The sequence below is a fragment of the Papaver somniferum genome, unplaced genomic scaffold (genome assembly GCF_003573695.1).
Source record: "Papaver somniferum cultivar HN1 unplaced genomic scaffold, ASM357369v1 unplaced-scaffold_150, whole genome shotgun sequence".
Taxonomy (NCBI): domain Eukaryota; kingdom Viridiplantae; phylum Streptophyta; class Magnoliopsida; order Ranunculales; family Papaveraceae; genus Papaver; species Papaver somniferum.
The window spans coordinates 4,855,471-4,927,559 of NW_020624377.1; the positions used below are offsets into that span (position 1 = coordinate 4,855,471).

Genomic DNA, 72,089 nt, shown 5'->3' on the forward strand with positions numbered 1-72,089 from the left:
GATTGATCATGCTACAAACATATAACCAGATCTTACTGAAGCCTTGAGTGGCATCTCAGGCAAGTATCAAGATACTTCTTCGGAAGAAGATACTGACTTGGACATCTCGGATTAGCTTCTACAACTGTTATTGTATAATATTATGTATATTACTGTAGGTTTGTCGGCAAACAATCTATAATGTTGTATGCTTGTTAAGAACCTTTGCGTAATAGTAAAATGCTTTATGCTTTCAATACAAGTCTATTCGTGCTTCTCTTGGTTTAGTTTACATAGCCTGTGCTTGTATGCTTTATATTTTTTCTATGTATGTTTATGGGATGTTTGATTTCGTTTTTCATGAATTTAATATTCGATCTCATATGTGTGAACCCTTATGGTTTGGGTGACTTTTTTGATTTAGCGGGATTGAGTTCTAGCCCATCTTGGTAGGCTTTATCAAAGGATCATGAGGGGTTCTAATTGAAACAATATGTGAAAAAGTCACAATATGTTGAATCGTTTGGTTTAGCATAAAAGCATATGTGTTTCGGGGTTTCAACTTTTTCATTGAAATAGTTAAAACCGGTTTTCAACCTTTCTCTGGTAAAGGTTGCTCTTTGTTGTTGTTCTTTTTTTTTGCGAGAGGATGACAACATAACCGGGGAGAGTTCTCTGTGAACTTGCGCTTAATGACATATCTTTCTGGGGTGAAGAGGATGCGGAATTTGAGGTAACGAATTTGTTAGTTAATCGTTTTCCTGTTAAAGAAAAGCCTGATTTTATTGCATATATTTATTGCTTTTGCTTAACAAAATTTGGTACAATTGATGCTTTATTCCATTATTTGTGTATGGATGTGTGTTTGATTCAATTGTTTCCGGTTAAGAAAAACTATTGTTATCTTGCTTTATGTCTTGGTATCAATTGTTTAGGCTTACAAAATTACAATGCAATTGCAGTATTTTAATGTCTATGTTGTTTCAATTGCTTCCGATTGAGGTAAATAATTATGCAAGTTGATTTATTTGTTTTGTATGAACTGCTTATGGCTTAACAAAAGAAAAGGTTTTCGGGATGAATTGTTTAGTCTAATTCGATTCCGGATAAGAGAAACTAAGTTAATTCTGATCTTAGTTAGACTTATCAAAGTGGAGGTTTCGGTTATTCAAGTCTAATCAAATGCCTTAACAAGAAATGCTAGTTAACTAACCTAGTATTTGTCTTGTTTAAAAGTGAAAGGTCTAAGTTATTATTTGAATAATTAGAGCCTGATGAGAAAAATATAGTTAATTTTGATCTTTATTTTGGTCTTATCGAACAAGCGATTGTATCTGTACAATCGGCTTAGCAAAGGAACTAAGGAGCGTAGTCGATTTTTGGTTTGCTAAACTATTAGGGAAAATTGCTGCGGGAAATTGTTTCCTTGGTAACATATAAAAAAAAATTACTTTGTAGTTTCGGTTTTGATATTGGTTATCAAAAATGGTGTGTGGAACCCTCGTGCTCAACTCTTATAGGTTTTGCAAGTCTCTTTGTAAGATTTGTAAGATCCTTTCGGTTTGTCCTTTATTTGCTCGTACCTTTGTAATTTTGTGACAAAAAGGGGGATAAATATATGGAATAAACAAGTGATATTGATATTGATTTGTATTTATTTGTATTGATTTGGTATCACTAAGGAAAGGACAATGGTGCTTAAACGTTATATCTAACGAAAGAGTAAAGCATAGACTAAGGGGGAGTAACATATCATATGATGATGGAAATAACAAAGACGTGCGAATTGAAAATTTACCTATCTTACCTTTAGGGGGAGTATTAGCTTTGTTATTATAATGTCAACAACGATATTTAAAGGATTGAATGTATACAGGTTATTGTGTTGTTGAATTTGGGAATCAAGCATATGTGTAATGAATTCTTGAAATTTGTTTATCCATATGATGCAAGAGGTTTGTCTAATAAGGTGGGATTTCTCGTAGCACTAATTCTCCTGGCACAAAACTTCGTTCTTTTACTTTTTTTATATATTCTCGAAATAACCTTTGATGATAATCCTTCATGCGTCGAAGTACAGTTTCCCTATTTTCTTCCAAGTCATCTAACTTCGCGAGAATCGGGCCTGTATTTAAATTTTTTTCCCATGCCTCTCTCATAGTTGTGGGGATGATTATTTCGATTGCCAACACTGCCTCTACTCCATACGTCAATCAGAAAGGAGACATTCATGTGCCATCTCGTCTAGTTGTTCTATACGACCATAGCACATTTGGGATTTGTTCACACCATGCCATGTGGTGACCTTCTAACATCTTCTTCAACGTGGTTGCTATTGTCTTGTTCGTCGCCTCTGCTTTCCCATGACTTTGTGGGTATATCGGATTTGACTTGCCTGAATGAATTTTGAATGCATTGAATAATATCGTCACATTCTCTCCTTCAAACTACTTCCTTTTATCAGAGACAATTTGCACGGGAATCCTGAATCTTCATATGATGTGCTCGAGAATAAAGTCATAACATCACCATCTCGAGTATGTTTTAGTGCTTTAGCTTCGACTCACTTCGTTAAATAGTATGTTGCGACTATTAAATATATATGTCCCAGTCACGAATGTTCCGATGATGTCTATGCCCCATGTAGAAAACGGCCAAACACTTAGTATGGAATTCAAGCTCGTGGCTGGCGCGTGTATTCGTTTCCCAAATCTTATACATGCTTCACGTCTTGTGGCAATATTCTTTGCATCATCATGCATGTATGGCCAAAAATATCCTTATGGTTTCCAAAAATATCTTTGCCTTAGTGTTATAAGCTAATGACCTGGTACTATGCAGCGTCCCCATAGTGCAATGCCTTCATTATTTCAATCGCTTCTTTCCGCGATAAACATCTCAGCAATGGGCCTAAGAATGATCTTCGTTATAAGATTTTTTCTCGCAATTCATAGTTTGACGCTTTTCTTTTAATCTTATTTGCCTCAAATTTGTTGCGAGGTAAATCTCCTTTCGCCAAATACATGTGAATGAGAGTTCGCCAATCTTCTTCATCTAATTTTGTTCTCACTTGTCCATTTTCCACGAGCATGATCTTTGTCTCCTGATCTTCATTGTTTACTGATGTCATTAATTAGGCACTCAATTAAGACATGTTTAATTTCGGTATCGATAATCATTGAAGCTAAAAAGTCCAAAGCATCAGCATGTTTGTTATTTCCTCTACATATGTGCCTCCATATTATATTTGTTATTCATGATGAGTGTTCTTTCACGAGTTGTAAGTAGTTATGCATCATGGAGTCACTTGCATTATATCTTCCTTCAATCTGCCGAACCACTAGTTGTGAGTCACTGGTTATCCTTACTTCATCTAGCTGCATCTCGTTATCTAACCTTAAAGCATGCACCACCGCCTCATATGTTTTACTAGTGGTTGCCTTATATTCTAATCGGAAGCAGTAGACTACTCTCGCTCCTCCAGGCGAAGTAAATACGATTCCAATACCTCCACCTGGTTTATTTGATGATCCATCAACAAATATTTCCCATCTTCGTGGATGATTTTCTTTGAGTAAGTCCTCTGGGTCCGGACGATCTTCCTCCATATCCATCATTTCCTCCACTCCTTCATCTTCTTCCGAGGGAAATTCAACTAGAAATTCTGCAATTATATGTGACTTGGTGGAAGTTTGAACTTCGTATTTTAGCCCAATTGATCGATTTGAGTGTTCCATATTTCGATTCTTCTTACTCTCTTCGTTCTCTTCAAAACGGATTCTATTGGGACTCTAGTCAGCACCTTGATTTTATGGGTTTGAAAATAAGTTCGCAGTTTCTGGGTTGTGTATACCAAGGCTAATATCAACTTTTCAATCTTCGGATAATTCCTATCTGCGGAATTAAAGTTTTACTGACATAAAAAATTGGTTTTTATACTCCTTCATTCGAACGAAGTAAGACAACGCTGGGAGCATTTGGCATAGCCGCGAGACAAATTAGTAATTCCTCCACGGCTTTTGTAAGACCGAAAACTTGATGGATATTACTTGATGCTCTATAATGACTGTTCGCACTCTCTTCTTTCTTCAAAATATCGAAGAAGTGTTTACATTTGTCCGATGATCTTGAAATGAATCTTCCTAAGGCTGCTAACTGTCTGTTCAGTTTTTTCACATCTTTTATGGTAGCTGGGGATGGTATATCCAATATGGCTTGCACCTTAGTTGGATCCACTTCGATTCGTTTCTTCGAGACTATATGGCCCAAGAACTTCGCTGACTCAACTCCAAGGATACATTTAGTAGAATTTATCTTCATCTTGTACGCCCTCATCTGTTCAAAAATCTCCTTCAGATCTTCTATGTGATCTCCGTATTCTTTGGTCTTTACGAGCATATCGTCGACATAAACCTCCAACTTTGCGTGAACCCATTTCGCGTAGATCTTTTCTACCATTCGCTGATATGTTGCTCCTGCGTTTTTTAGTTCGAACGACATTCTTTTATAACAATATAAACCTATTGGAGCGAAGACAGTTGTGTGTTCTTGATCTTCTTTTGTGAGCGATAATTAATTATAACATGAATATTCATCCATCAATGAGAGTTGGTGATATCCCGGTGGTGATTCTACCATTTGCGGTGTATTCGGTAAAGGGACACTATCTTTCGGAAAAGCCGTATTTAAATCACTGAAATCAATGCAGATTCGTATCCCCTTATTTTTCTTTGGTACCACCACCATGTTTGTAATCCAGTCTGGGTACTTCGCTGGTCGTATAGTTCCCGAATACATCATCTTCTGGAGTTCTGCCTCTATTTGTTCATGATATGCAGTTGCTATTTTTCTTATTCTATGCCTTATTAGTTTTATCGTTGGGTTTAAATATAACTTGTGACAGGCAACAAGCGGATCAATCCCTGGAATCTCATCCATACTCCATGCAAATATATCTTAATATTCTTGTAATAATTTTTTTAATTTCTTCTCTTTTTCCACCTCCATCTTCGTTCCAATCTTCACAATGTTTTGTTCTTCATCACTTCCCAAATTTATCTCCTTCGTGGGTTCTACTACTGCGAAGTTCATGATTGGCTAACCAAGGGGAGATGGTTCCTTTAACTGTTATAAGGGGTCTCCCTCATTTTCGGGTATTTCACTTGGTATGGATCATCCTTCTTTTGATTTGGTCATGTATACCATCAATTCTTCTTCTTTCTTTGCTTCCAACACTCTCTTCTTTTTCTCCTTCTTATTTCTTATCTTTTCTTTGTAATTATGAACATCCTTTTCGCTGCAATCTCTCGCATCCTTTAAATCTCCTTTTATCTCGCTTATTCCACTTAGCATTGTAAATCGAATTACCTAATTGAAGGTTGACGCAAATCCTTTTATCACATGCACCCAAGGCCAGCCTATGAGTGTATTGTAAGGTGAATCTACATTTACCACATAAAAGGTAACTTTGATCTACAATTCTCTCGCAAAGACCGATGCAACTCCACTGAATCCATATATATTATAATTGGATGGCACGAGATCAGAGTCTTTCTACCCCGTGGTCTTGAATGCATGATAAAAGATAATATTTACCTGTTTGTGGGTGAAAACTATTTCTGCTGATTTTGGTAATTTTGGATGTGTAGGTGAGAAACGAATCTAAACCCCAAACAATGTACTGCACGGGAGTACTTTTGATTCGAGAGATCAATCTGTACAATCCTGGCCTAAAGCAAGAAATGGCCGTTCCAGGCTTGCTTCGGTCACAAAGTGAAGGAGAAGGGTTGGTCTTAGGGAGGAAAGTGAAGAAAGTGTTGAGACCAGAAGTGTTGGAGTTTTGTGACTTATATCAGAAAGTTGAACTGGCTAGCTGGATGAAAAAGCTATCAGATAATTTCTGGATGTTGTATTTTTTTCCTGACCAAAACTTGTTGTTTGGTGGAAATAGGTGAGACTTATTTATACAAGTCATAGTAAAACGTACCCTGGTCTCGTAGGAAGTGAAAACGATTGCGTGGTGGAAGAAAAGAGTAACGTGTAACTGTCAGACTTTATGCTTCCATGATGAGGGAAGTGAATTCGTGTAACCTCCAGTCATTACACTTCCATAATGAATGAAATGAATTGTTTACACCGTTACTTTTCACCACCACTAATTATCCCATTTCATGACACTTTCTTGTAACGGGAGTATTGCACGCCGCACGCTGTAAACCGCCAGACCAATATCCTGATGAACATCCCCCAGTTTATGACATATTTTGATTTCTCGAGTGTTTTTGTGGAAAACATGTTGCACTTTGCTACGTGTGGCAAGTTAAAATCGAGAGGCTTGCCGCAGGTAAATAACATGTGATGCTAGGCTCGTTTTGGCTAGTCGCTTAAAACTTGTCACGAGCTTACCGGTTCGGTGGCGAACTTGGATGGCTGAGATTGCATCTCATGAAGAAGGATGGACATTGATTATGGCCACATCTTATTGTATAGCGAAGTGGCGTCGGCCACATGCTAATGACATACCATTGGCGTAGCCATGGCATAGCGGAATGCTAGTAGCCGCGGTATAGTGGTATGCCAGTGATTTTGCGGCATGGCCAAAGCTAAAAATTGGCTGCGTGGCCAAAGTTAGGGTTTGGCGTCGTGGAAGAATTCGCCGTGGAAAAATCAGGGCTTGGCGTGGCCAAGGCTCCGTGGGAAGAATTTGTCGTGGAAGAATTAGGGCTTTGGCGTGGCCAAGGCTCCGTGGAAGAATTCGTCATGGAAGAATTAGGGTTTGGCGTGGCCAAAACTTGGCGTCGTGGAATCAGACCCACATGTGGAAACATTGGCCCTGTTTCCATGCCAATCTCTTTGCTCTGGGAAATATTATTTGGCTTTAGTAGCAATTTTCCCAAATTAGGGTTTGGCATGTTGAAACCCTAAATAGTGCACGTGGCATGCAGCTGCGGCATGACGCCACTTTTGTGCAAATAGCGCCATAGCTATGCCAAAGGAACTATGGCAAGGCCATAGAGTGGAAATAGCCACATGAGTAAGAATTGTCGTGGGTGGCTATTTATGGCAGGTTGCCACAAAGTGGCATGTTTGCGAGATAACATGTTGCAAAGTTGGCATGTTGCGAAGTTGTCGAGGTAGAGTGGCATATTGGCATGCTACCGCGGTAGAGTGGCATGTTGGCATGCCGACCAATATGTTGTTGTGGTAGGGCGCGTTTGTCTTGTCAGTTTATCTTGGTGACGCGCCAGGGTGTGTTTGGTCTTTAATGTATGGTGGCAAGTTAAGAGAAACTTGATTGTCCAAAAAGGGGGTCGGCGAAACATAGGGCGCGGATATACTTCTGGTGAGAGTATGGCGAGTTTAAAGCGACCTGATTGGTCGAGGAAATAAGGTTTGGGCGTGGAAAATGGCGCTAGCTGGCCTTGGGCATGGCATCGCCTCTTTTTGATGTTGCGGATCCCTATTTTTCCTTATTCTGAGTGAGGTTATGCACCTGCTAATCCATGGCAGATTAATTATTTAGTTTTCTTAGGCTTAATTTTGACAAGCAAGGTCTGGTGTATTGCGCGGGGCGCGAAACCCTAACTTCTGCAAGTTAGTCAGGACGATTAACTGAGTTCTATGTGTCGACACAGAGCTCTTTTAAGTTCGTTGCCATAGAACAACATGTTTTTTCTGATTGAATACCTTATGCAGAGATCTTATTCTTGATACTTGGAGATTCGTGTTACTCTTCTGCGAGTGAACACGAATCGTCATGCCATATCAACATTAAGAGTTCAGCCGGAGAATATAGCATAAAAGGCATTCAGAGGAACTTACATTATGTGAATATACGCGAGGCACCGAAATTTATAAAACATCTGGGTTTCCCCAGTCTGGATAAATTTCATGTAAGTATATTGAGCGGCTCAATGAATATGCCAATGGAGAGGATATCACACGTGGCTCTGTTTTCTTGCAGAGTGACGTCACATCAGATGAAAGGTTTTACGATTTTAACCCTAAGCTAAAAACCACCATCAACATTAAGTCCCCTGCTTAGCTCCGAACAGTGGCGCTGTTGCAGGGTAAGCATGAGATGGTGACAGATGAGGATAAAGTCACGAAGAGATTATCAGGGAGGTTTGGCTAACCTTTGTCAGGAAGTACGAAGAATCTGCGATCCTTGCATCGGCGGTTTCGCATAAATTTGGTTTGGCTGTGGGGTGCTTGCCTCAACACTGCAACTTTGGCAGAGGTGGTGCTGCGACTTGGTCCTCGGAGCGGCAAATGTTTCTAGGAGGCTAAGTTACGGAATGCATGGAGATGGCGCTGTCTTGAACGACCAAGATGGTGCTTCCTTGACTGGTGGAGATGGCGCTGCTTTGAATGGCCAAGATGGCGCTGCTTTGAATGGCTACGGAAAGGTGGATGACGCAGCTATCTTGGAAGTGCCAATAGCGAGGCTAGCTTGGAAGGGACGATAGCGTGGCTAGCTTGGAAGGGCCGATGGAGTGGCTAGCTTGGAAGGGCTGATAGCGTGGATAGCTTGGAAGGGCCAATGGCGAGGCTAGCTGGGACGGGCCAATATCATGACTAGCTTGGAAGGGACAATGGCATGGCTTTCTTGGAAAGGATAATGAAGCGTTGGCTTTGAATGATGGATGAATGATGGACGGCGTTGCTTGCTTGGTTACATCCATAGAATGGTGCTGCTGGTTAGATCCACGTAGCATCACTGTTGGCTAGGTCCGTGGAGCGGTGTTGTTGGCTAGGTCCGTGGAGCGGTGTTGTTGGCTAGGTCTGTGGAGCGGTGCTGTTGGCTAGGTCCGTAGAGAGGTGGATGGCACTTGGATGGATTAGGTCACGGAGAAGCAGAGATGGCACGACTGGCTCCTGATTTGTGGAACGTTGGAAATGACACTTGGAAGGCTTGTTGGCTGGATCACGGAATGCTGGAGCGTTGACGCTAACTTAACCATAGAGTGCTAGAGTCACGGAGAGTTGTGTTTGACCACGGAGTGTTAGAGCCATGGATAGTTGGCTTGACCATGGAGTGCTGGAGACATGGAGCGTTTGTAGGTTGAGCGACTGGTGTCCCTCGTGATGGCGCGCTGCTGGTTCGGTCATTGAGCGGAGATATTGGCACACTACTTGTCCGGCTATGGAGCATGAGTGTGGTGTGCCTAGTTATCTATTCCCGTTCATGGAGAAATAAGGAATCCTTATTCTGTTCAAACTCTAGAAATTGCGTTCGTATGAAAAGGGGTATCGACCCTCTTCTGTTTTTGTTGTTCATTCGGCTTCGTGCTTTCATCTGCAGCGTCTGGCTCCTCTTCGTCATTTGTCGGGGGTGGTATAGAGAGAATTAATCGCAACAAAGGAATCTCCAATATTTATAATAAACGGCAAGGCAAGCCAGGGGAACTAAAGGTAGATGCTCTCGCATGTAACCCAACAGAACCGTCGATCTTCTCCAGAATGTGTAATAAGGCTCTGACTCCAGAAGATTGAGTATCTAACCTCTCCAGTGGATTTCAAAATTTACCAAACTCCATTATGATCTTGGGATAGATGGATGAAACACATGCTCGATAATGATCATGTCAAGGCCAATCCTGGAGATTGTGGTTGCGTTGTTGGTCCATCCTTGATTTTAGGTTATTTGGTGCCTGGACTTTCTGATTGTGATGATGATATGTTTTTGATGCTTGCATGGTCCAAATCTTCTGAAGCCATTGGGTGAAGTATACGAGATGAGAGCGTTCCATTGCCGATGTTCTGCTATCAAGTCTTTAAGGATTTCGTTCCAAGCGACATCCTTTGCACCATCTTCTGAATCTTGGACTATTGTATGGAAAGGGATGCTGTGAGAAGTCCCCAGTTATACTTCTGTTAGAACCGATGGCGTGGCCGGATATGTGAATGTATCTTTGTGGCGTACTTTTGGGGTCTTTGATGCGCGTGTACGGCTTCATGTTGAGAAATTCTTGCGGCTCGTAAAATTTCGACAGCGATGATGTTGAAATCGGGAATAACCTAGTTGAGGGAAGTGAAGGCACCCCATTATGGTGGTCCCCATGTGTGATTATCCTGAGCCTATTTTCTCGTGGAAGATGTACTTCTGTTGTATTCACTTGTAAGGTGGTGACTGCGTTTAAGATTCTAAACATGAAGGAGGCTTCAGTCCAGGTGTATCCTACTTTAATTGCATCGCCTTGAATCCACGCCTATGGTACTTGATACAATCTTATCATACTCTCCTGGATGTGATGTTGGGATGCTTGGAATATCACATGGACGAAACATTATGGATAATGAAGAAGTAGAAGTGAGAGAGTCACGTCGTTAATCGTGGCTCCCTCTGTCTCTTCATGAAAAAATTTTCGGCCGCGTCTCTGGAGTTATCTAATGAATGCTTGATTGTTGTCGGGGATGGACCATGATGAGCAGTCCCCAGTCGCACTTCTCTTTGGTTACTGAAGTTGTTTTCTCTGAGTAGTCTTGGGATCCGCCGCGGCCTCGTAAAGTGTTGCAGGATTCTTATAGACAGAGAGGTGATGATATTCTTACGCTACACCTTTGAAGGGTGGATGACCTTGTCGTAGCTATGACTTTTGGTTGACCGTGTCTTCTGAGCTTTGACAGTGAAGGGATCCTGTGTAGAGCCTCAGTCCCCAAGTGTGGTTTACATGCTTATATCTATTGTGGTCGGTGAGTTAACAATGACAAGGATATCACCATCTTGCATCCGTACTGGTGATTGTATTACTTCTTCCATATGAAACTAAAACATGGAGAAGTACGGATTACTCTTATAGCAGTTGTTGCCATGGTGAAGCTCTGGTTGGTATCGACAAACGAGCAACAACAGTTCTTGGCAGCAAATATGATCAGAAGAGACCACATCGCGTGGGAACCAAAATAGGTTGGATAGAATTGCATGGGCGTCCATGGAAGCAAAGGGATCGTCTGGATGCGTAAGCGAATAAACTGTCCACGACCACGAGATTTGGCGAGATGGATCAAAAAGTGGCAACAACTGCGATCCTTGGATGGCTGTGATCACGATTCTTGACAGAGAGGAGTGTGGTGGCTACGGGCACGAACCTTGGAAAGAAGGAGTGTGGCGGCTACGAAACGATCTTTGGAATGAATAAGTGGCGTTGATGTGGCTTCGGATTTTGGAGAGGACGTTGAAGCGGAGCGACTTCTGTAGAGAAAGTTAAAGCGGAGTCGTTGCTGGAGAACGTTGAATCGGAGCCGCTGCTGGAGAAAGTTGAAGCGGAGCGACTTCTGGAGGGAACGTTGAAGAGGAGCGACTTATGGAGAGAACGTTTAAGCGGCTCCTGGAGAAAAACGTCGAAGCGACTCCTGGAGAAAACTCCAGTGAGGGCGCCGTTAACCCTTGACTTCGGAAAACTATTTGGTACGATATGGTATATGAGAAGACGTCACAAATAGTGCTGGTCGGAAAGTAGCGTTTTTCTCTTCATGGGAAAGAATACGCTTCTTCTGTTTGATTTTCCTTTGAAACTCTCAAAGCCTTGACGGTTACAATGTTGAAGTCGGAGGCCGCGTCAATCAGCGTACTGTCAAGTCGACATCCTTCAAGTGAACAGTGGTTAGGAGTCCCCAGTTCCATCTATCAATCATGCTTTCTAGGAGAGGTTGGGGTTAGGGAACGACTTCCCTGGCTGGAAACAGCTGCTTTCCTAATGCAGTGCGGTTGAGGGATGCAATGTCTTGACGCTGCGCCTTGGGAAAATACAGAATCTCACATAAATGTTTCATCATAGACTACACGATTTTATGGGCGAAGTCCCCAGAAATCATGCAGCTCCTGACCGGAAGAGGGTCTCTGTGAACTCAGGAGGGTTGCTGATTTTTTTTGCCCCGATTTTGGAGAGGTCATTCTTGATCTTCACATGTGATGAAATTGGATTGCTGATTCTTTTCTACTGGGCGTTTAGGAGCAACGCGAGCCTCTTCATCTATAAAGGCACGTCCTGCTGAAGTGCTTGCGCTGGATGTTAAAAGTATTCCTTGTCAGCTCCATCTGGGGTTGACGTGACTCTTGTGGCAGCCGCTCGTTAGTGTCTTGAGGAACATAGTTGTGTCCTTCTGAGTTGTGGCCATGTCTGTCTGAGCCCTACGAGAAATTTTTATCTTTCCATCAAATCAACAGTGGTAAGGGGAGGTTGGATTCCCATGGCTCCTCCAGTCTCTAGTCCCGGTGATGGAGTAACAGCGGCTCTGGTGACAGTTGGAGGTGTCAGACATGTAGAAACGTTGGGAGAGGCGGCAGCGGCTCTGGCGATCGGTAGTGTAACACCTGAAGGAACATTTTCCGCGCTGCTGATGTTGGAGGGTGGCATATTAATGCCACTGGAAGGAGCGTTAGTACGAGGGATGATTTCAACACTAGTGTTCTCAGGGTTTGTTGCTGATCCGGACCAGAGATCTATCATCTTGAGATCGTGTTGAAGAACGCTATTGTAAATTGGAAATTGATGTTGTAACAGAGAGATTAATCTCCCACTGTGGTCGCCAATTGTTTGTGGGTGAAAACCGTTTCTGCTGATTTTGGTAATTTTGGGTGTGTGGGTGAGAATCGAATCTAATACCTAAACAATGTACTGCACGGGAGTACTTTTGATTCGAGATATGAATCTGTAGAATCCTGGACTAAACCAAGAAATGGCGTTCCAGGCTTGTTTCGGTCACAAAGTGAAGGAAAAGGGTTGGTCTTAGGGAGGGAAGCGAAGAAAGTGTTGAGACCAGAATAGTTGATTCTGAAAGTGTGGGTGTTTTGTGATTTGTATCAGAAAGTTGAACTGGCTATATGGATGAAAAAGATATCAGATGATTTCTAGATGTTGTATTGTTTTCCTGACCAAAACTTGTTGTTTGGCGGAAATAGGTGAGTCCTATTTATACAAGTCATAGTGAAACGTACTCTGGTCTTGTGGGAAATGGAAACGATTGAGTGGTGGAAGAAAAGAGTAACGTGTAACTGTCAGGTGTTACGCTTCCATGATGAAGTAATGAATTGTTTACACTGTTACTTTTCACCACCACTTATTATCCCATTTCATGACACTTTCTTGTAACGGGCGCATAGCACGCCGCACGGTGTAAACCGCCAGACCAATACCCTGATGAGCATCCCCCAGTTTATAACATATTTTGATGTCTCGAGTGTTTTTGTGGAAAACATGTAGCACTTTGCTACGTGTGGCAAGTTAAAATCGAGAGGCTTGGCGCAGGTAAATAACATGTGATACTAGGCTCGTTTTGGCTAGTCGCCTAAAACTTGTCGCGAGCTTACCGGTTCGATGGCGAACTTGGATGGTTGAGATTGCATCTCGTGAAGAAGGATGGCCATTGATTATGACCACATCTTGTTGTATAGCTAAGTGGCGTCGGCCACATGCTAATGGCATGCAAGTGGCGTTGCCATGGAATAGCGGCATGCTAGTAGCCGCGGTATAGTGGTATGCCAGTGATGTTGCGGCATGGCCAAAGCTAAAAATTGGCTCTGTGGCCAAAGTTAGGGTTTGGCGCCGTGGAAGAATTAGGGTTTGGCGTGGCCAAGGCTCCGTGGGAAGAATTCCCCGTGGAAGAATTAGGGCTTGGCGTGGCCAAGGCTTCGTGGAAGAATTCGTCGTGGAAGAATTAGGGCTGGGCATGGCCAAAACTTGGCGCCGTGGAGTCGGACCCACATGTGGCAACATTGGCCATGTTCCCACGCCAATCTCTTTGCTCTGAGAAATGTTATTTGGTTTAGTAGCAATTTTCCCAAATTAGGGTTTGGCATGTTGAAACCCTAATTAGTGCACGTGGCATGCGGCTGCGGCATAGCGCCACTTTTGTGAAAATAGCGCCATGGCTATGTCAAAGGAACTATGGAAATGCCATAGTGTGAAAATGGACACATGAGTAAGAATTGTCGTGGATGGCTATATATGGCAGGTTTCCACCAAGTGGCATGTTTGCAAGGTAGCATGTTGCAAAGTTGCCGCGGTAGAGTGGCATGTTGGCATGCTACCGCGGTAGAGTGGCATGTTGGCATGCCGACCAATATTTTTTTGTGGTAGGGCGCGTTTGGATTTTCAGTTAGCATGGTCACACGGCAGGGTGCGTTTGGTCTTTAATGTATGGTGGCAAGTTCAGAGCAACTTGATTGGCCCAAAAGGGGGTCAGCCAAACATAGGGCGCGACTATACTTCTGGTGAGAGTATGACGAGTTTAAAGCGACCTGATTGGTCGAGGAAATAGGTTCGGGGCGTGGCCAATGGAGCTAGATGGCCTCGGGCATGGCCACGCCTCTTTTTGCTGCTGCGGCTCCCTGTTTTTCCTTATTCTGAGCGAGTTTCTGCACCTGCTAATCCATGGAGGATTAATACTTAGTTTGCTTAGGCTTAATTTTGACAAGCAAGGTCTGGTGTATTATGCGAGGCGCGAAACCCTAACTTCTGCAAGTTAGTCAAGACTATTTACTGAATTCTAAGTGTCGACACAGAGCTCTTTTAAGTTCGTTGCCAAAGAGCAGCATGCTTTTCTAATTGAATACCTTATGCAGAGATCTTATTTCTCGATACTTGGAGATTCGTGCTACTCTGCTGCGAGTGAACACGAATCTTCATGCCATATCAACATTAAGAGTTCAGCCGGAGAACATAGCATGGAAGGCATTCAGAGGAACTTATATTAAGTGAATATGCGCGAGGCGCCGAAATTTACTGAACATCTGGGATTCACCAGTATGGATAAATTTTATGTAAGTATATTGATCGGCTCAATGAATATGACAGTGGAGAGGATAGCACACGTGGCTGTGTTTCCATGCAGAGTGACGTCACATTAGATGCAAGGTTTTACGATTTTAGCCCTAAGCTAAAAGCCATCATCAACATTACCGAACTATCTGTGTCCACCAATATCCTTTCCATCGCCCAAGTCTTCCTATCTTTAGTAGGATCATCCTCCCATCGCGAGTGTTTGCCAAAGGTCAAGGTTATAATCAACGGATCTCTACGCGAAGCTCCCCCTTCAGGTACATCCAGAGATGAAAACGAGACTGCCCTCTTTTTCCATTCCTCTAATGGTCCTTTCTTCGCAACACTGAATATTTTGTTCCCGTCGAAATCTCTCTTGTGCACCCTCCTTAACACGTTATCATAAAAATTCTCAATGCTCTTCACAGAATGTATTATGGAATTGAAATTCAATCTTTGCTCCCCTCTTTCTATTTCGATACGATCCTGTTGGTTTTGATTAATTTCACGAGTTGGAGGTGGGGGTGGTAGTGCCTAGTTTTCCAAGAAATGGTACTTTCCCTGTTCTATCAGACGAAGTATTATTCTTCGGACGTTTCTAAATTCATTATTCCTGTGCCCATGAATACGATGATATATGCAAAACTCGTGACTCCTTCTTCCTTGTGGTGGCTCCATCCCCATATTTGGAGGAATAAGAATTTTTTCGGTTAACACAATTGCTTCCCATACCTTTTCTACAGTAGTATTAAGTATGGGGAGTTTCACATCTTCGAAACTGGTGCATTTGGCCTTCGTTCTCCGAATCTTTGATTTTGGTTATTTCTTCGCCGATCTCCTGAATTATTATCTCGTTGATCATAGTTTCCTTGTTTTGATTTTTCGGATCCCCTACGATTTTGATTGATCAATTCTTGGTATCCGCTTGACACAACCACTAGCTTAAGTTGATTTGCATTTGAAGGTTCCCCCCTTTCGTACTTTGAGTCACTCTCTAGTGCATGTGCCATTCGTGGTAAAATACGCGAAGCTCCTTCTTTTGACGGAATTTGTGCTTCATTAACTTCCTTTTGCTTCTCCTACAGTGCTATGTACTCTTCTTGGTACTCCCTCACCTCATTCATCCCCAACGAGTTTTGAATTATGAATATTTGAGTATGTAGGAGATCAGTTGGGATTAGGCATTCACGAAAGCCAAAATAAAATTCTTCTCGTCTACTCTTCCAGCAAGTTCACCACAAAAAAACCTCTATCTCTTCACCAAATTTCGCAAACTTTCGTTGGGTCTTCGCTTTAAGTTAAACAAGGTTTCGATTCCCGACATCAACATGTTATTGCTTATATAAGTTGCCAGAAATATCCTCTGCAAATCTCTAAACGAAGAAATGGACCCTTCTGGCAATCCATCAAACCAAGCCAATGCCTCTCCCGTCAGACTTGCTGCAAAGTATTTGCACATCATTGCATCGTTTCGCCCTCACTGCATCAATGAGAGATATACTGCTTCAGGTGTTGCACCGCATTTTCTGTTCCGCGGAATATGCTTCCGAAGGTTGGCAATACACATATTGCAAGATCCTAGCATGAAATATTTCATAAGTGAATGGAGATTTATCAGCCTCTTCTATTACTTCTGCTAATTGTACCCGTCCTCCTCTTCTCGAATTTTTCATGTCCTCATGTCTCGCAAATCGTTCAAAACTGCTTGATTCAAATTTCCTTCGCCTTCTTCAGGTACATTTCTTATTTCTTCTTCGGGTCTTCATTCGTCTTCGGGTCTTCTTTCGTCTTCGAGTCTTCTTTATTCTTCGCGTCTTCTTTCTTCTTCGTGTCTTTTTTCATTTTCGAATCTTTGCCTCTGATCCTCTCAACTAGTTTCTTCTAGAGCTATTCTCAACTCTCTTTCTTCTCTATTCTCTCTTCGGCGTCTCCTCATTCGCTCTCTTCTTTCCTCGTCTTCATTATCTTCGTGCACATCGTTCCTAAAGTGTAAATTCCTCCTTGCATATGATCTTGTTCTCATCCTTGAGTATGAATCTCCAACTCCTGAGTCGTTGATTGTTCTTACTTCGTTGAGCTGACGATTTTCTTGCATTAAAGTGGCGTTCTGTCTTGCGAATCTTGTTCGTTGCTCCACCAGATCTCTCTCCCTTTCTCTTTCCTGACGAAGTAATTCCCTCAACTGATCCAATGTCATGTTTTCTTCATCGAAATTCTCCTCCCTTTCCGCATGGACTTGTTCTTCTCCTATAACAGTTTGTGTATCGGTAGTATGGACTGATCCTTCCCGAAAGTTGTCTCTGTTAGGACCACCGTTCTGTTGGAGAAGCATACCACGTCTTCCTCCTGCAGCTGATGTTTCTCCTGTCTCCATTCTTCCTCCTGTTCTTGCTTCTAAACTTTTGCTTTTCCTTGCTGCTATTATGTGTTTTGATCTGTTTGGTACTCTTGCCATTAAAAAACTTTAACTGATGCTTACTACTCAAATCTGAATTGGCTTAACTCATTGAATTGCTTATGAACCTAAACTAATGAAGTAAGATTAACTTTGCTATGAACCCTAGAATGAACTTTTCTTTTGATAATAAAAATAAAATTCTTAAGATTACGCTGTTTTCAGATCTCGAACATGAATGAAATTCTAAAACTTATGAAATCATACTTTATATTCAAGTTAGAGGTGGATAATTTATTAAAAGATTTCAACAACAAAACTCAAGAATAACTCCAATTCCTTTTCTATATCTCAGGTGAGAGTAAACTCTCAACCCAACTCCCTGTTTCTGGACACCAAAATGTAACTGCAGGAAATCCCATAGTACACCCAAATGATAAATCAAACGAGTTCTAAGACATCTTTACGAGATTGAAATCAAAGTTTTTCTTATTATTAATTATATGATGATGATGATGATGATGATGATGATGATGATGATGATAATAATACAAGTATGGAAACTCACAAGAACCCTAATTTACTTTTTGTCAACATCCTTTTACAATGATCTAAGGTCTCTATTTATAGGCAAACTGAATAATAGAGTACAACTTATTTTACTTCGCAGAGAGTCACCGAATTCACGTGACTCTACTTGTTACTTTGCCTGACTCATTTTCAATAAAGTTTTTCCCGTTCTTTCACCGACAACCCCGGTGACTTGTCGGTACAATTGTCTTAGTTTCTTGCCCAATAATTTATCTTCGTCCATTATTTAACATTTACCTAGATTCACCATTTCTCTTTTGCTAACGGATTCTTTATCTTGGTCATCTTTATCTCGCTTATTAGTTACTTTGAGCCATTCTTCTTTATTATGTATCTCGCAGATCTGTCTTAAAGGAGGATTTTCCCCATTTCGCATATCCAATTTTCATAAAAGTAATTCTGACATCTGATTTGACTTATTACTGACATTTTATCCTCGAGGTGGTTAAAAGATCTTCTGACGGGATCTTATTCATCTATTTCATGCCATTTCGTTCGACCACGTGGCGAGCAGGTTTTCTGTACCTACAGTTCCTTTGAAGATAGATTCATCAATGATTTAAGTATGAAATTCTGAAATTTCCTCATCAAATATTTTCTGAATATCAACCGCAGTCGGTTGTTGCATTAATTTATATCGATTGTTATTGTTGTCCATCAAACACAAAGAACATTTTTCCCATAATCGGTGGATATGGTACACATAAAACGATTCAGGGTTTGATGCTCTTCGTGTTTGATGAACATCAACAACAATCGGTATATGTTAATGCATATATCAACCGATTCGTTAACCATGTTTGAATTTTGCACAAACCCTAAATTTTTTATTTTTATACTATAGGGAATAAAAATCCGAGTTGAACACAAAGAGAATGAGGTTATTCCGACAATACGCGAAAAAGTTATGAGCAAAACAGTCGAAGAAATGCCCAGATTTACACTCGGTTGATCAAAAAGAAAAACGCAGAAAAGCTCTTTAATTTTTTACAAGCGCTCTATGCTCTAAGCACCAATTCCTAGAATCGGTTTACAAGCACATAGACATATACCGGTTGGGATTTTCCAAAAAAAAAAAAAGAAAAAAAAAGTCTCCCGCTATACTGCATCCTAGATATAGGGTGACCTTTGTTCCGTTGGATCCCCTCTCGGTGTACACAACGTTGTGTATGTAGCAAAACCGATACTAATGTTAGCCACACGTGGTGACTTGGCGACACGTGTGCTGCCAAACTTTACAAATGCAAAACGAATTTCAACGGATGAAAATTTTTGCAATGTCTCAAAAGTTTTCCCAAATTACTCGATTTTCAAAAATTATTCAGCCATTTTTAGAAGAGAAAATTCAAGTGAATTTTGGTGTGGGTGAATTGTTTGAAGATGGTGGTAATTTATAGAGGTAAAAAGTGAAATTCGAATTTCAAAAAACTACCCGTTAGCGTTCGTGGCAAAAACGCCGGCGCTTTATCTTCGGACGCCGCGTTGGTTCTTCCGTCGCCAACGTTTTTCCTCCCGACGCCTGTGTTGGATCTACCGACGCCAGCATTTTAGCCTTGCTCGCGCGCCTATTGGTATAACACCCAATGCTTTACCATAGTGAAAAATCTAGTTTGGCCATCCACCTGCCTGAACAAAAGAATTTGTTTGTTCATTCCCAAAGGAATTGCCCTAAGCACCTATTCTTAGAATCAGTTTACGAGCGCATGGACATATACCGTGGTGGGTTGAGTTCTTCCAAAAAAAAAATCAAGTTTTTTATATTTATTGATGAAATCCTTAATCTTGGGAGGTTCATAAAAAAGAATCTCATAACCAAATGAAAAAGTTTTTTTTTTTGTGGTAAAATCACATTTCAATTCATTCAAACCAAAATGATGATTACATGATTGCTTACAAGATTATCAAAAACACAAAAATACAAGATAATCAAAACCCAAATACAAATGATGACACCAATTGCAAGTACATCGCGAAGAGAAAGAGCCATGAACCGCAAAGACATCCAATTTTTGTAGATGTAGTAGTGAAGAATGATGGTGTGAACCGGAATCAACTCCGACCAGTTAAAACGATTATCTTCTTCAATAAGAGATGCTCCAAATGAAATGGAGTATTTTTCCCAAAATCTTGTAGATCCGTACGAATCCGGGTGCCCTAAATCCCTCTTGTTGAAGATGAATCCAAAGCGACGCCGAGAAGAATCGTTGATGTTCTTGATGAATCGAGAATAACAAGCTAAGAAACAACACGGAAATTTTAAAAAATCGTTATTAAAGCGAAGAGAAAATCGTCCAAAAGATGAAGAAAAGATCGCCCAAATAGCGAAGAAATATGTCCATAGACACCAAAAATAACAAAAACAAAACCTAAAAATACAAATTAATTATTCTTATTCATAAAAACTAAAAATCTTTACTCAGATCTAATTAGGGCTGCACATTAACCGCACCGAAACCGCAAACCGAACTGTAACCGCACCGAACCGATGATCCAACGATCGGTCACGGTTTTCATTTTAATAACCGTTAGATTTACGGTTCGGTCAACGGTTTTACCCATAACCGCACACTAACCGCACCGAAAAACCGAATATATCTATAACCATTGATTTTATAAATCATTTTAATCCTAACCCTTCATTTATTGTATATAAGCAACTAACCTAACCCTAGACTAACACTCGCTCACCAACTCTCTCCGACTCTCTTTTATCTTCTTCTTATCTTCTTCAAAGAACCTGCCTCTTTCTCTTCCTTTTTTTTTCCTTCTTTTTTGAAGTATCATGTTATGTTTGTACTCTTTTACAGGAAATGGATCTGTTATTATATGAAGAGAGAAAGAAGGTATGGTTACGTTGATGGGAGATAAAGAGTTTTCAGAGATAGTATGATATGGTGGATCTGTTAAGGGGAATCGTGATCAATTAACTAGTTATGATTTTTTGAGGATGGAAGCTTGAAGGTTGCAGTGGAATTAGGGAACTTAATTTGACTTACTCGGTGTTTTTCTTTCCAAAGTTTGTTGGATAAAATTTTGTTTCTTCATTTTAATGGTTCAATTGTTGAATGTGTTTGGAAACCACTTGAATGTAATGTAAGAAAATCACTTCATTTTAATGGTTCTACTGTTTGTACTTCTTTTTTTGTTCACAATTTTCCCATCGGTATAAACCGATGACAACCGCACCGTAACCGAGTAGACTCATGTCGGTTTAAAACTGCACCGAAGAGGGAACGGTTCGATTACAATTTTGATTCTCATAACCGCTGTATGTACAGTTCCGTCAACAGTTTTAACTCTAACCGAACATAACCGCACCGTGTGCAGGCCTAGATCTAATCCAAATGAAAAATTTGAATCATTGGAAACATGGACGGTGGGCTGAATCGGCTGATAATGCATCCTAGATATATTAATGCTAGCCACACGTGGTGACTTGGCGACACGTGTGCTGCCAAACTTTACAAATGCAAAGCGAATTTCAGCGGATACAAATTTTTGCAATGTCTCAAAAGTTTTCCCAAATTACTCGATTTTCAAAAATTCATCTTCAGAACCTTAACTTCTCTTTCTGAAATACAGTTTCAGATGGTTTAAGCTTCTGAGATTTACACCTATACAGATGTTCCATCAATTCCAGGAGGGGGAATTTTATGTGAAATATGTAGCTAGACCTAGACAAGTAATGGAGTTGCTGCTGGTACTGCAATATCAACACAAATAATGGAAGAACTAGACTACTCATCCAATTCTGGCTAATTCAAGTAAGTTGATTGATTATATTTTGAGTATAACACTTGATTTATGTTTCAAAATGCTGAAAACTAGAATAGTATTCACAAATTGAACATAGATGAAATGCTGATTTACAAGCTTATCAAATTACAGATAAATTTTACCAGAATGGAGAATGTAAATAGGAATATTCAGGTAGTTGTATGTGTAATTCTTCCTGAGCACCGACAATCATTAGGTTTTCTGGTCTGTAATTTTGCTAGCAAGTATTTTGCTTACAATCTTGTCTATAGTAACATAAGAGGAACCACCAGGTGAGGTGGCTTCTTCCGCTTTCTTCTTCCACTCCATGGCTTTTTTCTTCATCTGCTTACCTTTATCTCCTTCCATTAACTCTCTCACTAACCTCTCAACTTCAGATCTCTCAACATTGCTGTCGATCTCCATACTGACTTCCCAGTGCTTACATAAGTACCTGCAGTTTGTTTGTTGGTCTGCGAAAAACGGCCAACAGATCATAGGAACTCCACAACTCAAGCTTTCGAGAATTGAGTTCCAACCGCAGTGTGTCAAAAATCCAGCTATTGATGCATGATTTAGGACATCTTCTTGCGGGCACCAACTTGCTAGTAGTCCCCTTTCTTTAATTTCTTCTGCAAATTCAGGTGGCAAGGTAGCCGACTCACCAACTACAAGATCAGGTCTTATGATCCATAAGAAATTATGTTCACTGTTTGCTAGTCCCCATGCGAATTCGACGAGTTGGTGAGGTGTCATAACAGTGATGCTGCCAAAATTCACATATACAACTGATTTAGGTTCTTTGGAATCAAGCCATTTCATACCCTCTGTATCTTCTTTCCACAGATTTGATCCAAGAGATTGCGACTCACTTAAAGGTATCTGATTGAGGAGTAAATGAAGAGGACCGACGGTGTAAACAGGTGGTAGTGGTAACTCAGACTTGAGTGCATCCAAAACCTCCATCTCCAGGGCATCAAATGTATTGAATATCAAGGCTGTAGCATCATAAGTTCTTCAAGTTTCTAGTATAAAAAAATTGAGCATGGCATCATTAGGATTGGTAGTCCGAACAAAACTAGGTAAATCTCTAAATCTGATATCTTTTACACCAGGAATCCAGTCTACTAGTGTGTACTCCATGTACCCGTTTGTTAGGTAACTCTCGCCTGCAGTTCACACACTAAGTCAAATTGAAAAGTTCAAAATACTATACATGTAGTCAATGAAGTATATAAATGTTGATATATTTTCAGTACCAGTTTTATATCGATTCTGCATACCTTTGAGTGGAACAAGACCTCTTTGGATGAGATTAGGGAAGTGGAGAAAACAAACAAAGGCACAAAAGCTGATTGGCCAGTATAATATATCTGGAATCCCAAACTCTTAACAGCTTGTAGTGTGAAGCTCATATAACCATCAGAAATGATACCACTCACAGGAGGGACATTTGAAAATGTAGTATGGTTTAGTCAGTGAATAAGATTTCGAAAAGGTTCTAAGCAGTTCTTTTGTGTTGACATGCACAGGGTTGGGATATCTTGGCTGGCATTTGGATTGCTTGGTGGTGGAAGACCGTCAGGGATTGTTTCGAAATGAAAATCAGCTAAGCCTTTAACCGAATCTGGCCCTCTTGCATTTAGTAAACGTTGATGATTGAATTCTGTGTTTACGAAGGTTATATGAAAGCCTCTGAAATGAAGAATCTTAGCTAGCTTCATCATAGAGCTTATGTGGCTCTGAATTGGGTATGGTATGCAAACCACATGAATCTTCTCCATGCTGTTTATCTTTGTCTCTCAGTCTCAGTCTCTCTCTGTCTCTCTGTAGTGTTGGGGAGATTACTGCTAGCTTTCGCATTTTTATAGAAGTTCAATAGGTTGTCGTGTATGTCAGGTATACCACAATAGTGTTGTGGATATCTTTCAACCATGTAAACAATCTCTCGTAGAACAATACAATGAAAACTTCTAACGAAGGTCTGAAATGCAGTATAATTAAACAAGTATTGACAGATAAAACGATCTGGCACTGCATCAATAGTTTTGTGTCCTTTCTCAATCTGTAATTATATTGTGGTTCATAGCGATGCCAACCTGTTCTCATTTTAATGTATTGCGAGTGACAATTTGATCTAGGTATCTCCCTCTACCTGACACTGACATTTTGAACCATGTTGTAATTAGGAGTAAAATAATTCAATCTTGTGATCCTTTTTTCTACGGGTAGTTGATGTCTATTAGATTGCCGTTGATGACATTAGATTACGAAGACTTGTTCTTTTGTTTTTCAGTTTTGTTATTGATTGGGTTCTATAGTTTTTCACTTTAAAGCAGGAAGGATCATGTAGTTGTTGATTCGTTTTATGAGTGTAAAACTGAATAGCATTTAAGGGTGATCCTGATTTGGAATGATCTAAGAGTTAACTATGTTGAGGCCGTAATATTTAAAGCCACACTATAATGTTAGGTAGCTAGAGGATTTTGGATTTATGTTTTGAATTGGCTTGCGTAATGGTTTGTTTTGTATGAAGAACTTCATTTCAGACATCTGACTCATTCTTGTCATTAGTATCTTCCTGTTGTAAGCCTAAGTTTCTGGTTTTTTACTTTCTAATACGATACATTCTCCTTGGTAGGTAACATTATCCTCTTTTCTCGTTTTTAACATTTTACTTTCTGAAAACAACTGAAGATCTAAAATTGTGAATGCATTATTGTTGGCAATTACACAAGCAACGGGTCTTTGTTGTTGAGTAGTTGGGATGGGCACAATATAGTATGACAGCAGTCACTATCCAGTATCCATATTAATAAAGACTCTCATTTGGATTATATTCCTCCACTGTTTTGATCAAAAGGGAGGTTAGCTACTAAAATTTGTCCAATTTGGATATTTGAGATCACTGAGCTCACCCACATTACACTAAAACATGATTTGGTTGACACGTGAATCTATTTGTTGCTCTGCAATCTAAGAATTCACCAGACTAAATCTGTTTAAACTTAAAACCATTGTGGATTAGAAATTTAAGAATTATTAGCTCTAAATTGCAAATGATAGTATTACTCTTTCTTTTCTCGTAATGCTCTCGATTTTGACTGATTTTTTTTTTCTTTTCTTGTTGGATTGAAACTTCAATTACAGGATCTCAATGGTGAGTAATTGGAGTACAAGTAGAATAAACTGCCAACATAATGGAGAAATGGTCCATGAATTCGACTGCTGGTTTGTCTTATACAAGTAATAAACTGTTAATTTGGCATGTGATTTTGTTAATTATCTGTCTGTTTCTTAGACCCCAATTGTTAAGATTTAGGTCCTAGTTTGTGATTTAGTTGTCACAGAACATGTCATGATCTGAAAACTACTTAAATGATATATCTAACCGCATATGTACATATAGGAACATGTATTGGTCATTTTCGGTCATGTTCAGTGTTTACGGGTATTGATAGCGCTCGGCGCCTATATCATTTTCAATTTTGGTTGTTCGCCAATTAGTGCATAGAAAATTGAGTGTATCAAAATAAATAATTTATGGATGCCTTTGTCTACTTTAAAAATGAAGTCAATTTATTGCATCACTTCCATCTCGAGCTGCATTAGAGAATAATTACTCTTAAGATTTATGTTGAACACTAAACCCACAAGACCTATACACAATAGCTTTTGCTGGAATGAGAGACTGCGTTGTCATCTAAATGTGAACTTAACGCCGTTCACCTGAAATGATTTTACACTGCTAATAATTTACTAATTATATTTGAACTTTAACACTTAGCTTATGTTTCCAACTGCTGAAAATTAGAACACTATTCACAAATTAGCCACAAATTCTGATGAAGAAATTCAGAAATTCAACATTCATACTCATAAATTACATAGTTCCTGATAAATTTAAACCAGAATGGAGAATGTAAATAGTTGTATGTAATTCTCCCCGAGCCCCGACAATCATTTGGTTTACTGGTCTCTAATTTTGCTACCAAGTATTTCGCTTATAATCTTGTCTATAGTAGCATAAGAGGAACCACCAGGTGAAGCGGCTTCCTCCGCTTTCTTCTTCCAGTCCAAGACTATTTTCTTGATCTTCTTACCTTTCTCTCCTTCCATTAACTCTCTCACTAACCTCTCAACTTCATCTCTCTGAACATTGCTATCGATCTCCATACCGACTTCCCAGTGGTTACATGAGTTCCTGCAGTTTGTTTGCTGGTCTCCTAAAAACGGCCAACAGATCAACGGAACCCCACAACTCAAGCCTTCGAGAGTTGAATTCCAGCCACAGTGTGTCAAAAATCCAGCTATTGAAGCGTGATGCAGGACATCTTCCTGTGGGCACCAACTTGCTAGTAGTCCTCTTTCTTTAGTTTGTTCCGTAAACTCAGCTGGCAATGAAGCCAACTCACCAGCTACTAGATCAGGTCTTATGATCCATAAGAAATTATGCTTACTGTTGGCTAGTCCCCATGCGAATTCAACGAGTTGTTGAGTTGTCATAAGTAACAGTGAGGCTGCCGAAATTCACATACACGACTGAGTTAGGTTCTTTTAAATCAAGCCATTTCAGACACTGTGTATCTTCTTTCCACAGATTTGATCCAAGAGATAGCGACTCACTTAAAGGAAACTGATTGAGGAGTAAATGAAGATGACCAACAGTGTAAATAGGCGGCAGTGGCAACTCAGTCTTGACTGCATCCAAAACCTGCATCTCTAGAGCATCAAAGGTATTGAATATCAAAGCTGTAGCGTTGGAATTTCTTCCAGTTTCTCGCATTAAAATATTGAGCATGGCATCATTAGGATCGGTAGTCCGTACATAGCTTGGCAAAGCTCTAAATCTAACATCTTTTATGCCAGGTATCCAGTCAACTAGGGTGTCTAGATATCCGCTTGTTAGGTAGCTCACATCTGCAGTTCAGACAATACTTTGAAATTTTCAAAATACTATACATATAGTCGATGAAATATATAAATGTTGATGGATTAGCACTACCAGTTTTATATTGATTCTGCATACCTTTGAGTGGAACAAGGCATCTTTGGACGAGATTAGGGAAGTGCAGAAAACAAACAAAGGCACAAAAGCTAATTGGCCAGTATAACATATCTGGAATTCCAAACTCTTTAGCTACTTGTAGAGTGAAGCTCATACAACCATCAGCAATGACACAACTCACAGGAGGGACATTTGAAACTATAGTGTTGTTTAGTCTATGGATAAGATTACGAAAAGGTCCTAAGCAGTTCTTATCTGTTGACATGCTCAGGGATTGGATATCTTGGCTGGCATTTTGATTGTTTGGTGGTGGAAGGCCGTCGGGGATTGTTTCGAAACGAAAATCAGGTAAGCCCTTCATCGGATCTGCCCCCCTTGCATATATTAAACGTGGATGATTGAATTCTGTGTTTACAAAGGTTATATGACAGCCTTTAATATGAAGAATCTTTGCTAGCTTCATCAAGGAGCTTATGTGACTCTGAACTGGGTATGGGATGCAAACCAGGTGTATCTTCTCCATTTTGTGTGTGATTGTGGTGAAGGAGTGATTGGTGCTATGTTACCATATTCTTATAGAAAAACATCAGATTTGTTATGTATCTCAGGCAAACCAAAACAGTGGTTGTGGATATCTTTCAACCATGTAAACAAGTCCTATATACATCCTAATTAATGAGAAATTCAAATGTGGTGGGGTCCTGTGAGTGGATATTTATGAAGAAAGATGACTATATATTGTTGAGTTGTCATAACAGTGAGGCTGTTGAAATTCACATACACAATTGAGTTAGGTTCTTTGGAGTCAAGCCATTTCAGACACTTTGTATCTTCTCTCCACAGATTTGATCCAAGAGATTGCGACTCACATATAGGAAACTGATTGAGGAGTAAATGAAGAGGACCAACTGTGTAAACAGGCGGCAGTGGCAACTGAGACTTGACTGCATCCAAAACCTCCATCTCCAGGGCATCAAAGGTATTGAAAGTTAAGGCTGTAGCATGGGAATTTCTTCCAGTTTCTCGCATTAAAATGTTGAGCATGGCATCATTAGGATCGGTAGTCCAAACATAGCTTGGCAGATATCCATTTGTTAAATAACTCTCATCTGCAGTGGAGATAATACTTCAAAAAGTTCAATACTATACATATCGTCAGATGAAGTATCTAAGATTTTCACTATCAGTTTTATATTGATTTTGCGTTCCTTTGAGTGGAGCAAGACCTGTTTGGACGAAATTAGGGAAGTGCAGAAAAGAAACAAAGGCACAAAGCTGATTAGCCAGTATAATGTATCTGGAATCCAAACTCTTTAGCAGCTTGTAGAGTGAAGCTCATCAAACCATCAGAAAAGATACAACTCCCAGGAGGGACATTTGAATATATAGTATTTTTTTAGTCTACGAATAAGATTTCCAAATGGTTCTAAGCAGTTCTTTTGTGTTAACGTGCACAGGGTTGGGACATCTTGGCTGGCATTTGGATTGCTTGGTGGTGGAAGACCGTCATGTATTGTTTCGAGAAATCAGCTAAGCCTTTAAGAGAATCTTTCCCTCTTGCATCTAGTAACTAATGATGATTGAATTCTGTGTTTACGAAAGTCATCTGAAAGCCTCTGAAATGGAGAATCTTTGCTAGCTTCATCATGGAGATTATGTGGCTCTGAAATGGTAAGACTAGAAAGCATCATTCCCCGAGTACTTGCTTACTGTAACTGGATTGCATAGCGTACATTCCATTTCAGACTTCTGGCTCATTCTTTTTACTAGTTTCTTCCTGATTTTTTCTCAACCACAACAGAATATATTTAGTGCAGAGAATGAAACACAAGCTACAAATAATCTTACACCTAGCAAACACAACAAGTTAAAAGTAAAAGGAAAAGAGGAAACAGCAAAATTACTCTTAACAGCATATTGTCAAGCCCAATAACACACACATAGCAGTATGTTTGATATTTCAACTTTTACTACATTCTATGTATGTATAGTAGAATAATGTTTTTTGGTTTTGCCTATTTTCCAATCCTTACTTTTCCTATTTCCCATCCATCTTAATTCCAATCCCCAGTTATCTCGTGTGTCATCCGTATAGATCTTCATAAATCCTAATAACCATCTTTTGACGTTTTTCTTCTTTCTCAAAACAGACTGACAGTGAAATCGGCCTCTTGCCATGTAGAAGCACTTACTTTGATGCCCAAAACTTGCCCAAAGCCCATTCTATAAGCAGGCCAAGCCAGGCAGGCCAAATAGGCTTCGGGTTTTTGAACTTAAAATTCCGTAATTACTTATTTTACTTCTATTTATAATTTAGAGATTGAATGAACTATAGGTTAAAATCATCTTAAATAATTGACCTTTTAAATGTAAAATAGGCATTTTAATCCAAAATGTAACCAAAAGAGTAACAATTTGCTCTAACGTTATAACAAAAACCCTTAAAAATTTTAAACAGATATATACCAGGACGAGTTGTTCGGGAAGGTGCCAGGCCAGTCAATTAAATTTTATGGAAAACCCGAGCCCTCCCATTTAAGCTAACCAGGCCAGGCATCCCGTGATAGGCCGCAACAGGCTTCGGGATCATTCGGGTACAGGCAAACCGGGTATTTTTGGGTATTATTTACACCCCTAATTACAAGCAACGTTGTCATGTATAATGACAACAATTACTTCCATCGTGAGTTATTAGCTATGAAATCAAAGATGATGTCATGCATAATGAAATCAGATAATGCAAAAAAACTATCCGCTTTGACTTTGTCAAAATAGTAAGGTGACCAGATCAATTGTTTAGTCTTACAAAACTTCGGTGCAATTGCGGTGTTTTAATGCTTATGTTAATTCAATTGCTTCCGGTTGAGGTGAACAATTATGCAAGTTGATTTATTTTGGTTTGTATGAATTATTTACGGCTTAACGAAAGAAAACGTTTACGGGATGAATTGTTTAGTCCACTTCGATTACGGATAAGAGAAACTAAGTTATCTTAGTTATACTTATCAAAGTGGAGGTTTCGGTTATTCAGTTTTAATCGAATGCCTTAGTAAGAAATACCAGTTAACTAACCTAGTACTTGTCTTGTTTAAAATTGAAAGATGTAAGTTATATGGATAATTAGAACCCGATGATAAAAATAGAGTTATCTTTATATTGGTCTTATCGAACGAAGCGGTTGTATTTATACAATCGGTTTAGCAAAGGGACTAAGTTGCTTGGTTGATTTTTGGTTTGCTAAACTAAATTGGGAAAATTGCTTCGGGCAATTGTTTCCTTGATAACATATCAAAACAAATTACTTTGTAGTTTCAGTTTTGATATTGGTTATCAAAAATGGTGTGTGGAACCCTCATGCTTAATTCTATAGGTTTGCAAGTCTATTTTGAGATTCGTAAGATTCTTTTTGTGTTGTCCTTTATTTTTTCGTTTCTTTGTCATTTTGTGACAAAAAGGGGGATAAATATATGGAGTAAACAAGTGATACTGGTATTGATTTTATATTGATTGGTATCACTAAGGAAAAGAACAACTATGCTTAAACGTTTATGTAACAAAAGAGTGAAAGCATAGACTAAGGGAGATTAGCATATCATATTAATTGGTATAACAAAGACGTACGGATTGATGAAATCTACTTATCTCACCTTTAGGGGGAGTACTAACTTTGTTATTATAATATCAACAACGGCATTTAAGAATTGAATGTATGCAGGTTATTGTGATGTTGAATTCGGGAATCAAGCGTATGTATAATGAATTCTTGTAATTTGTTTATCCATATGATTGTAAGAGTTTTTCACTAAAATTGACAAAGGGGGAGATTGTTAGAGCATAGATCAGTTGAACCCACCAAGCGTTGGTATGTCAAGTTTGGTTGTCATATTTTAGTGAATCAAAACTCATTTTAAGAGTCGCTTGATTATGTACTATAGTCGCTTGAAAGTATTAGGATATGAGACATTATAAGTATTGCGAAGACTTGAAGAAGTGAAGAAGTAAGAAGCTACAACGACAACATCATCCTTCCACTTGAGGTTTGTGATATTTGCCTTGAATTGTTTCATTCCCTAACGTATCTTTCAAGTCGTGCATATTGAAAACGAAACTGCGAAGCATGAACACTCTAGATAGACATAGTATTAAGGAACACAGTACGAGGTTTATTGCTTAACCATTAAACTTTGTAGATAAGTCATCGACATAATCGTTTAAATGCTATTGTGATTATGTATGGGTATGAGGTGAAGATTTCATTCTAGGAAATAATGTTTTACATGTGTTTTAAGGAAGTAAGTTCATAAACTTGTTTATGAATCGAAAAGGAAATCGCCAGGCGTTATTGGGAATGTTATTCATTGCATATCTTGTGAACATCCAATATGTGTGGAGTATAACCTCTCACGACTTGTTTGTTTTCTTGGTAAAACTATTCACAAAGGCTTGACTTATGTATTGGTATGACTTTTATTAGTGAAATCGATCTTACGTAATCACCTCAGATGGTATGATCGAGTTTGTGTTTGTATAAGACCGAATCTAGGTAAATCGGAGCTGATGCTAGTAATAGGTGCAACACATCAAAAAGGGGAATCGATCCTTGTATGAGGTGCAACAAGTCTGCAGCAGAAAGGGGAACTGATAGACGCATTTATGTGTCTAATTTGTCCTCAATGTTTCGTATTGTTAGTACTTATTTTCGTCCTTATTATGGTATTTTGTGTGTGTAGGTATTTTTTGGAAATAAACATTGTTGGAAAAATCGCCTCGAAAAATGACCCGGAGGAGCCTCGGAGAACACCTACTATTCGGACTCTCGGCTTGGATAAGGGGCAACCCAATTGCTAAGGGGCACCACCAGAGCGCCACCTGCTATTCGCACCCCTGGTTTGGATATGGGGACACCATCTTCTTCATTCAAATTTCAGTTTTGGCGGGAACTTTTGCAGCCATCGGCCAGAGATTAGGGTTTGCGATTTGAGCTTGTTGCAGTGAGACTCAACGGCTGAAATCGTTTGGGAAGATTTGTTTGGGCATCACAGGCATGGTATGGTCGTCGGAATAGGTTAAGTTTGGCTGGAAGATTACTTGGGAGCAAATCAGGGTTCAACATGGTTGTTTGAAAAACCGATAATGTTGTTCTGGTTTTGGAAGCTTTCTAAGAAAATTAAAACTCTGCAATTAGTCGGATAAGGCCTGTTACACTCTAACAGGACTGGTAGGTCCATCAGAACCGATAAATTTTGGCCACATCGTCGGAGAGAAGAAATCAAGGAGTTCGTGTACGGAGGAGATACTCAAGGGATTACAGCAAGTTTGGACGTGTGTTACACGTGTTCGGGTGGATTCTGGTCGCTGGAGAAGCGTGAAGGAGTTAAACATGGATAGTATGCACGTAATTAACTGCTGCAGATACGTGCAGGAAACAAAGAAGGAAAGCAAATATATTCTCTTTACTGCCGAGTGATGACAAATTATTTTGGAGTTATGTCGTGATTTCTTGCCACTGTCGAGTATAAAAGAAGTTCTTGGAGGTCATAAAGGGGGATGAAGAGTTTGGGAGAGTTGCAGAGCATCAGAAAGTCGAGATAATCAAGTGGCAGGAAACCACCATTTCTGCTGCTGTGAAGAAAACGAAGAACATCGACCCACTCATTGGACGCCTAAGGACAGTCGTGTATGCTACAAAGGTAACGACCCACAGCCGAGGGTCGTAGTTCAGGAGACAGTCTTAGAGCAACAGTAGTTCTCTGGTTTATAACAAATATAATTGTTACAACCCGATTTTGAATTATTTCTCCATTTTCTCCTTGTAAACACCTTTTTGAGCAATGAAAAATTCTTTTGAGTGTGTTTTCACCATGCGGAGCTAGACCCCATCACTGGGACAACGGAGGAAGCAACTTTTCATGATTGTGGTAAATGAATTAATTCTTTTATTGACTTTTTGCATAGATTTAATTGTTTTATGATTTCTATTAATTATTTGTTATTTTGTTAGATGTCGCATGCTTAGTTCTAAATACTTTAGATGGTCATGCTTTTAACTTACAAATAATATTTTACAAAATCTATTTTTGACAAAGAACTAGAGTCACAACTTCTTTTGTTTGAGCTATATTGTCTAGAGTTAATGATTGAACCATAACAATATGAAAAGTAGTGGAATCCCGCGTCTCAGCGTCTCTTCATCTTGTGACAAATTGTGTATATATATTTTTTCTTATTTTCTTTATTAAGTCTTAAAACAAATTCTCAACAAATCTGAGTGAACGAATCATCTTACTACAAACTCAAGTGAAAATCGCATCAATTTTTGGCACCGTCGACGCGGATTTGTTTTTAGGTTTTCTTTTTCTTTTTATTATTTTTGTTCTTTTTTATGCGTTCACTACACCAAATTAAGTAATTTGTAACACTGAATTGTTACATTAATTTGTGTAACAAATTTTGTTACACAAATATGTGTGACATCATTAAAAAGTGTAACATTATATCTTTATCTAATCATATTTTATTTTTAACCAATTTTGTCATACTAATTAGTGTGACTAATAATCCACCCCGATAAAAAGATTAAAAAAACATTTAAAATATAAAAAATGATTAGTGAAAATAATTTTCTCTCACGTATTTTTCTCCCTGTCGACCAGTAACCACGTTTCCATACACGGTTATTATACCCGTGTATTATTAAAACCTAGCCACACAGATAAAAACCAAAAGTAAACATAACTAGTATTATCATCTTTTTTTCCTCGAGGTATGCGCCTGTGTTTCTTTCACTTCTTCTCTTGTAACCTCCGCTCTGTAGAACTGTGAATCGTGAAAAAAAATTCCTTCGAAAAATTCTTTTGATTTCGTGATACTTAACACCATTTTCTTTTTCTTTTTGAAAGATTTGTATCCCTTTTATATTGTTCTTCAGATTCTGTTACTATTATTCTACCCTAAGAGGTCTACAACACACACACACAAAAAAAAAAAAAAAAAATAGAAAAAAAAAGTGGTTGAGAAACACAATTCTTTGATCAATATCACTCTCACCACTTGATATAATACCTTCATTTTCACTATCATATTCACTCAAAACACCACCTTCTCCTTCAAGTTCTTTTTCTTCTTCAATATAGTCCTCGGAACCTTCAAGATCAGCAATAACAGTATTTATATCAACTTCTTCGGCGGCGATATCATTTCTATTCCAACTTGAATTAGTAACTTCCTCATTGCAACTTGATGCATTTCCAGAATTATCGTGGACTATCTTTTCTGTCATGAAGTGTTCATCTTGATGATATGCCTCGTCATTGTTTGGTTCTGGCGCAACCTCTTTCTCTAAGACATCGTAAACATTCCGAGGCATTACACGCTGAACAACACACTATTTTCCGCGCAGTTTAAAGTCTTTAAGGTAAAAAACTTTTTGCACTTGGTCAGCAAGAACAAAAGGATCGTCTTTGTACCATGTCTGAGAGAAGTTAAGACTAGCGAAGTGGCTATCAGTGACAATATTTTTCCTTCTCTTGTCGGTGTCCCACCAATCACATCTGAAAAGAAAAACTTTATTTCCATACAGTTAACTTATCTCTAAGACATCTATTAACACACCATAAAAATCAGTAACATTAGACTGGTGTTCCCCCTTTACTACAGCACCACTATTATGTGTTCGCAAGTTTACTTCCCGATCCCTTGTATGAAATCGTATTGCATTAATGATACACCCACTATATCACACTACGCGTGAATCAGGGCCAACTGCTAGTGAATATACTTCATCTGAAACATTAGGAGAATTCTCTTCTCGTAAACGATTCACCTACAGAATGATAGAACATTAATACTAGTCCACAAGAACCATACAGCATAATGACACTCAATGTTTAATAAGAATTTAGGAGATACTCTTTAAAGTCCAGACATTAAATGAAAAAATTGGCAGTTAATAATATAAAATAAAATAAAATTGGCGACACATCTAGGTACTAGCTGGTCATCATTTTATTTTCAGATTATGTGTGTATATCTTGGCTAACACATATCTCATTCTCTTCATTATCACCAACAGTTCAAAAATTACTTTTTTCATTTATATATACACAGTTAATCGATATTAAAAAGAGTAGACATTCTCAAATTACCTAAAATACTCCTCATCGAACTAACACATCTATACCCATGAATATACTAAGTTTCAGACATGCATGTTTTTACAACAGTATGCTATGTACCCAACTAATGATGGCTTCGAATTAAGATAACAACAACGAAAACGTCTAGGTATATAAAATAATCTGATTTAGTACTTACCCGTTCTTCAAACCATTTAGCAAAATATCTTTCATGTCTCATATCCACATTACGAGGGTCTTCCTTTTCTAGTTCTTCCATATGTTGTCTGCATATGCATAATATACAAAAATGTCATTCTTTTAATTATGCATAAGCATTATAATAACTTCATTCTGAATTATATCCACTTACTCAGTGTATGGTAATAGCTCTTTAGTATTGTTCAAAACACAAAATCTAGCTTTGGCGGTATCTTTCAAGTCCAACATCACGTTTTTAGCAGCTCCAAGAGGTCGAGCATCATTTGAGAAAACACTCAGCCCCTTCATTGGTTCTCCAGAGCCACCATCGTCATTTCGATATTCCCGGTTGAAACGTGTTTCAATTCTATGTAGATACATAGAGTAAAAAGTAAGACATTCGTTGTTGATGTATGCCTCGGCAATGGAACCTTCAGGTCGTGCCTTGTTTTGTACATATTGCTTTAGTGTGCGTAAATACCTATTTCAAGATCAGACATTGATTCAATGAAATACAATATAATAGAGAGATTCAATGAATTCAAAGTTACTTGTCTCATGATCAAAAGCAAGACACGTCAAGTTTAGCAAAAGTAATAGGATTTGGAAAATTATTAGCATCGTCACCACTCTGTTTGATCACTTCGCAAAATATATCCATCTCTGGATTTTGTATCTGATAACTTGTAAGCAAATGACATATACAGACAGATCACCAATCAACTGAATTCAAAAAGACAAGCTACGGATGGAGATGTTTATAATAGGTGGCATCAGCGTATTCAGAAACATGAAAATCATCTGTATACTTGAGCAAAGTAGTATAACCTCAAAAAATGAGAGCAATTGTGATAGTAATTACCTTTCAATTGGGTACATCCAACGATATTGCACGGGTCCACCAAGAATAGCTTCATGTGGTAAGTGAACTATCAAGTGAACCATAATATCAAAAAATGCTGGTGGAAAAATCTGCTCCCAACTTGCATAGTAGTACGGCAACATCCTTTTCCATTTTCTCTAGTACTTCCGGTCTTAGTGTCTTCGAACACAATTCCTTAAAAAAACACCAAGCTCAACTAATGCACTAGATATATTTTTCGGCAGGAAACCACGTAGTGCAACAGGAAGAATCCGTTGTAAAAATACATGACAATCATGGCTCTTCATTCCGGATATCTTACCATCTTTTTCCTTTACACACCGAGCAATGTTTGAGGCATAGCCGTCAGGAAACTTCACCGACTTCAACCACTCGCATAATATTTTTCTCTCTGGAACCGATAAAGTATAAGATGCAGGTGGCTTAATTAACCTGTTACCTCTCTTAGTTAGATGCAGCTCCTTCAAACCAAATCTTTCCAGGTATGCTCTAGATCTTATGGTGTCTTTAGTTTTCTTCTCTATGTCCATCAGCGTTCCAACAACACTATCACAAATATTTTTCTCCACGTGCATAACATCAACGTTGTGCCGCAATTTATTAATCTTCCAATATGGTAATTCGAAAAAAATACTCTTTTTTGTCCAATTTAACTCAAAATCATACCGTTTCCTCTTTTTGGTGTTCGGTGCCTTCCCAAAATCTTGCTTCTCGACGACTTCTAGTTGTAATAACACATCATCTCCAGACAACTCCTTTGGCTTTGGCTTTTTTTTCGGCTTTTCCATCAAATAAATGTTTGCCCCTGTCTCTCCAAGCATGAGTTTGACGCAAAAAACGTCGATGACCCATGTAACATATGTTCCGTCCACTCTTCAACCACATCGAACGTGTATCTTTATTACAAACAGCACAAGCTAGATACCCATGAGTACTCCATCCAGATAAGTTTCCATAAGCAGGAAAATCATTGATCGTCCATAACAACGCAGCATGAAGCTGAAATACTTCCTTTGAATCTGCATCAAAAGTCTGCACACCAATTTCCCATAACTCTTTTAATTCATCTATCAGCAGCCTCAGATAAACGTCGATATCATTTTCGGGAGTGTTAGGTCCTGGTATTAGTAGAGTCAAAAATATGAAAGGCTCTTTCATGCATCTCCAAGGTGACAAATTATTCGGAACAACAATTACAGGCCAAATACTGTGTGGTTTTCCATTGAGGTCATTAGATGGAATAAACCCATCGCTTGCAATGCCAAGACGGACATTACGTGAATCTTTGGCAAACCACTTATGTTTCTCGTCGAGCTCTTGCCAAATTTTAGAATCTGCTGGATGCCTAAAAACATTTTTCTCTGCTTTCTGTTTTTTTTTCCAATATTTCATATCTTTAGCAGTCATCCTTGACATGAACAATCTCTGCAGCCTTGGCTTGAGTGGAAAATAACGCAGTACTTTCTGAGGTATCTTCTTTCCTTTTCCCTCGACGACTTTATACCTTGGCTCATTACACTTGAGACACTTTTCAAGATTCTCATTTTCCTTCCAAAAAAGTGCACAATCGTATCTGCATGCATGAATTACTGTATAACCAAGTCCAAGGTTCCTCAATAATTTCTTAGCCTCGTAGTAGGTGTTTGGAAGTGTCTCACCTTCAGGCAATGCCGCTTTAATCAAATCAAGGATCATCTGGAATGATTTGTTATTCATGTGATTCATTATCTTGATATGCATCAACCTCATAAAAACCTCTTAACTTCGAAAAGTTCTTGCAATTAGGATACAAAGGCTCGCAGGCATCCTTCAAGAGACTATCAAACATATCTATGTTTTCACAACTGTTTTGTGTACCTGAACTTTCATTGTTGTTTGCTCTGGCACACACATCTTCAAGAAGTTCGCTAACCCTATCAGCTGTATAACCTTGTGTTTCTTCCTCATCAACATCGTCGTCATCAGAGACAGTTTCATAATCTTCGCCATGGTGTATCCATAGTGTATAATTCATGTATATGCCAAAATCTTGCAAGTGATCTTCAACCACCTGGATGGGCTCCAAATGACTATTTTTGCATCGGGCGCACGGGAAACGAGTCCTTCCCATGCTATCTGTGTGATCGCGAACAATCTTGATAAATTCTTTAAGACCTCTTTTATATGCAGGATGCAACATAGATTTTCCTTGCATCCAACTCTTATCCATATTGTAGCAGTTAAATTCCTGGAAAAACAAACTAATTAGAGTCAGCACTCTAATACAGGAAAAAAGAATGGAAAATAAGAACGGTGTAAGCTGCCAGCAAATTGGTTGTTATTGAATGATATGCATTGAAAAGCTATATAAGCTTAACACATATTACAACAAGTTTCATTGAACCAGACCCATGAGAAAATAAGAAAAGAGAATAGATGGTTGCCAACAACATTACCAGATTCTAATGGTTTAACTTCAAAAGTAAATGGTTCTCCTTTGCTATCTGATATCTCTATTTAGGGCACAGGACAATGTATAGTTTCATTGAGCAGACACATTGAGCAATCGTTATACACCCAAATTAAAAGTAAGGTATAATGAAACAAAATTTGAATAAAATTAAAAAAAATAATCTAAACTCCCAGGCAGATTGTGCCTTAGCGCAGTACATGACTTTAAACACAGCAAAAAAAATAGTCACATTGATATCCTTATCCACTCAATGTAACAACATTTTCATATTTTAAGCACATATACAAGTGCTAAATTCATACAATCAAGTCAGAATACGGGTCCGGTGAAAGTAAGGAATGTGATCTTCTTTCTCAATCGTCTAATTTCCCCTTTTCAAGGTTTCTCTCAGTTTCTCTTCGATAAGTAAGTAATACATGGTTTTTGAATTATTATTATTTTACTTTATTTAGATAAAATTGAAGTTGTTCGGTAGTTGGGTTTTGCTTTTATTTGTATTTAAATTGATTAAATTTTGCTTTTATGTACAAGTGGTATACGCAATCTAAAATATAAACAATTTGCCTAACTAGCAGAATATGGACACAGAGATAATTTTACTATCGATCCCACTTCTCTGCAATATTAAAAATGAGTTTATGATATTTAAAAAATGCCAACAACCATCAAAGTATATAATCACACAACACAGCAATACCCAATTACCACAAATACAGTGGATTATACGGCAGTATAGATATTAATTTCAGAGGCCTAGTTCTACCTAATACAAAAGAATCATATTATCCACATCACTTCTGCCCTGATTCAGAAGTGCGGCTCACGTATGAGACCAACATTAAAACACCAATCTAAATCTAGAGCAATCAGTATACAAAAATGACACTGGTAACAATCCCAAAGTTGTGACCATAAAACAGTAAGTCGCTGCTAGTTAGGCTTCTTATCACAATAATAAGAACAACTTTAGATGAGTTCAACCAGTGGGTATATGACTACCAGCAAACGGTGCTCTTTTACTCTTGGATCATGCTCATATCATTAGTTTTTACTGTCCTAGCTACTGCATAAGGTGTTCTCAATTTTAGTGGCATAGACGAGATTCAGCATCCACAAGAACAAAAAAAGCAAGTTAATAAACATGGACGATTGGTTGTTGTTCAATGATATGCATTCAAAAGCCATATAAGCCTAATAGATATTACAACAAGTTTCATTGAACCAGACCGATGAGAAAATAAGAAAAGAAATAGATGGTTTCCGATGGCATTACCAGACTCTAATGATTCAACTTCAAAATTAAATGGTTCTCCTTCGCAATCTGATATCTTTATTTAGGGCAACAGAGAATGTATAGTGTTCAACCTGCGACACATTTTGCAATTTTCATACACCAGATCAAAAGTAAGGTATAATGAATCAATCAAAATTTGAATAAATTAAATAGTAATCTAGCGAAACTCCCAGGAAGATTGTGCCTTAGCGCAGTACATGACACTGCAAAACATAGTCACATTGATATCCTTATCCACCTAATGTAATAAAATAAACTATTTCTTTGAACTGTCGATCTTAATTATACGTTCGGCTGCGTATGTCTTTGATTGATTAAGAATCATGTACCAAGTTATACAGTGATCTTTCACTATATATAACAACAAAAGATAGAAGCTTATATCCAAATCAAGTACTAGTAAGTATAATTAACGAAATAAAAACCAAATTTCCCAACAAAACCAGAAGATCATCATCTCCAAGTAAAGAGATCTTTAATCTTCCTTAAAAACTCCCTAATTGTTCTGCTCTTGTTCTGAAGCAAATATAGTGGCCTGAAGTACAAAAAACCCAGAAAAAAACCCTACAGAGAGTATCACCGCAATCGCAGGACTGACCTTAAGCTAGTATTATTTCTAAGAGGGTCAAAACTGTTGTCAAGCAGATCTGACAGACAAACCTATCATTTAAGCATTTTATCAAACATCTGTCTATCATTCTTTTGACAAAGAAGCTAAAACTTGTTGTGCTCAGACTAGAATAAGTTATAATCATTGAGAAAATCAACCTCCACTTCCTGCCTATAAAAATTAGTCTTCCCCCTCTTTTTGATTTAAAAAAAATCCCTTTTTTATTCCCTCTTTTCTTAAGAACAACCCTATGTGTCTAGAGGCAAGTTGGATCTGTGACCGAGCTAATACATATGAATCTTTTCACTGCAATTCCGCTATCAAATCCAACAAACTCAATCACAACTATAGCCGGAAATCTCAAACCCTTACTGAAACAAACCCCTAAAAGATTCAATCTAAACACCAAATTAGAACACGTTAACTGACTAAACGCCGAATTGAAACAAAACCCACATCTTACAACAAAATTAAGTACAAAAAAAAATAAAAAACTACTGAGTCTAGTTCTTACAGATTTATAGAATTGAATGATTGAGGTGGTGCCATGGTGATGGTGCTCGAGCAGTAGAAGAAAGAATGTTATAGCGGTCTTGCAGCGGAGAAACGACACTGAAATGTTGAATCCTTGCTGTAGAATTTTGGAAGAAGTTTATCTTGATTTTGACAAAGAGAACCGAAGAAAATCGTTTGGTGGGATTTTCTAATAACTACATTTGCGCGGAAATTTCAACTTTTACCTCGAAAACATAACTCTAATTTTAATTTTTTTTGACAAAAGCAACCTCATTTATTATTTATTAAACATTAGTTTTTACATATTCAGCTTCTAAAGCTGCTTTGAACTCTGGTGGACACACCCACCACGGTACTGTGGCTAAATTATTTTTCCTTACATATTTAGCCATTTTATCAACAACTTAATTACAATTCCTTTTTACATACAAACAAGACCAGTGAGGATTCTGATCCATCACTTCTATACATTTATTTATGATACAATTATCTTGCCAGGGGGAATGTGACTTGTGTTTTTGAAGAAGATAACTCATAATTCTGTTTTAGCGAAAAACTTCCCTCCCATTTGTTTGGATAAATCCTATTTTGTGTTTTTCTAGTGCTAGGTTGGCAGTAATATTTGTATATAAGATATTCACAATCTGCATAAGATACAAATCTAAACTGATGGAGACCTTAAAATACAAATGGACATGACTAGCTGAGGAAAGAAAATATTTTAAAGGCAAAGCCTATGGAGAGGATAAAGATTTATTTTTTTAAATCAGGCATAATATTTCAATAAAAATAATTTGATAAGTTGCAATTGCATTAAAATGAATGATTAAAATAAAAATTTGGTACTTAATAGTAATAATTTGAAAGCAATATAGAAATTCTTAAAGAAAAATCAACTGAAGTTGATGAAATAAAAAAAAATTGAATTTGGGTGTTGGTCATGGAATACTTTTTAGTCGCCATACAAGATGATACCTCTTTCACAGTGAGGGATAGAAAAAGAACCCAAGATGCTCAAGTAAATGTAGTTATGTGGTGCATTGGATGAATTTATGGTGAAATTACAGGATTAATAGAATGACATCAAACAAAAAACGAATTTGAGTATGAAACAAAAAGATTGGAAATTCAATCCTTTTTATTGTGATTGCATCGAATTAAATTATTGTAATCAAAATTTGATACTTTAATAGTAAGAAAAATGGAAGCAGCTTCGAGCTTTTTAAAGAAAATCGGTTGAACATGATAAAATGGAATAAACAGAAATTGATTTTGAGGTTAGTACATCGAATACATTTTAGTCACCATATTTGAACAGACTATCAATGCAATGGATAAACTAAGAATCCAAATTGGACAAATCAATATTATATGTAGTGAGATTGGATGTTTCTGGTGAAATTGTTGGATTAAGAAAAAAATGACATCAAATTTGAACGAATTCGTGTAAAATTAAAGAAATTAGAAATTCAATCCTTTTGAGTTGTTGTGATTGCATCAAATTGAATAATTGCGATCAAAATTTGATATTTTAATAGGAATAAGTTAAAAGCAGCTTCAAATTTTTTAACGAGAAATAAATTTATATATTTTTATTAAAAAATGAGGAATAACCTCATTCATTGATGTGAATCTCTAACTCCTCGTTATAGAGAGCAGCAGAGTGAATTACATTTATATTACATTACATGCTTGAAATTGAAGATTGCTCAAAGGGACTCTAAGGTTTTCATATGACCTCATGTGGTTTGTAGCTAATATGTTGTAGTAAGCAACGGTCTCGTTTATATTTGCTTTCCGGATTGAAATTGAAGATTGCTTAAAAGTACTCTAAGGATTTCACCTAACCAATAGTTGTTTATAGCTAATCTATTACAATAGATAGATATATGAGATGCTTCTATTATTTGAATCTACTTTTCAAAATAAATCCGTGTTATACAATTTGAAGCCTTAAAATCAAAGTCCTCACTACTATTTGTATCTTTTTTCCCTTACTTTGGCATACATCCCCATTAAAAGTAGAAAAATAGGTTTTGAACCACTTTGAAAGATGTTGTTGCGTCCACTCCATTGTGTTGCCCATTGGAAAGCAGTTTCATCCCCTCTCAAACTCGCTTGCAAACACAGTTTGTAAACAAGAGATCCGGACCCAACTAGTATTTCACAGTTCACATACATGGTATGCATACTGTGCTATATCCAGATTTTGATAGTAGTTCTAAAACTCTCGATAATCGACTTTAAACATCCATAGAAGAACGACAATGGTAATCTTACACATACCACTCGCTTCAAGCAATTTTCAAATGATTATTTGATCAATACGAAACATCCAGAGTTAACATCAAATGAATGTTTCACACAAATCATGAAAGATGTTCAAGGTAATTTTCACATGATCAACTTGCACTAGTGAAAAATGGGTGTTTAGCAACCCACATCAGAGACCCTCGTTGACTGTAGTCAGACCGTTGACCAAACGAAGCCGTGTCTGATATGATAAAAAAATGGAAAATATCTGAGAGATTAATAAACCGTCTCTGAATAACAAAATTTATTTATCATCTTATCCCTCTTGGAATTATCGATCCCGCGACCGCTGATCCTAGTCTGGGGATTGAACTAATTGATCTAACGGCTGGGATTAAGATATCATATCCCTTTATTAAAACCAGAAAAAACTTATCCATTCTGTCTTCTCTACTCGCATCCCTTCACTATTTTTTCTCTGGTCTCTCCGCCTTCAACTCTTCTCTACTTCCATCACCACCACAGACAATAGATCAGCATCCTCCAGTTCCATCACCACCACAACAATACCTTCTCCTCCATCTTCTCGATTGATTTAGTTTGTATGCTTATAATCAACGAAACACATAAAAACCCGAGTATACAAATCTTTATTTTTTCTCACTTCAGAAATTGAAACTCACTGTTAGAAATCAAAGCTTTATCTGAACCCATATCTGAAAACCAAAACCCATGTATCAGAAGAAATCAAGAGGAAGCTTTCTAACCCTAGATTTAGTATTTAGTTGTTCTTGAAATCATCTGGCTAATATCAATTGCTCTTGAAATCATCAGGGTAATGTCAATCTTGTTCTTGTTTTATAAATTTGATAAATTTTTAGCATTACAAATGATTTAATTTCTCTTGATTTTCTCTCGATTTTGCAGTGAGCTGTTTATTTTTCTATTTTATCTTACAAGAAAACTCATTAAGGAGGTAGAAGATCTCTTCTCCTATTGTAAGAAAGAAAACCCCTAAATCTAATTTTGAACATAAATTATATTGATCTTTACCCTTAATTGACAGTTAGGTCTTTTACTTTTGTTATGTTTTTATTTTTGAGTCTTTTAGGTTCTGGAACTCTGTAAAGAATGACTCAACCCCATCATAGAAAGGTATTAGTTTCATTATTCAGTAGTTATTAACCATATTGGTATTACTGGTGATGTTAGATGATTGCTTATGATGTTAGATTTGCTCGAATATTTGACTCATTTTTCTGTTACAGGGTATCCTACACCAGCAGAATTGATTATCCAAAGTCAGATTCAAGGCTTATAATTACCATAATATTGCAAGGATACTAGCTCAAATCAAGAATTGTATGTTTCGATTTCTCTTTATCAATGGATTTTAGTTATTCAATTTCATGAAATTGTAGAAGTGTGTATTGTTGATTTGGGCAAAGACATAAATTTGGGGATCTACAAGAAATTTTCTTTGATCTAAGATTTTAGTTCTTTTTATTAGGAGCCTTGACCTCGAAACATTATCTATTAAATATGTGGCCCTAACTGCGGAGATTTTTTTTTTTGCAGCTTAAGAATAGAGGGAAGTAGATGGAGTTATGCAAAGGCTTGCAGAGATACAAACTAGCAGGATATTGGCTATACGCTGATCAATACATGGTATGTATTAGCTGGTCATATTTTTGTAGTTGGTTTTGCTTGTATCACACTTATAATTGGTATAAACGTTAATGTGTGGCTTGAAATCTAAGAACTTGAAATGTTAATTGAAGAAACAAAACTATTGTAGTTTCCTTATGGAACGGTCTTGCCACCACCATGGGCCAAGAGTTGTTGGATGTTCTTGACAGCGATCTGATTATGGCAATCAAATCTCTAAAGGTTGGAAACCTCCAAGGTAACATTGTATAGTTTTTCACCCTGTTGGTGTATACTATCTGGTTTATATGTTGTAAGGGACAGTAGTATAACTTAGTATGATACTTCTGCATGGTGTTTGCAGGAGAACCTTTGTCATCTCTAGAAAAGAGCACTGTAGTGATCACAAATTGATGCGGAACTTTTAGTTAGTCAATATTGTTTTAATTGAGTTAGTGATACTTACTTAATTAGAAGAGTAAGGAGCTTCTAGAATCGTAAAATGAGACTCAATTTTGTTTTATCATTAGTTTAGCTTCTTAATGATATAGACAACTTCGAACCACCAAGTGAATCAGAGAGGCCCGGCCTTTGCTGGTAGTATTTATTACTTTTATTATGATAGAGGAGGTCATGATTTATACATGTTTGTTATCTACAGTTATTTTTTTCTTTTATTGAGCATACTCATTTTATTTTATTTTTGCATTTGGACTAAAGTTTACATAAATATTAATTCATGGTGATTGATTGAGATTTATAAGTAACCACTGAGCGTGTCTGCTCACTATAATTTCCATTTTATTGCCAGGTGATACTAATATAGTTGGAGAAGAAGCGGGCGGCGGAGAATATTATATGTGGGTCGAGTGAAGTAACTTAGTAAGTAGCAAGCGGAGAGAACTTTTGTTTTGGAAGCTGTTTTCTTTTTGGTGTTTGTACATATTTCTTTTGAAGTGATGCATCTCGACTTGCTTTGGGTAGTAACTACTCAAGAAAGTTAGTCTTCTCAAGAAATTTATTTTCTTAATGGTGTCATTGTATTCCTGTAGATTAATGGTGATTTATTTGAGCATGCAGTTGTCATCAACTTGTGTTTCACTGGGCTTGACATTCTATCTTGTTTGCAGGTACATGAATGGTGACTGCTTTGTCAACAAAACATAGCCAATGATACAAGGAGTCCGTAGATTATTGTGGGATCTTCAGCAAATGATGTTATAAGTAAGCATTCCTTTATTTTACTGGTTCCCCATATGGGTTTGAATTACTAAGACCTTAATGCTGGTATGCATTTTTTGAGTGAAAGCATAAAAGTTATTTTTGATCTGTGAAATATAGAATTTAATTTGATAATAATAAATGAGCTCGCTTATAATCTTTTACCTTGTTGCTTAACCCAGTTAATAGATTCACTGATTAGCATTTTCGAGGATTCTTGAGAATTATTCTCAATTCCTGTAACTTCCCTATAGCTCATCTGGACATAACTTTTCTTGCAGCTCATTTGGTAATGTTGTTTCTATTGCATAATGACCAGCTATTGATCTAACTCGTCCAGGGTGTTCACTATGAAAGTTCTGTTATAAAACCTGGGCTTACATTGTATATGTTCTATTTGATGTTTTTCTTCCATGCTAATGATAAAAGTCTCTTTGGAATGGAAATACCCATTTTAACTCTTTAGTGCTGGTTCTATAGATTTTAACACACGAAAAGAAAAGAATTGGTACTTTAACATATATAGTTCTTATTCTGTTTGACCTATTTATCGGTTTAGATTGGTTAAATTTCCATATTTAAAAGATGTGAAATCTTCGTGTATTTATGTCAGACTTGCAACAAGTGTTTATCTTCCTTGAATATATGTTTGTCTGCTGCTTTACTAGCTTATATAGATGATGATTCATATTTCCATTATTGTGTATGATTTATTCAGACTACCAATCTTGTATATTAATTGTCTAACTCAGATTGATTGTATCTTCGTGTATTTATGTCAGACTTGCAACAAGTGTTTTTCTTACTTGAATATATGTTATAGATGATGATTCATATTTTCATTGTTGTGTATGATTTATTCAGAGAGCTGCGAGCTAATGTGTTGGAAAAAATAGAATCAGTTAGCATCAGGGAGGAAGATACCCTCTTAACTGTGAGCTATCAAGTAAGGTTGTCATCTTTTTGTAATTACCTTACTCAATTACATGGGAATAATAATACTAATTGTACGAAAGTACTTGAGGTGTTACTCGACATGGTTTCAGGAGTTACTCGAGATGGTTTGTTGATGAGAATGAAGAAATCTCAGTTGCAGGATGTTATTAACTTATCTTATAAGGTGTATTTCTCTGTATACAAGTATCTCTAAATAATGACATGGCTAGTTTCATGTGCAGAAGCTTCAGATCTCCAATTTGTTGTTTAATCAAATGTCTACTAGTTCATCATTTTGTTATTCAATCTTAGAACTTACTAGCTAGCTAGAAATTATATATTATTTTGAACTCAGTATTTCAATCCTTGTCTGTGTAATTTTAAACCTAATGGATACAATGAATGAATGTTGAATTTTGAGTTTGAGTTCGACTTTGAGTTTGGTTTCATTTGAATTTCAGTTTGGCTTCTATTTTACTTTAATTTGAGGGTCATTTGACTTTAATTTAAGTTTGACTTAAATGCCAGTAAGATTAATTCAGATTCAGTCATTCAGATATTTCAGCTGATCTGAATCTGTATTTTGTTTTTATATTATAATTCAAATCTACGGCCAGTGAAGATGGTCAGTATTTAGTTACTGCAAGAAACGATCTATGTTCAGAGAATCACGCACTAAGGGTCGTGCAATTAAAAAACACTTAATAAACGACCCATTCAGAGAACCCTAGAACAAGTCGTTTAACTTGTATATATGACGTGTCCTGGCGGTCGCGGAATTGATGTTTTCCACTAGTGTTGATTTAATATTTATTTTCCAATAAATGAATTGTTCATAACCAAAGTTGTCAAGTAAATGATGAAGCATTCTAAACTTTAAAATCATATTTCGAGAATTATATTAATGAGATATACTCGACTCGAAATTCCAATGCATATGATATAAAGTCTATATAGCTATACGACTTAGTCTTATTAAGTTCCTCCAAAGTCTTCAGTAGATCTTCTGAGTGATAGATAAGTTTTAGTTTTCACATACCTTTTGCCGTTGAAGTTCCTCCAAAGTCTTCAGTAGATCATCTTCTTCAAATGGTGAGCGCCATGAGGTTTAATGCTCAATTACGCACTTCTATCATAATTCGAGACATAACTATAAGTAGATTAGAAATCAAGACATAATTTTGATCAACTAAATTTGAAAACAAGCTTGAGATAACAACGGTTGCGAGTTAGATCGAGCAATGTTGTAACACGTCTTACCCAACAAAAGTATATCTACTTTAATACCCCGATATCGGCAGTGGTCGGCCGAATGAAATATCAGTAATTAATGGTTTGTTCTTTCCTAACACCGTGGCCATTTCAGCACTTTTGGCTCCAGAGTTGGCAGAAAACTCTGCAGTTAAGCGTGCTCGGGATGGCGCAGTCCAGGGATGTTGCCGGATGACCGTAGCGACACCTGTTAAAAATACCACAGTGTCGGATGAACGTAGTGGCTAAGTGGGTACAGTATCGGCGGAGGGACGAGTCATTACATCAACAACAAAAAAAATGACACGGAAGCCACAAAAGATATAAAACGGAAGCTTAGAATGTCACGGAAGCCAAAAAAGCCACATACATGAATGACATACGCAAATTATGGACAGATGGACGGACGGAAGAACACGGATATCGTTGAGTGGCGTCTGGTGGTATACGATACACAAATAATGATATACTTGAGAGGGGTCTGGATTTTATGGACACGGAGGATAGCATATGCATGAATGACATACGCAAATTATGGAAACATGGACGGACGGACGAACACGAATATCGTTGAGTGGCGAACGGCTTTGATGGACACGGATGAATCGTTGAGTGGACACATGGACAGACGGACACGAATATCGTTGAGTGGAGTCTGGCTTTGATGGACACGGATGAATCGCACGCATAGCGTTGAGTGGCGTTGATAGCAAGGGAATGATACCCTAAAACTATGTTCTAAATACTTGCAAGTGCACAAGGCCAAGAATAGATAGTGAGCAAGCAAGGGAAAGTCCACAAGGACTTGGAGGATGCAAATGTAACTTTTTTGTTCTTTTCTACTAAAACCTAAATCCAAACAGTGACAACAAAACTAAACAGGACACTAACTAACAGGAAGCTAACTAATCAGGACAATAACTAACAGGACATTCACTTGAAGAAATAATTCACACTAACATTAAAGTCAACTAATCATTAAGCTGAAACTAATCATCAAACATTAAATAGAACATAATTTTTTGACAGAAAACTACACTAATTCAACACTGACAGTTGAAGCAAGATTAACAATGAAACTTAAACATGAACAACAACTATTGAAGTTGAGATTTTTGAAACAACAATGAAGTGATTGAATATTTGATAGAGGGGAACTAGGGCTTGAAAATTCACCACTCAACCCACACTAGCATGTTAGCTATTGCACTACTCTAGCTTCTTAGATGGACAGTTTAACTTCAATCACTATATCAAGGCAAAGTATTAGTTGTCTGCTCAAAGAACAACTAATCAAAGCTAACTAACATGAAATTGAATGCAAGTGAAACATACATATGATGCATCTAACTACCTAGGATGCTTGACATTCTAGGTGAAAGTAATATGTCATCCACATGCTTAAACTATCCTAAACAGTGAGCATGGCATGAGTAAGAGAAATTTTCTTAACATCCTAGCATTCAGGCTAAGGGTTTCATCTAAACCCTAGCTAGGATGTTTAGAACATGAAGAACATCTCTAGCATATTACTAACAGTAATGTTAAACATGGAAATTTGCAAGTGACAGGGCATACAAAAAATTGAAAGTAAGCTTATGATTTTTACTCCAAAATGAGCTTGGGTATCCCCGACTAGCTCAACATCATACAGAATGTCTCAATTTATACCTATTACAAACCCTAATTGAAAATCCCCAAAATAGAGAAAATTAGGGTTTTGAAAATTAATAAAATTATTCACCAAAAAAACTGAAATAACAACAACCCATGCTTAACCCATGCCTTCTCTGCTCTCCCCCTGCTCCAATTGACGCCTATGATGCTCTAATTGTTCCCTAACTCGAGTTGTTTTATTCACCCCAAACCTAGGGTTCAGTGGTTGTGAGATGAGTAAAAGAACTAGGCGAGGGAGATGGTGGAGATGTTTGGAATGATTTGAAGGATATGGTGGTGAAGGATTTGCAGGTGATGGAAGAGAGGAATTTGGGGAGAAGAGGAGAAGAACCCGATGGATAATGGGTTAGGGAGTGTTTGGGTGAAGTCGATAGGTATTTGGCGATTGGGTGTTGAGCGGGTGTACCAAAATTTGATGTCTCGATGATGAAGGGCGTACGATGAGAAGGTCATGGAATGATCCAACGGAGCGATGGAGATGGGTGTGGAGCGACCGTTGGATGTGAGATACATCAAAACTGACGGTACAAGATGGAGTTAGGTGCTATAGCGTTAGACAGGAACATCAAAGCTCGATGCACTCTGATGAAGCGACCGTTGGATGATGGAATGGATCCAATCGGACGGCTAAGGAGAGAAGCGGGTTTGGGTTTGGATTTTGGGTTTAGGATATGGGTTTGGGTTTAGGGAATGGATTTGGTCTTAGGTAATCTTGAGCCCACTTCATCTTTAAGAACAATTTCTTCCTTGTTAAGCCCATTTTCATCCTTGAGTCTTCTATACCGCATTCTTCACTTCTTTTCCGCTAGAGTTTCCTTCGGATTTTTCCCGTGTCTTTACTCTTTTCGCTCCGCAACTCATCTAGACTTTATTTATCCTTGAGGAGAGTAAAATACAGAATTCATTACAAAAAGAGAAATTATGGTATGCAAAAAGGGATAAGTGCCAATAAAATGATGATAAATAATGCAATATTTGACACCTATCAAATACCCCTAAACCTGAATTTTACTTGTCCTCAAGTAAAACAGAAACTAAGGAAATCCTACCTATACCACTGTCGATGGTTTCTCGATTGCATTTAGCGAATGCAATAAGCATTTTAAACCATTAAGTGTCCCTATTATAGAATGTTATAAGGGTATGTAGTGACATCACCCTTAAACCTAAATTAAACAGTGTCCTCAATGTTTAAAAAGTGCAGAAGAAAGAACTGTACAGAAAAAGAGAAATAAAGTGGAATGTTCAACCTGGTTTATGTACAAGGGTGGACCAATCAGGACACATAGACGGGATCCTCCAGATCGGTCATCTCAATGTCAGGGGGAAGTGGTTCAAGGAACGGTTTCAATCGCTGCCCGTTCACTTTGAAAATGTTCTTGTTGGGGACATCTTCAAGTTCCACAGCTCCATGAGGGAATACCGTGCGTACTAGGAACGGGCCGGTCCATCTGGACCGCAATTTTCCTGGAAAGAGATGCAACCGAAAGTCGTATAACAAAACTTTATGACCCGGCGTGAATGACTTGCACAGAATACGCTTATCATGGAACAACTTCATCTTTTGCTTATACAGCTTGGCACTGTCATAAGCCTCATTCCTCAATTCTTCTAACTCATTGAGTTGAAGTTTCCGTTGAGCGCCCGCCTTGTCGAGAGAAAAGTTAAGTTTCTTGATAGCCCAGTAAGCTCGATGTTCTAATTCCACAGGAAGATGACATGGCTTTCCATACACCAGACGATAAGGGGACATGCCAATTGGTGTCTTATAAGCTGTTCTATAGGCCCACAAAGCATCATTCAATCTCAATGACCAATCTTTCCTTGACGGGTTGACCGTCTTCTCCAGAATGTGCTTAATCTCCCTATTAGAAACTTCTACTTGTCCACTTGTCTGAGGGTGGTACGGAGTTGCAACCTTGTGGTTTATGCCATACTTGCGTACAAAAGACTCAAAGTACTTGTTACAGAAATGCGAACCACCGTCACTGATTATAGCTCTAGGGGTACCAAAATGTGAAAATATGTTCTCCTTCAGAAATGAGAGTACCACCTTGTGGTCATTTGTCTTGGTTGCAACAGCTTCAACCCACTTCGAAACGTAATCAACAGCAACTAGGATGTATAATTTGCCTTCCGAAGTAGGAAATGGATCCATGAAGTCAATCCCCCATACATCAAATAGCTCAACGATCAAAATCGTATTCAACGACATCATGTTTCTCCTCGAGATACTTCCTAGCTTCTGACAGCGCTCACAAGCAATACAATGCTCATGGCAGTCTCTAAACAGCGATGGCCAGTAAAACCCACACTGCAAGATCTTTGCAGCGGTTTTCTTGGCACTGAAATGCCCTCCACATGCTTGGTCATGACAGAATGATATCACATCTTTCTGTTCCATGTCGGGTACACATCTCCTAATGATTTGGTCTCGGCAGTACTTAAACAAATATGGGTCGTCCCAAAGGAAATGTTTAACTTCAGCCAAGAACTTGGAGTGGTCTTGTCTCGACCAATGTGAGGGAATTCTACCTCTAGCAAGGTAGTTAACAATGTCGGCAAACCAAGGAAGGTTTGACACAGACATCAATTGTTCATCAGGGAACGATTCTCTAATCAGCGCAGATTCATCACTAGACTCACTAGTTAATCGGGACAAGTGATCAGCAACCACATTCTCACAACCTTTATTATCACGGATTTCGATGTCGAATTCCTGTAATAAGAGTATCCATCGAATAAGGCGAGCTTTAGCATCCTTCTTAGAAAGAAGGAACCTCAAAGCCGCATGGTCAGTGTATATGATGATCTTAGATCCTATCAAATAAGATCTAAACTTTTCTAATGCAAATACCACGGCAAGTAACTCCTTCTCTGTAGTCGTATAATTGAGTTGGGCATCATTAAGAGTTTTACTATCATAGTATATCACATATGGTAGTCTATCAACACGCTGTCTTAAAACAGAGCCAACGGCATAATCAGAGGCATCACACATGAGTTCGAACGGTAGTTTCCAGTCGGGTGGTTGGACAATAGGAGCTGAGGTAAGGAGAGTCTTGAGTTCTTCCCACGCCTTCACACAAGCATCATCGAAGTTAAAGACAACATCTTTGGAAAGTAGATTACACAAAGGTATTGAGATTTGGCTAAAGTTTTTGATAAATCGCCGGTAGAAACCAGCGTGACCTAAAAATGATCGAATCCCCTTCACAGAGTGGGGTTGTGGTAAATGTTGAATGAGGTCGACTTTAGCTTTATCTACTTCAATTCCTTTTTCTGAGACGATGTGTCCTAGAACTATGCGGGAGTTCACCATAAAGTGGCATTTTTCCCAGTTTAAAATCAGATTCTTTTGCTTACATCTAGATAGCACAAGGACCAGATGGTCCAAACATTCGTCAAAAGAGGAACCAAACACATAGAAATCATCCATAAAGATCTCGAGAAAACTATCTATCATGTCTGAAAAAATGCTCATCATGCAACGCTGAAAAGTAGCAGGTGCATTACACAACCCGAAGGGCATACGTCTAAAACCAAATGTCCCAAATGGACACGTGAATTTAGTTTTTCCTGATCTTCGGGCGCAATGTGAATTTGGTTATAACCGGAAAAGCCATCTAGAAAACAGTAGTGACTGTGTCCAGACACACGTTCTAGCATTTGGTCTATGAAGGGAAGGGGGAAGTGATCTTTTCTTGTTACTGTGTTCAACTTCCTGTAGTCGATACATACTCGCCATCCTGTGGTTGTACGTGAAGGGACTAACTCATTCTTTTCGTTCCGAACTACAGTAATGACTGACTTCTTAGGCACAACTTGAATGGGACTAACCCATTTACTATTTGAAATCGGATATATGATACCCGCATCAAGTAGCTTCAAGATCTCACTCTTAACAACGTCTCTCATGTTAGGATTAAGTCTCCTTTGCATTTACCTAGATGGTTTGGCATTCTCTTCAAGATTAATGTGGTGCATGCAAATGGTGGGACTTATTCCTTTGAGATCTGAGATGGTCCATCCTAAGGCTTCTTTCTGCTCCTCAAGTACTTTCAAAGCTTGTTTTCCTGTTCTATGTTTAATCATGAAGAAATGATAACAGGTAAAGTATCAGAAGGACCTATAAATGCATACTTCGAAGTATCAGGTAATGGTTTCAATTCCTGCTTGGCCTTAGGAGACTCATCCGAAGATATAACACACTTCTCAGAAAGTGGGAGTTGTTCCACTTTAGTCTGCCATTCAGTGATGTCCATATGAGGTACATATTCGAGCAAAGATTGGACTTCACCAATGTATTCATCATCATACAACTCCAAGTTAACTTCTTCCAGACATGCTTGCAAGGGATCTACTGATAAAATGCTAGTCAGTGAATCTTGGATCAAACTCTCCATCATATTAATCTCATGTACATCTTCATCATCAAGACTCACATGTTGTTGACTAAAATTAAACGCATTCAATTCTACAGTCATGTTTCCAAAAGATAGTTTCAACACTCCATTCCGACAGTTAATGATCGCATTGGACGTCGCCAAGAAAGGACGTCCTAAAATGACAGGAATGTGACAGTCTGGGTTTTGTACAGGTTGAGTGTCTAAGACAATGAAATCTACAGGGAAATAGAATTTTTCAACCTTAATCAAAAAATATTCTACCACTCCACGAGGAACTTTGACGGATCGGTCCGCCAATTGGAGAGTTATGGGTGTTGGTTTCAACTCTCCAAGACCTAACTGCACATAAACAGAATATGGCAGGAGGTTCACACTTGCACCTTGATCTAATAAAGCTCTATTGATCGTGTGTTCTCCGATAGTGCAAGAGATTGTTGGACAGCCTGGGTCCTTAAACTTGGGTGGAGTTTTGTTCAGAATGATGGAACTCACATGTTCAGCTAAGAAAGCACGTTTGTGCACATTAAGGTTGCTCTTTTGAGTACACAAGTCTTTGAGGAATTTGGCATATGCAGGGATTTTCTTGATTGCCTCAAGAAAAGGAATGTTGATGTTGACTCTTTTGAACATTTCTAACATCTCATTGTAGTGGGTGCTTATCTGTTGGCGAACTAACCTCTGAGGATATGGAGCAACAGGAGCATTAGGAGGTAGAGGGACATTCACAGCAGTGGGATTGTCGGCTTCACTAATGTGCTCGGACTCTTTTTCTAAACTGGAGGTTTCCTTTGGTGGTGTAGGCAGTGTTAGGTTTGGCTCAGATTCACTTGTTTGTGGCATGCCCACATTGTTCTCAACAATCTTACCACTTCGGAGAGTGGTGATGGAATGGACTTGATCGGGTGAGGTTTCTTCGCAAGATGATGTGCCTTCTTGAAATATCCTCTTTGGATTTTGTTGGGGTTGGATAGGAAGTTTACCCTTTTCTCTTGTATTCAGTGCATCGCAAATTTGACCCATCTGTAGTTCTAGAGCGGAGACTCGCTGATCAGTCGCTTTCTCATTTTTCATCAGATGTTGGGTCAACTGATTGATACTCTCTTCAATGCTAGACAATTTCTTTTCAGCAGTGTATTGAGGGTGCGACCGCTGCCGAGGATTTCTAGGGTATTGATAGCCTTGATTGTTTTGATAGCTTTGATTGGGTTGAGATGGTCCTCCTTGAACAAGGCCTTTGGACCATGAAAAGTTTGGGTGGTTTCTCCATCATGGATTGTAGGTCTGAGAATAGGGGTTGTGCTCTTGTTTTTGAAACATAGCGTGTGCCTGTTCTAGCCTAGATTCTTGGAATGCATGCATTTCTGGACAATCACTGACCTGATGGTCAGAACCGTTACATATAGCACAGATAGCCATTTCGACATGTTCACAGAAAGCAGTGGTGGAAGGTTTTACGTTTTTCTGTAGTTCTAACGCTTCTATTCTTCTTGCTAGCGCTGCCATTTTTGCATTTCCCTCAAAATCTGACTCAATCCTATGAACCTTAGCTACAGGTGTAGTCTTTCTCGGTTCACGAATGGATTCCCACTGTTGAGTCTTTTCAGCTACTTCAATTAAGAAGTCCCAAGACGCATCAGTAGTTTTGTTTACAAATAGACCATTGCACATTGACTCTACAGTTGTTCGGATGGACACATCTAGACCCTCATACAAAATTTGCACAAGTCTCCATTTTTCAAAACCGTGGTGGGGACATTGGAGCAATAACTCATTGAATCTCTCCAGGTATCTAGCTAAGGTTTCACCCTCCAATTGCACAAAGCTATTCAGACTTTGACGAATTGTCGCAGTCTTGTGGTTTGGGAAGAATTTTTTGAAAAACTCCTTTGTGAGGTCATCCCATGTCATGATGGATTGTGGTTGTAAAGCATACATCCATGCCTTGGATTTTTCCTTCAAAGAGAAAGGAAATAGCCTTAACTTTAGGGTCTCGTCGGACATTTGAGTGAAACGTATAGTTCCACATATCTCCTCAAATTCTCTCACATGATGGTAAGGGTTTTCATTGTCGATTCCTCTAAACACAGGAAGCATCTGTATTGTGCTCGATTTTAGCTCATAATGACCATTAGCTTCTGGCAAAAAAATACAGGAAGGCTGGCTTTCCCTTGTGGGCTACATGTAATCCTTGAGAGTACGGGGTTCTCCCATTGTATCAGGTTGGTCCGGTGTGTTTTCCTCAGAAGTTGTGGGTATGTCAATTGGGTCTATCGGATTGACTCTAATTAGTCTATTTGATTGATCTCTAAAGGTTACAATCATATCCCAATTTAATCATGAAATAACAAGCCCACAGATAATGGAGAAAACAAGGCCCACAATTTGCTTTTACAAGGGTTTTTTGAAAATTTGGTTTGTTTAATGGGTTATAAAATTTTGGTTATAATAGGTAATTTGTGAAAATCAATTTGGTTTTGTTTGATTTAATTGGGCTTGGGAACTTTTGGTTTGAATGGGTTTAGAACTTTTGGTTTCAAAAATAAAAGGGAAGCCCACTACTTGGGTTAAATGAGGCCCAGTTGGGTTATTTGACCTAAACCTAGTTTGGGTTGAAGTTGGTTTGGGCTCACAAATTTGAAGCCCAACAGAAGTTATCACAAACCCACAAAAGAAAGAAAAAAAAACAATACAAATAATTACAAGCCCACAAACGAAAAAAAAATAAAAACAAAAAAGAAAAAGAAAATTAAAAATTATTACAATCCCAAAATAGAAACACTTAATTATTACAAGCCCAAATGAATTTTAATGAGGCCCAGTTGGGTTAGCTCATGGGTTAGGCTTACCTATTTTTGGAGGGAATCCCAGTTGGGCTTTGGTCCCTTTGTGTTTGTTGCAAAAGCCCAGTTGGGATTGGATCTTCCTTAGCTATTCTTTGCAGCCCAGTTGGGCTTGTCGTGGCAGCCTTACCCAACAGCCTAACAACAGCTTCAGCAGGCTTGGCAATAACCAGCAGCAGCACCAGCTAACAAGTCTCACCAGCTCCTTCAACAGCACCAGCTTTTCAAGCAAGCAGTGAACAACAATAGCAAGTATGGAGATGGAGCAACAAAGAAGATAGCAAGAACAGCAAGCAATGACAAGATGCAAGAAATGTTAACAGCAAATGATACAAGTGTAGCTGCCAGCTAAGAGCAACAACAAGCAAACGAGCAAGTGACAGGAATTGATGAATAAAGCAAGAAAAACAAAGAAACTACACATCACCGTCACCGAGTCCCCGGCAGCAGCGCCAAAAACTTGATAGCAAGTGAATGATACCCTAAAACTATGTTCTAAATACTTGCAAGTGCACAAGGCCAAGAATATCTAGTGAGCAAGCAAGGGAAAGTCCACAGGGACTTGGAGGATGCAAATGTAACTTTTTTGTTCTTTTCTACTAAAACCTAAATCTAAACAGTGACAACAAAACTAAACAGGACACAACTAACAGGAAGCTAACTAATCAGAACAACAACTAACAGGACATTCACTTGAAAAAATAATTCACACTAACATTAAAGTCAATTAAGCTGAAACTAATCATCAAACATTAAATAGAACAGAATTTTTTGACAGAAAACTACACTAATTCAACACTGACAGTTGAAGCAAGATTAACAATGAAACTTAAACATAAACAGCAAACATTGAAGTTGAGATTTTTGAAACAGCAATGAAGTGATTGAATATTTGACAGAGGGGAACTAGGGCTTGAGAATTCACCACTCAACCCACACTAGCATGTTAGCTATTGCACTACTCTAGCTTCTTAGATGGAAAGTTTAACTTCAATCATTATATCAAGGCAAAGTATTAGTTGTCTGCTCAAAGAACAACTAATCAAAGCTAACTAACATGAAATTGAATGCAAGTGAAACATACATAGTATGCATCTAACTACCTAGGATGCTTGACATTCTAGGTGAAAGTAATATCTCATCCACATGCTTAAACTATCCTAAACAGTGAGCATGGCATGAGTAAGAGCAATTTGCTTAACATCCTAGCATTCAGGCTAAGGGTTTCATCTAAACCCTACCTAGGATGTTTAGAACCTGAAGAACATCTCTAGCATATTACTAACAGTGATGTTAAACATGGAAATTTGCAAGTGACAGGGCATACAAAAAATTTAAAGTAAGCTTCTGATTTTTACTCCAAAATGAGCTTGGGTATCCCCGACTAGCTCAACATCATACATAGTGTCTCAATTTATACCTATTACAAACCCTAATTGAAAATCCTCAAAACAGAGAAAATTAGGGTTTTGAAAATTAATAAAATTATTCACCAAAAAAACTGAAATAACAACAACCCATGCTTAACACGTGCCTTCTCTGCTCTCCCCCTTCTCCAATTGACGCCTATGACGCTCTAATTGTTCCCTAACTCGAGTTGTTTTATTCACCCCAAACCTAGGGTTCAGTGGTTGTGAGATAAGTAAAAGAACTAGACTAGGAAGATGGTGGAGATGTTTGGAATGATTTGATGGAGATGGTGGCAGTGAACATCGGGGTCTGGTGGTGGAAGGATATGGTGGTGAAGGAGTTGCAGGTGATGGAAGAGAGGAATTTGGGGAGAAGAGGAGAAGAACCCGATGGATAATGGGTTAGGGAGTGTTTGGGTGAAGTCGATAGGTATTTGGCGATTGGGTGTTGAGCGGGTGTATCAAAATTTGATGTCTCGATGATGAAGGGCGTACAATGAGAAGGTGATGGAATGATCCAACGGAGCGTTGGAGATGGGTGTGGAGCGACCGTTGGATGTGAGATACATCAAAACTGACGGTCCAAGATGGAGTTAGGCGCTATAGTGTTAGACAGGAACATAAAAGCTCGATGCACTCTGATGAAGCGACCGTTGGATGATGGAATGGATCCAATCTGACGGCTAAGGAGAGAAGCGGGTTTGGGTTTGGATTTTGGGTTTAGGATATGGGTTTGTGTTTAGGAAATGGATTTGGGCTTAGGTAATCTTGAGCCCACTTCTTCTTTAAGAACAATTTCTTCCTTGTTAAGCCCATTTTCATCCTTGAGTCTTCCATACCGCATTCTTCACTTCTTTTCCGCTAGAGTTTCCTTCGGCTTTTTCCCGTCTCTTTGCTCTTTTCGCTCCGCAACTCATCTAGACTTTATTTATCACCTAAAAATGCAAAATTAAGTAAAATAAAATATTTATCCTTGAGAAGAGTAAAATACAGAATTCATTTCAAAAGGGGAAATTATGGTATGCAAAAAGGGATAAGTGCCAATAAAATAATGATAAATAATGCAATATTTGGCACCTATACTAACCTCGAAACTGACAAACCTAAACTAACCTCGAAAATCGATCTACAAGGATAAAATTATCCAAAATTTATTAACCACACAACCTCCGTTGGCCTAGGCAATGTGGGATTATTGAAAAAGGGGCAGGTGCCCTTATTAATTTTAGATACATACAACTAACTAGCACAAGGTATTCGTTTACTTGTATGACCTTAGCCCAGCAAATGTTTTTTTCTCCCACAATAAAGACAATATTCCTACGTGTAGCATTGTGGATGGACCACATCTAAAAACTACAAAAACATTAAAATAATCCTTCTTGTTATTAACGACACGGCTCAAGGCTGAAGGACGCCTTGGCAAGAAAAGATGGGGGAGAATCAGGGAACTTAACACGTTCAGTATCCTCAAGTTCAATTTCCTCCACCCCTGAAATACCACTCACAACAAAGAATAAAGTCTCCACCATTGTTATGTGCTCTTAGCTGTTTCCATGGAATCGCATAATAATTACCCTCTAAGCTCACTAATGTATGTTCTTACTCTCCAATATATTTGTCCAGCGTTAGTATGTTTGTCCCTTAGTTTAATACTAGTTTGCTTGTAGTTTAGTGAATTTTGTTGCATAATGGTTGCCTGTATGTATCTGACTTGTATTTCAGGGAGACTCTCACGAAATCTTTAGACTACTCTGGCATGACATGTTGTCGTCGGATGTTGGCATCAATGTGGACGATTCCTTTGCCAAGATTGTGTATTCAAAATGGGATTAACGGTGCGCAAAAGATGTAAGATTTTATACCATGGGAGCTTCCATATCACTTTTAATTGTAGCTTAATTTATTTATTTTTGACCCCATAGCACATAGGTCTTGGCTCCGTCCCTGCAGTCTCTATGTTCTGGAAAATAGTGATACCCAGGACGTGGTCTCAGTTATCTTGCCACGGGTTATTAAGATAAATGCCACAAGGGCTCATATGCAGGTGATTTTCTTTCTTACCTTGAAATATAACTTATCTTCTCAAGAAAATTTATTAAAGCAATGGACTTAGCCAAGTGAAAAGATTTATCTGGTTGGTTTTTCTTGGTGAGCAATCTAGTTGTTGATGTCGATGTTGTCACTTATTCAGCTCATGTACTGCACGCAGTACATTGACGTTTTTGTTCCATCTTTTTGGAACTTAATCTGCTAGAAAACCTTTGTTCAAACAGTTAAATTAATTGCTAGAGATATGGAATTTTGATGGTTTATCTGCACAAACAGGTAATGGCACTGATTGCTTATGTGATGGAGTTCGAAGGAAACTATGGACCACATCTCATTACTGTATCTAATGCTGTTTTGGTTAATTGTTGGATTCCCCCACCCAAGGACCAAGATGTCTAAAAGGTCACGTACTTGTTTTCATATTCTGAAAATTATTATGTTGATTTTTGTTTTCCCCAAAACTGTTACTCCCTCCGTTACTTTTTAATAGGTCAGTTTTTATAAATAAATATTTCAAAAAAATAGGCCAGTTTCCTAATTGGGAAAGTCAAATGTTACTTTAATTTTCTGGGACCACTTTTCTTTTAACTTCTTTTGATGACAAGTGTTATGTGGACCATTTCACTTATTTCTTTGGCTGACAAGTGTCATTGAGACCATTTCACTTCACTTCTTTTATTGACAAGTGTCTAGAGGACCACTTTCAATAATTAGTTCTCTTAATTTCCTTAATTTTCTCAAAAAAAGAAACTGGCCTATTAAAAAGTAACGAAGGGAGTAATTAGTAAAGATGAGATGAATTTTTTAAATCAAAGATGCGCCCTCCTACTGCACTTTGTTAGAGGTGAACTTAATATTTAGCTATATTTAGATTATATATACTGGGAATATATTGGGAATATAGATTTTATTTTTACTTACTAAATATTGGGCATAAAATCTTTTTAGTTGTGGAAAAAGTCTTTTACTAGTCCGCCAAAAGAAAAAAGACATTCCGCCAAAATCTTCATGATATTTCAAAAACTCCGCCAAAATTTTCATTTAGTGGCCATAATCGTCGGATAACTGATCACATTTCCCTTTTATCCTGAAACAAAACCTCTTTTCATGTATAACAAAAAAAAAAACTCAAGTACAAAACCCTAATTCTGAACTTGAAAGAGGTAACCGTCTTAACCTTTGATTTTGATCTTCAATTATTTCTCTTGATCTTAATTATTATAAGTGCAAATCAGTATCCCTAATCTCTCATCCTAACTATCAGTATCCATAATCTCTCCTACCAAAACAGAGATATGTTTTGGGTTTGTGATCAGTGACCCAGAACTGGTATTTGGGAGAGTTTTTTGTGCTGAAAACTTGAGAAAAAAAATCTTGTGGTGATTTATCAAAGTTTCTCTTTAACCTTATTTCTTCAGTTTTTGATTTTTAGTCTCTGGTTTTCTTTTTTCGTTATTTTTGGTTCTTTTATTAATTTGGTTTTTGAGTGTCTACTGTTCTTTCTTGTTAACCTTGATGCTTTTGGTTTATTTTCCTTTCAGTTTGTTGATCATCTAGTTTTTGTATTCCATTATCAGGAGTACTACTAATTTTAATCAAGGGATAATGGCACCAGGTGGAGTTAGACCCCCTCGCACATCACACTCAGCCTCTCAGTTGTCACGCACTGGTAACTGAGTTAATCACATACCTACAAATTATTTTCTTGGAATTATTATGTTCATTTTCGGCAAACGCAGTATTATCTAACTCCCACATCTCTTGAAAAATATATCTGCCAAAGATTAACAAAGGAGGAAGAGGAGATGCTCTTAATGCAAAGCTTAATGATCACCTAAGGAAAAAGAACGAAAAGCCTACAATAACGATCAAACCAGGTAAAAAGATCCAACTGGGGATTGGGCCACTGAGTTCCAAACTGAAATAGGAATCATCGTCAAAAAGTTTGCACCGTGGTCGACTCGCCCCAAATGGAAGTCAATTGGAAAATCAGATCTGAGAAAATTTTATGATCTCATATTTTTTATTTGGTAATCATTTTTTTTTGAATCATTTTAGTGTCCCTACTACTCTGTTCTTCTAATGTCCCTACAGTTATGTTCTTCTTGCACAGACTACGGCTTTATTAATTAGAACTCTCTTTGCATAGTTTTTTTGTTGCTGGTGCTAACAGAAATTTGTTTGGTGATTGTGAACTTAGGAAAAATTCAATATTGATCTACATGTAGTACGCATTCAGAAGGCGGTCAACACAATGCTAGCAAATGAGTACAGACAGTTTAGATATACGCTTCACAAACACTACCTTCAGTACAAACAAGATGGAACAGAACGGGAAAACCCGCATCATCAGGTTAAGAAGGAGGATTGGGAGAAACTTTGCACTTGGTTTGAGTCTGATGAGTTTCAGGTAATATTGGTGTTCGATCCTTGTTTCATTTATAAGATTTATTTGTGGTAGTCATATTGGTGGTGTTTAGACTTCAGTACTAGTCGTATTTATGATATCTATGTGGTATTCTTTTGCATTGAACTGTCTTCTTTGGATTTGAATACAGAAAAGTAGCACTCAAGGTAAAAAAAGTCGAGAAGCGAATACAACCATTCATTGTATAGGGTCAAAACCTTTTTCCCGCTATAGAGAGGAAATGGTAATTGTGTTGTCTATGTTACTCTTTTATAAGTTTATGGTTAATACTGTATCTAATTTTTTTTGTGGGGAAACCTTCAGTGTGATCCAGAAACAGGTGACGTTGTTGAACAAATTGAATTCTACATGTTAACCCACTGCAAAAATGATGTTTGGACCTGTCATACGGCTGAGGAAAACTATGTAATACAAGGATTTTCGTTGTGATTTTCTTTTAGGTTTTGTGTATGAGTTATTACTTAGTTTTAGTATATGTTCTGCTATTTATTGTTAATTATTGTGTAGGGAAAAATGCTTGAACTCCGAGCTGCGCATACACCTGAAGGTTCAACACCCTTGACCGATGCTCAAATATGTGAGGAAGTGCTAGGTGTAAGATCCGGTTATGTCAAGGGTCTTGGTCATGGGTATGAAAAACCTAGCTCCTCTAGCATTGAATATAATGCGGAGTTAGGCGAAGCTCTTAGGAGGGCAGATGAAGCTGAGAAGAGAAATAAGGAACTTGAAGAAAGAGTTGATGAGCAGAATCGCACAATACAGGGGCTGGTAACTGACACAATGGATATAATAAGAATGTTGCTTGAAATGCAGGGAAATCGTCAAAGTACTCCTGAGAACCGTCAAAGTACTCTTGAGAACCATCAAAGCACCTCTTGAGATGATTGTTAAGGGACCACCAGTTGAGATGTGCATCTATGTTTCTTTTTTTTAGCTTTATGTTTCACTTTTGAAATTTGTAGTGGTATCGTTTTTTCAATTTTATGTTTCACTTTTGAAATTTGTAGTGGTATATTTTTTTCAATTTTAAGTTTCTTAATTAGTGGTGTTATTTAATGAACAATGTAGATGTTTTCTAGTAATGATTTGCTTCTTTTCAGAAAAGAATTATTGGTCAAACTTTGATGATTACAATTTTTAACTAAAATATGAAACTGACTCATGAATTTGTAATATGGCGGATAATTCCTTCCCCTTGCAAAATGAGACCCTTGCATGACAGCATGTTGCCTCGCAAATGAGACACTTACATGACAACATGTTTTGTTGCTCAATAGTACCAATCGTCACTCTTGTGAGCGTCATAAATGAGTATATATACTCCACTATTATAAGTGTCACACATATTATGTTTATTTTACAAAATTACGCGTGGCAAATGTAATATTTTATGACATAATAATGCGTAGAAAATAATTATTATTCACGATATTATTACGTGTTGAAAATAACATATATGCGTAGAAAATAATTATTATTCACGATATTATTACGTGTTGAAAATAACATATATTAATGATAGGTTTATCTGTTGCGTATGCACTAATTTTTTAACGTATTAATATGTTGGAAATAAGGATTGTTTGTGATATTTTGAACCGTTACACAAACATATATTAATGACGGATTTATCTGTTGCATATGCACCAGTTTATAATGCAATGATACGTCGAAAATAAGGATTTTTTGTGACATCTTAAAACGTTATATATATAAACTTTTTGTTACATAAACAAACGTCACATAAAGGTTTTTCGGTATAACTAAAAAAAATAGTATTTGCGACGCACAACCTATTTGTGACGCAGAAAACATGTTTGTAACACAAAAAAGTGCTGAGAAAAACCCTTGGCATAAGTGACGCTTTTAGCGTCGGTCGGATTATTTGCAACACCTCTTTTTATAACGCATTGACCGGCAGCGAAAAAGCTTCACGAACATATATTTGTGACGTAAAAATCAAATATTTGTGACGATATTTTTCATTGAAAAAACGTTTTGTTGTAGTGATAGACATTGTTTGTTGCTTATGCTAAGCACTTCCCATTTGTTGCATGTGCATGATTGATTCACTTCACATACAACGATTGAATATTAGGAAAATATGACTTGATAGCTTGTAACTTAATACTAATGCCAATTACATCCTAAAACATATATTTGTTGATTCTTAAATTAATATTTTTCAGCATTTTCATTTCTTCAAAATTTTCTATACCGTTAGTCTTCTGACATCTGATTGTATCTTGGTATGGATTGTACTTCTATGATTTTGTTAACTTATCATGATTTTTCTTTTATTAACATATGTAATAAATTTTTTTTGTATAGGATTAAAATGCCCGGGCATGGTGTAATAAAGAACTAATGAAAGTAGCTTAAGATAGTGTTGCCAGAAGGGTTTAGGTGAGCACATTTGGGAAAGTCTAGGAGCGTAGAATGATGAAATACAAGAGTAGCCAACTATGATGACATTAGAAGTTTCTCCTGCAAATGTATATTGGAATTTTGATTTTCTGACTACTTGTTTATAGCCTTATTACTTTGTAATGGAATGACTTATATGAAATTTTAATGCAATTCAATTTTTTACACTACTTCCCTGAATATGGGTTTAGAAAAATGTTGAATATGGGTTTAGAAAAATGTCTTTGGGGTGGATGGCGAACAGGCGAATTTTTTTTTTTTTAATATTTTTTTTCGTTAATTACTGCCAAGATATGTGACACTAATATGTGTAAAACTCTTGTCACACATTTAAGTGTAACTTTAATTAATTTAAGTCACACTTATTAGTGTGACCCCTTATGTGTAACAAAAGAATAACATCATATTTATTACACTAATAAGTGTGACAATAAATAAGATGTCACACTTATTTGTGTAACAAAATCTTTGTTTAGGCGTAGTGATTTTGGTATTTCTTATTTGCTGTCAGATTTGGAGCTAAGCTAAAGAAAAGGGAGAAAGTGTTGAAAAGAAAGGCAAAGCCCAAAAAGGAAAGAAAAGAGAAATCCAAAAGGAGTGAAGAAGAAGATTTTGTAAATAATTTTATTTTATTTTTTTTAGAAACTGTAATTAAGGTTTTTATTTCTGTAATTTTTTATTTTTGGACCTTTTTTTGTTTTTGGACTTTATTTTGGACATTGGACTTTATTCTATTTTTAAAAACCCTACGGAAGGGTAGTTTTAAATAAATTGTGTGCAGAGAAGGACGGAGATTATAGTATCGCCTCGGCCCCTCGGGTTCGTACATGACATAGGAGTCGTGGCCCGAGTCGACTTCAACGGTTCTTCCCCCATCTGGAACGGGAGGTAAGAATTCTAAACACCCGCGAATCCCCTGTCAGCGGGTTTACTGGATGATTTTGTATGCATATATGTTGAGGAATCGAATACGGCTGTTTTAATTTTCTAGTAAAGGGCAAGGCCTGGCCAAATCAAGATAAGGACTCGGATTTCATCATTGTTTCCTTCTTGCCCGCCTTAGGAACACGTAACCTACGCAAACCTAAGCCTAAAATTTTGACTAGAACGAGATCGATAGGGTAACGAGCTTAATAGGAAAGTCATTCGAGAAATATTGGTTACTCTTTTAAGCATACTTTGAAGTTCATGATGGTTTATGTTAGTTGAATGCGTGACTGCGCCGCCTTGTAATGCGGTGAGGCCTTGGGTATCAAAAGCTCCACGCAGCTTCCCTCGCCTCTATTCAACTTACTTTGAATCGGATTGATTCCAGAGGGGTTTGCTTAAATTGTAACGAATTCCATTTCAAAGGATTAGAAGCTGGTCTAGAAACAATATAAGTGCAGCCATCATGCTTTTTGATTGCTAGATAAAATAGGCTTGTTGTGGTCGAGTCATCCTTCTTTGTGTTTGTTTAGAATTCCCTTGCGGTTAGAATGTCGAACTGGTATTATAATAACTAATATAATGAGTATCCGACTGAGAAGCTTGGGCATTATCCTTTTTATGACCATAGTGTGAATAGTGATTGGGAACGCAAAATTTTTGAAGTTTATGGTCCATACCATTGTGAGCCCAATTACTATCCATATACCCACAGGTCATACGAGCAAAACAATCCTTCTATTTCTCTAGAAGAGTCTCTCAAGAGTTTCAATGAGTCAACACGGAAGTTATTTATGAAAGAGACTTATAATATTCTTCTCCCAGAAGAGTCCGTAGAGCGGTCAACTAAGATATCTCTAGAAGAGACCCTTAAGCAATTTACTGAGAGTACAAATAGGATTGTGGAAAAACTTGCTCAGGATAGTCTTATTTTCTAGTGTAGTTTTCCCAATACCACCCTCGAAAATAAGGATAGTTTTTATTCACATAATCAAGATGACGAGGTTAGAATTGGTAACACTACTTATTTTGATAAGGTTCGATCATTTTCATGTTATTATAGTGATGATTATGATGAGGATAGTATTGATGAAGAACATGAAATATGTAGGCATAGTGATCAGGAATTTGTTACTCCGATTGAGCTTTATAATGATAGTGTTGTTTCTAGTACAAATCCAAATAATTTTAATAATTATTCACCTTTTCAAAAGGATGAGGATTTGACTAGAGATACCACCGTTTTAGACGATGTAGTATTTCCTTTTGATTACGATGCTAATAATGGTTTAGAGGAACGAGTTTCTTTTGAGAATATTGTTTTAGAGTCTAGCGATTTAGAAACACTAATCTTAGAAGACCATAAACTCGTAGAGATGAGTGAGGATGAACTATACTTAGAAGAATCAATTGACCATATTCAGGAATCTGATGACCTAGAAATTAGGGAAGTTGTGACTATTCTTTCTAGAGACACAGAAAACTCTAAGTTTGGGGGTAATTCTCCGTGTTCTTTAACTATTAGAAAGTTCCCTCGTGTAGGACTTGACATTTGTGCCTCAACCATCTTACAAAATTATCTTCATACACATTTTACCGAACCTAATGATGTCCAGAAAGAAGCTCAGTTGTTAGAAACTCATCCTCTGGTTGATGTGGTTTACCCAGGTGATAATACCCAAATTGGCTTTGTTTTCCCGCCAAAAACTTTTCTTCCAATTGTGGGAACTTATGATTTTCAGATGTGTCGGTTATTAAGTTTTGAGACTGAACCGAATTACTTTAGGAGAATAGGGTCGACACATTTTCTTAAGGAAGACCACCTCTTTCATTGTGGTCAGCTGTGTGAGTCAAATCTGATTGACTTGGAGGATCCCCAGTTATTCAGGCTTTTGTTATGCGCTTCTAAGTTCTTACTTGAGTATTTCCAGACTCTTCAGCCTGATATTCAGAATGCCTTTGAGGAAATCCAACCAATGAAAGCTTTTTATCTAGACCCTGTTATAGAACCTGAACCTGAACCACAGCTAGATGTAGTTGTCTTAAACAGGAAACTATACAAGGGTGTGCTTTATTTGCTAATTTTCTTGGGATGTTGCGGATTTCTTTTACTTGTGATAGCCCTATTTGGTTTTGGTGATCCACAGTTATTCCGGCTATTACTTTATGATTCTAAGAGGTGACTAATTCCTTTTGATGTCTGGCTGAAGACTTTAAACTTAGAACTTCTTGGGAGGTAACCCATGCTCATGCAACACGGTAATATCTTTCCTTAACTCTTTTGCTTCAAGTGGTAACAGTTTCTCCTTGTTCGTGCTTTTAATCTTATCTTTAGAACATTGAGGACAATGTTAGATTTAAGTTTGGGGGTATGGGAGAAACTTTTTAGTTGCAGTATAAATAAACTCCAGAGCCTAGAAATTTATGCTTATTAAGGATAGCACTAACCTATCTAAGTGGATGGAAATATCTTGGTTGTAGGAGTTGAGGAACCAATCTGATTAGATGGAAACATCTAAAGAGTCTATTCATAAAAGCACAGAGCTCACGTGTTAGAATTAAAAAAAAAAAACATGGTAGTTTCGCCATATCTTGTTGAATCCTAATCCTTCTGTTTTTATTTTTTAAGTGATTTGGTGGGGCACACGATTCAAGTTGTTACCTTTGTTAGGGTGAAATAGGGTGATTGAGATACCAAAAAAAAAAAATTAAGACCAGACCATCAGACCAACCAGAATAAATTCAATAAAGTCGACCACTGGTGCCCTTGTATATGCTAGTTGTGCTGACCTAGAGTTAGGTTTATCGACCACTGGTCCCCTTGTATATGCCAGTTGTGTTGATATTAGTCAGACCAGTATCTCAGTCCATTAGGATAGGTCCATCTTGGAAGAGGCCTTCAGACAGATATGGGAAACACCGTTCACTTTAAACCATCTATTTTTTTTCTTTATCCATCTTCTTAATCTTTCCATGTGATTGGTTGACTCCGGTTATGATGTCTAAAAACTATCTGAGTAGAGCTCTGCCACTTTATATGAATTTTAGTATGCTTGAGTGCAAACTCGTGTACAACAATTGGAATTTCGTATCAGGGTACTTCCTCCTGTAGTCAATGATTGTATGCCAACCAAGGAGATTCTTTAGTGCCTTCCAAGGTTCTGCGTAGATAGCTAGGGTCTGGAGTAAAGGTTTTGTGGGTACACCTCTGGTAAACCCTCCGGAGACAACACTCCGCCACTAGGGCCACCTAGCGGTTTAACGGCTTGCTGCACGTGCTAAGTGTAGCCATTTTATTTTCTAGATTAGATTTGCTCGAGGACTAGCAAATAATAAGTTTGGGGGTATTTGATAGACGCATTTATGTGTCTAATTTGTCCTCAATGTTTCTTATTGTTAGTACTCATTTTCGTCCTTATTATGGTATTTTGTGTGTGTAGGTATTTTTTGGAAATAAACATTGTTGGAAAAATCGCCTCGAAAAATGACCCGGAGGAGCCTTGGAGAACACCTACTATTCGGACTCTCGGTTTGGATAGGGGGAAACCCAATTGCTAAGGGGCACACCCAGAGCGTCACCTGCTATTCGCACCCCTGGTTTGGATAGGGGGACACCATCTTCTTCATTCAAATTTCAGTTTTGGCGGGAACTTTTGCAGCCATCGGCCAGAGATTAGGGTTTGCGATTTGAGCTTGTTGCAGTGAGACTCAACGGCTGAAATCGTTTGGGAAGATTTGTTTGGGCATCACAGGCTTGGTATGGTCGTCGAAATAGGTTAAGTTTGGCTGGAAGATTACTTGGGAGCAAATCAGGGTTCAACATGGTTCTTTGAAAACCCGATACTGTTGTTCTGGTTTTGGAAGCTTTCTAAGAAAATTAAAACTCTGCAATTAGTCGGATAAGGCCTGCTACACTCTAACAGGACTGGTAGGTCCATCATAACCGATAAATTTTGTCCACATCATCGGAGAGAAGAAATCAGGGAGTTCGTGTACGAAGGATATAGTCAAAGGATTACAGCAAGTTTGGACGTGTGTTGCACGTGTTCGGGTGGATTCTGGTCGCTGGAGAAGCGTGAAGGAGTTAAACATGGATAGTATGCACGTAATTAACTGCTGCAGATACGTGAAGGAAACAAAGAAGGAAAGAAAATATATTCTCTTTACTGCCGAGTGATGACAGATTATTTTGGAGTTATGTCGTGATTTCTTGCCGCTGTCGAGTATAAAGAAGTTCTTGGAGGTCATAGAGGGGGATGAAGAGTTTGGGAGAGTTGGAGAGCATCAGAAAGTCGAGATAATCAAGTGGCAGGAAACCACCATTTCTGCTGCTGTGAAGAAAACGAAGAACATCGACCCACTCATTGGACGCCTAAGGACAGTCGTTTATGCTACAGTGGTAACGACCCACAGCCGAGGGTCGTAGTTCAGGAGACAGTCTTAGAGCAACAGTAGTTCTCTGGTTTGTAACAAATATAATTGTTACAAACCCGATTTTGAATTATTTCTCCATTTTCTCCTTGTAAACAGCTTTTTGCGTAATGAAAAACTCCTTTGAGTGTGTTTTCACCATGCGGAGCTAGACCCCATCACTGGGACAACGGAAGAAGCAACTTTTCATGATTGTGGTAAATGAATTAATTCTTTTATTGACTTTTTGCATAGATTTAATTGCTTTATGATTTCTATTAATTATTTGTTATTTTGTTAGATATCGCATGCTTAGTTCTAAATACTTTAGATGCATCATGCTTTTAACTTACAAATAATATTTTACGAAATCTATTTTTGGCAAAGAACTAGAGTCAGAACTTCTTTTGTTTGAGCTACATTGTCTAGAGTTAATGACTGAACCATAACAATATGAAAAGTAGTGGAATCCCGCGTCTTAGCGTCCCTTCATCTTGTGACAAATTGTGTATATATAGTTTTCCTTATTTTCTTTATTAAGTCTTAAAACAAATTCTCAAGAAATCTGAGTGAACGAATCATCTTACTACAAACTCAATTGAAAATCACATCAGGAACCTATCCTATGGACATGTGCAACACGTTTTTAGGCAAAAGAGAACCAATCTATGTACATGTGTAACACATATAAGTTAGATACCATATATATGTGGGGAACCGATCCTAGTACCTAGTCAACTGAATTTTGGAAAGTTAGTGTGACTATGCCCAGTACTCACATGGAGGTAGAATCGAAACTTGTTTTTGGTAGAACCGTTAAACCCATGATTTGTGATTGAATGTTCTTGATCAATCACATAGTTCTTGAAAGTCAGATGAACCAATTCTAAACTTGTTTGGAAGTGTGGCAAATCGTTTTCAAGGTTGTAAGTATGAAAGAGGACTTACAAAGTAAGGATGTCGACATACTTTGAACACGTACAATAATGTTTATCTTTAATTGTTTAAAGTTATTCCTTAATAGCTATATGAAGAAAATCCCAGGATTGAAACATAAATAAGTTAAGAATCTTTTAATTAAGGTCTTAATTTTATTTTAGGAAAATAAGAATTAGTAATGTGCATTTACTAGTTAAAGATTTTCCAAAGAGATTTTCGGTCATTATTTTGGACAGAGTATTTCCAGGAATTATGAAAATCGAATTTGGAATATATTGCATATCTTGAGAATATTTTCAGTTTTGGAAATTCCTTGGTGTCCAAACTTCCTTGTCTATAAATACTTGAAGTTTCCATTTGTAGAAAACTAATCCTTCGTGACTGCAAACTTCCTCGGTTGTGTTATTACTGGTGCAGCCGCCTATTCGGAGAGGAGAGTAAACTAATTAGGCTAAATCTCTTACGTCCGCGCAGTTTAAAGTCTTCTTTGGGATTGAGAAGCTCTATTAGTATGGTTGGTAGGAAACTAGATAATTGCGGTTTAACTTGTGTTTTCGATTGATTTGATTGACTAACGGTGGTTAAACTTTGATTGCACCTAGTTTGTTTATGCTTGAGAATATTCTCTTCTGATATAAGATTCATTCAAACTAGATCGAAGTTTCGACATGGATATTTAGACTGTTGTTAGTGCTAAAGACG

General features: G+C 37.8%; 1 protein-coding gene, 2 long non-coding RNA genes and 2 pseudogenes across 9 annotated transcripts; 2 read left to right on the top strand and 3 right to left on the bottom strand.

Moving 5' to 3' along the window:
- Window positions 1–21,222: 21,222 nt before the first annotated feature.
- Window positions 21,223–28,483, top strand: LOC113335913. Of its 3 annotated transcripts, XR_003353535.1 has the most exons (8): window positions 22,138–22,232; window positions 22,330–22,565; window positions 23,016–23,234; window positions 24,634–24,729; window positions 26,084–26,219; window positions 26,763–26,839; window positions 27,335–27,470; window positions 27,949–28,483. It is a non-coding gene; the product is annotated as an uncharacterized LOC113335913 (long non-coding RNA). The 3 variants fall into 3 exon arrangements; XR_003353537.1 differs by lacking the exons at window positions 22,138–22,232; window positions 22,330–22,565 and adding an exon at window positions 21,223–21,491 and having other exon boundaries at window positions 27,949–28,482; XR_003353536.1 differs by lacking the exon at window positions 26,084–26,219.
- On the bottom strand, window positions 21,683–24,320 carry LOC113335912 (annotated as a pseudogene).
- LOC113335911 lies at window positions 24,661–27,457 on the bottom strand (annotated as a pseudogene).
- Window positions 28,484–35,841: 7,358 nt separating the features above from the next.
- LOC113336056 lies at window positions 35,842–37,384 on the bottom strand. Its single transcript, XM_026582048.1, has 2 exons — window positions 36,615–37,384; window positions 35,842–36,562 (listed from the first exon to the last, which is right to left on the bottom strand). Exons 1-2 carry the CDS (start codon window positions 37,382–37,384, stop codon window positions 35,842–35,844), a joined length of 1,491 nt encoding a protein of 496 aa, XP_026437833.1.
- A 5,884-nt stretch (window positions 37,385–43,268) lies between these two features.
- LOC113336111 lies at window positions 43,269–47,056 on the top strand. Of its 5 annotated transcripts, XR_003353619.1 has the most exons (10): window positions 43,269–43,649; window positions 43,742–43,812; window positions 43,926–43,969; window positions 44,083–44,176; window positions 44,393–44,482; window positions 44,613–44,720; window positions 45,273–45,343; window positions 45,592–45,685; window positions 46,547–46,628; window positions 46,729–47,056. It is a non-coding gene; the product is annotated as an uncharacterized LOC113336111 (long non-coding RNA). The 5 variants fall into 5 exon arrangements; XR_003353618.1 differs by having other exon boundaries at window positions 43,918–43,969; window positions 46,547–47,056; XR_003353620.1 differs by having other exon boundaries at window positions 44,596–44,720; window positions 46,547–47,056.
- The last annotated feature ends 25,033 nt before the right edge of the window (window positions 47,057–72,089 follow it).

Bases quoted from the DNA above. Each gene is read 5' to 3' on its own strand.
- LOC113336056 (XM_026582048.1), bottom strand. From the start codon at position 37,384: ATGATCCTTGATTTGATTAAAGCGGCATTGCCTGAAGGTGAGACACTT. The intron at 36,563-36,614 runs GTATCTAGCTTG...ATGTGGTTGAAG, and splicing joins TCTGGATGGAGTACTCATGG to AGTGGACGGAACATATGTTA.